General features: G+C 37.8%; 2 protein-coding genes and 4 pseudogenes across 4 annotated transcripts; 3 read left to right on the forward strand and 3 right to left on the reverse strand.

The window, feature by feature from the left end:
* Window positions 1–11,763: 11,763 nt before the first annotated feature.
* LOC143582582 (SAC3 family protein C-like) lies at window positions 11,764–13,114 on the reverse strand. The gene has a single exon (XM_077065109.1). It carries the CDS (start codon window positions 13,078–13,080, stop codon window positions 11,860–11,862), a length of 1,221 nt encoding a protein of 406 aa, XP_076921224.1. The 5' UTR covers window positions 13,081–13,114; the 3' UTR covers window positions 11,764–11,859.
* A 7,544-nt stretch (window positions 13,115–20,658) lies between these two features.
* Window positions 20,659–23,725, forward strand: LOC143582595 (cytochrome P450 Tp4149 pseudogene; annotated as a pseudogene). Its single transcript, XR_013143997.1, has 2 exons — window positions 20,659–21,503; window positions 23,078–23,725. The product of XR_013143997.1 is annotated as a cytochrome P450 Tp4149 pseudogene (transcript).
* Window positions 23,726–34,597: 10,872 nt separating this feature from the next.
* On the reverse strand, window positions 34,598–37,092 carry LOC143582596 (3-beta-hydroxylase pseudogene; annotated as a pseudogene). Its single transcript, XR_013143998.1, has 2 exons — window positions 36,169–37,092; window positions 34,598–35,209 (listed from the first exon to the last, which is right to left on the reverse strand). The product of XR_013143998.1 is annotated as a 3-beta-hydroxylase pseudogene (transcript).
* An 11,703-nt stretch (window positions 37,093–48,795) lies between these two features.
* LOC143582587 (DNA repair protein XRCC2 homolog pseudogene) lies at window positions 48,796–49,863 on the reverse strand (annotated as a pseudogene).
* Window positions 49,864–52,940: 3,077 nt separating this feature from the next.
* LOC143582597 (E3 ubiquitin-protein ligase RGLG2-like) lies at window positions 52,941–55,974 on the forward strand. The gene is made up of 9 exons (XM_077065119.1): window positions 52,941–52,944; window positions 53,221–53,318; window positions 53,716–53,795; window positions 53,889–53,994; window positions 54,785–54,912; window positions 55,111–55,129; window positions 55,236–55,409; window positions 55,740–55,796; window positions 55,894–55,974. The coding sequence occupies exons 1-9, from the start codon at window positions 52,941–52,943 to the stop codon at window positions 55,972–55,974; spliced, it is 747 nt and encodes a 248-aa protein (XP_076921234.1).
* A 215-nt stretch (window positions 55,975–56,189) lies between these two features.
* Window positions 56,190–57,897, forward strand: LOC143582598 (aldehyde oxidase GLOX pseudogene; annotated as a pseudogene).
* Window positions 57,898–62,614: the final 4,717 nt, after the last annotated feature.

The following is a 62,614-nucleotide window of genomic DNA, read 5'->3' on the forward strand; positions in this document are numbered from 1 at the left end:
TGGGAGGCTCGCACACCTCGTGGCATCTATCAAGAAGGGAGGAAGGAACGACAACAGGTACAGGGGTAACGGACGAAAGCCCGTCGACATCAGCATCAACATGGTCCATGGTAAGGTCAGAGGAAGAAAGAGACCGATGACCGAACCATGCGCATGGAAGGAAGCAGAAGTGCGCTTCCCGCGAGTGCCGGGAGGCCCAAACAAAGAAGGCCCCATTGTCATTAAAAGCCAGCTGGGGCACTACATCACCTCCCGCACCCTCGTTGACAATGGCGCATCGTCGACAGTGATGTACAGGCAGTTCTTCGACAAGCTAGACGATGAAGACAAGGAACGCCTGGAGACGGTCTACGCTTCAATGGAAGGGTTTGACGGCAGCATGAACACTCCCTTGGGCACCCTATCTTTCCCCGTCACTCTCACCGATGGGAATTATTCACGCACGGAGGATGTGGATTTTGTTGTAATGAAAAAACCACATCATACGTATGACATCCTATTCGGGAGAGACGGGATGGCAAGATTCAACGCCGTGGTATCCTCAGTCCACGGCATGATGGGATGGCCAACAACTGAAGGCGTAGCGATGATCACGGGCATTCCCCAGGTATGCATCGCATCCGTCTCCTCTAAACCCAAACCGAAGATGGCCAAACAAACCATCACTGAACCTGAAAAGTGGGCATTCAATGGGAAATATCCCGATCAGGCCGTTACCATTGGCCCGACAATTGTTGATCCAACACGCACCTTACTCAAGCGCTTACTGCAGCGAAACGCAGACATCTTTGCGTGGACACCAGCCGACATGACTGGTGTACCCCGGAGTAAGGCAGAGCATAAGCTCAAATGCGATCCGGCCGTTACGCCGATCGTACAAAAGCGCAGAGTAATGGGGCCCGAGCAAACCAACGCGTGCAGAACCCAAGTCAAGGAACTCCTTGACGCGGGCATCGTGCGCGTTAGCAAATATCAAACATGGGTTGCAAATCCCGTAATGGTACCGAAGAATAACAAACAATGGCGCATGTGCATAGATTTCAAAGATTTGAATAAAGCATGCCCCAAAGATTGTTATCCGTTGCCAGAAATTGATCTCAAGGTGGATTCGGTGGCACCATTTCGCCTTAAATGCTTCTTGGATGCGTATAAGGGGTACCATCAAATCCACATGGCTGTAGATGACCAGGACAAAACCGCCTTTCGGACGCCCGATGGCACATTTTGTTATAAAATGATGCCATTCGGACTTAAGAACGCGGGGTCCACGTACCAACGACTAATGGACAAAGAGTTTCACGCCCAAATTGGGAGAAACTTGGAAGTCTATATGGATGATTTGGTCATCAAAAGCCCCGAGCCAGAGGCGATGTTGAAAGACATTGACGAAACTTTCAACACGCTCAGAAAGATAAACATGAAGCTCAACCCGAGCAAGTGTTCATTTGGGGTGGAAGAAGGGAAGTTCTTGGGAGTCATTATTACTAAAGATGGCTTCAGAGCGAACCCTGAAAAGGTCGAAGCCATTGTCAAAATGGAATCACCTACCACCATAAAACAGGCTCAAACACTGAATGGACGACTAGTCGCGCTTAACCGCTTTTTGGCAAACCATGCGGATAGGTCGTTCCCTTTTGTGTCAACGCTAAGAAATTGTTTAAAGAAAACGCACTTCCGCTGGACACCAGAAGCGGAAGCAGCTTTTCAGGAGATTCGATCACGCCTGATCGAACTCCCAACACTCACAGCACCACAAGCGGGGGAGGAGTTAATCCTATACCTCTCCGCAACAGATAGAGCAACCGGGGCAGTCCTGCTTGTAGAACGAAAAGGCATCCAGATGCCAATCTATTATGTTAGCCGCGTGCTGGCAGACGCGGAAACCCGGTACTCTACCCTGGAAAAACTAGTCTTGGCACTTATACACGCTTCACGCAGGTTGAGACGATATTTCCAGGGTCACCCAATCACTATTCTCACCAACTTCAAACTCTCAAATGTTCTAGGCAAACCCGAGTTATCGGGACGTCTAGCCAAATGGGCAATTGAATTGGGAGAATATGCGATTCAATACAAGCCGAGACCAGCCATTAAAGGCCAGGTCCTGGCTGATTTTATTGCAGAAGTCCCCGCTTCACGGGAGAAAGAGTGCCAGGAGGAGGTTCAACCCTCCCCAGCACACGAAATCAATGAGGTCTGGCGACTCTACACTGATGGAGCAGCTAGTAACGAGGGTTCAGGCGCAGGGTTAAAATTAACAAATCCAGCAGGCCAGGAATATACTTATGCTATTCGGCTGGATTTTCCAAGTACGAATAACGAAGCTGAATATGAAGCATTCCTGGCCGGAATGAGGATTGCGCGTAAAATGGGTGTAAAAAATTTGGAAGCCCATGTAGATTCCATGCTAGTGGCAAACCAAATAAACGGGACGTACACGGCTGTGAACGACACAATGGCCCTGTACCTTGCCCAGGCCAAAGCCATCATGCGCGATTTTAATGATTGTAAAGTGATACACGTCAAGCGCAGCGAAAACAAATCTGCGGATGCGTTAAGCAAGCTTGCATCACTGGCCTTCACCCACTTGGGAAAGGACATCCGCGTTGAACTCCTCGAAACACCATCAGTCCCGCACAAGGAAATTTGTGTCATCCAAACCGGTACAGAAACATGGATGACCCCAATAATAAAATACCTTGAAGCAGGAACGTTACCAGAGTCAAAGTCACAGGCAAGAAAACTACGCTGTAAAGCACTGAATTATCAGCTGGTCAATGACACCCTTTACAGACGTAACTTTCTTGGCCCATTGTTAAGATGCGTGGACAACCAAGATGCTGACTACCTCCTAAGGGAGGTTCACGAAGGCATCTGTGGAGTACACGCAGGCCCCCGCGCTGTGGTAGCCAAGCTAAACAACGCGGGATACTTCTGGCCGGGGATGCATATGGACGCGTTGGCATACATCAGAAAATGCAGATCTTGCCAGCTTTACGCACCCAACACGCATCGCCCGAAAAATGAACTTGTTCCTGTCACTTCCTCGTGGCCATTTCAGAAGTGGGCCATTGACGTGACAGGCCCATTTCCTACAGCAGCTGGGAATGTTCAGTTCCTAGTGGTAGCCATTGACTACTTCACCAAATGGATAGAAGCGAAACCTTTAGCCCAAACAACCGCAAAGCATATCAAAAAATTCATTTGGGAATTTATTATTTGTCGTTTTGGACTTCCACAGAATTTGGTAAGCGATAATGGCACCAACTTTGCTGACAAGAAGCTACAGCAGTGGCTGAAAGAACTTCAAATCACCCACACCTTTACCTCAGTGGCACACCCGCAAGGTAACGGTGAGGTGGAAAGAGCAAATAAGAGCATCGTCGAAGGCATAAAGAGAAGACTCTTGGAACATAGATCCGGTTGGGTGGACGAGCTTCCACACGTCCTTTGGGCAAACAGAACGCTGAAGAAGACCAGTACGGGAGAAACCCCGTTCAGTCTCACTTATGGCACTGAAGCCATGATCCCAGTCGAAATCGGTTTACCCTCACCAAGGGTCTTAATCCAACCAGAAGACAATGATGCGGAAAGACGGTTAGACCTTATGCTAACCGAAGAGCGCAGAGACTTAGCCGCCGTGCGTGAAGAAAACTACAAACGACAAATGCAAAAATACTACAACACGCGGGTAAAACTCTGCAATTTCAATGAAGGAGACTACATACTGCGTAACAACGAGGCTTCGAACCAACAACGCCCAGGAAAGTTGGCCCCGATTTGGGAAGGGCCATACGTTATCAAAGAAGTTCTGGGAAAGGGCGCATACCGGCTCGAAAGGCTCGATGGCACTCCCATCCCTAGAACATGGAATGGAGCTCAATTACGCAAATGTTATATGTAGATCAATTCCAACTTGTAAAGAAAAGGCCTAGAGCCACTTCTAATGGAAATGATTCTCCTTTCATGATGTATTGATAGCTTGTAACCTATGAACTTCCCTTACGGGAAGAAGTAGTTGCGTGTGGAAGGCGGCAATACCCGCATAAACACAACGCCAAAATGTTAAAAAAGTTCTAAGGAAAACCTACACGCAGGTCAGATGTAGGTAAAGTTTAGCCATCCTTGTAAGTGCAAGTGACGGTCTTACCCGCACAATCACAAACAAGGAAGCCAAACTTAACTTACCATCTACCACGTTAAAAGGTTAACTTATGAACACTTAAAAAAGGATAAGAAAAACCTACACGCGGTCAGATGAAGGCAAAAGTTCAGCCATCCTACCAAGTGCAAGTGACGGTTATACCCGCACAATCACGAAGGAGGAAGCAAAACTCTAACCCATCATCAACCACGTTCACAGGTTAACTTATTCTAAACACTTGGAAAATTGCTAATTTAAACTAAGTATGCAAGTCATAAGTTTATAAAGCAAAGAATCCAATGAAAGGAATAACAATCGTATATTTCAATGATATATTACAACAGTGGCCGGGTAACTACCCGCCTAAAAGAAATCTATACAAAGCTGTCTATCCTAGCAGTGGGAAGGGATCTTCAGGATCAGGCTTCAGGACCACCTCCGCTTGGACCAGCACCGTCAGAGCGCGGCTGTCCAAGGAAAGTCTTAAGGATGTTTAGCCCATCATCAGCAGCAGCAGCTTCATTCACCTTCTCCACCACCGGATGCGGGAAGGCAGCGTACTGGTTCACTGCTTGGTCATAAGCAGCTGCAGTGTTAACATTGAATAAAGGGAAGTTGGAGGGCGGAAAGCCTCTCTCAGCAAACCCTAGACCAAGCAGGAAGCCAGTCTTCTCCCCATCCTCATGAGAAGCGTTGAGGGCTGCGCTCATTGCATCGTCGTAAGAGGTCTCTGAAAGGACCCGACGCACAACCTACAAAAGAAAATTACAAGTTAGAACATTTTCTAATTACAAGTAGAAAGAGAAGAAAAAAAAGAGGATACCTGAGGCAACGCTTCTCGAAGTAGCCATTGGAGGGTAGCTTGCACTTCGTCACGGGCGCGTTCGGCTTCGCTTTGGTTCAGATTGGCAAGTAATACTTCCTTTGCGGCAGCCTCTTCGACGCCCTTAAGCTTCCGCTCGGTTTGGTCAAGCACCCCCCTCTGGTCAAGAATCTCTTGCAGCTTCTTGGCATCTTCCATTGCCAAGGCGTCATGAGCATGCTGAAGAGCCTTTAATTTGCATTTAAGCTGCTCATTCTCTTCGCGAAGTGGCTCAGCAACAGCTTCAGCCTTGGCAGCCCTCTCAGTTGAGTTTCGCGCAGTCTCCTTGGCCAGCCGAAGCTGTTCATTCACAGCTTGGGCAGCCTTGGAGCGGGCCTCGAGTCGCGCCTGGACTTCAACCTCGAGGGCCTTGAATGCCTTCTCCTTCTCGGCTGCGGCAGCGGCCAACTGCCGGTTCTCCTCCCGAAGAGCCCGCGCTTCAGATACATCTTTGGCGCGCGCTGCTTTTAACTTGTCGTTTTCACGACAAAGCAGCTCGACGCGGGGCTGCGTCCGGGCCTGGAGAACCCGAAGCTCATTGGTTAGCCTACCCTCTTGGTAGCTAGCCATGGCTTCCCCCAACGCACCATGAGGAGCAGCGTGGCGAGCCCAGTCCACGCACTCCACAGGGGTGCGAAGGGTTGTTCCTCGGCGTATGTTCCATCTTGGAACATACACTTCATTGGAATCCGACACTGCGAAAGAAACAAAGGCAGTTAGGAAAAGATGATAAAAATATACAAAGGAAAAAGAACCCTACGTACCTGTAGGGTCAATAACAGGCCGATAGCCACCAAACCCATCACCTGAACCTAAAGGAAATCCATCCAACAGGTCAGGCAGACGGGAAGGTGGCATAGATCGGCGGGAAGCCCGGCGCGTACCTGATGGTCCGGCCGTCGGTGCCGGTGGCGCAGGTATAGTGGCAGCCGCTGTGGTAGCCATTGTTGGCGTTGCCTCCTCAGCAACAGTAACCGCCGGCTCCGTGAAAGATGCTGTAAAAATTGCACTCACGGCCGGCGGAGACACCTTCTCAGCTGGAACAGCCTCAGGAAGGCTGGAACCAACGGAAGCAGGCGCAGACGCCTGGGTCGACGCCTCGGGAAGGCTGACCGAGCCTTCCCTCATCGGCGGGGGAATACTTGCTCCAACTCCACCCTGGAATGCGTCAACATCCACACCTGCACAAGCAAAAGTGTTAGAAAAATTTATTTGAAACAACAAATCTAGACAAGAATTATGGGGGTACTTACGGGGTTTCTTGAGCTTGAACGTACGGACGAGCGGGGGCGAACCCGATGGAGCCGGCCTCTTGACACCGGTAACCGTCGTCGTCGCTGCCTCCCCGGAGGTAACAGCTACAGCCTCCGGAGCGGTGGTCTCCTCACCACCGGGCTTCCCCGCCACCTCTGCACTATCTGACTCCGAGTCAGATAGGACTACCGGGTCGGCCGTAGAGGCCACCTTCTCCTTGCCTTTCCCGACGGCAGCCTTTTTCTTCCGCACCAGTGGAGGACCTTCTGCGGATTCCTCAGAAGAAGAAATGTCAACTCCAGCAGCAGGCACAGCATTGAGAGGTTCAGGGTAGAAGATAGGCTTACCTGGCCGTCGGTGGCTCAGGATCTCTTGGCCTGGCGGGTAAACCTCCACGAACCGACCCGCGGTCCGCTCTAAGATGGGCAACTCGTTCTCGTCCAGAGCACGAGTACCCATCCGCGCGGGACCATCTTCCTCCCGCGGGTTCAGGAGCGACTGAAGATCGTTCCCCTCTGAAATCAACAAGAAAGTTAAAAAAAATCGAAGTCAGCAAAATGAAACAAGACGTACCATAAGGGACAGAGTTCGAACCATATTCAAGGACGATCGGAACCTTATCCGCATTCGCCGCCTTCCACACCCGGCTCATCCCCAGCATCACCATCGCCGACTCCGGAAAACGGAAAACCGGGGACTGGACCCGGGATATCTTCGAGAACCATTCCGCCTCCTCGTAGTTGAGGGCGGGAAGGTTCGGAAGCGCCTGGCCATTCTTGAACTTCATGGCGATGGGGATGGCGCGAGCGGATATGAAGAAGAACTCTCTTCTCCACGAGCGAAGACTCCGCTCGGTGGTACAAATCTTTAAACCCTTGATACGGGTTGTAAGAGTGTACCACCCCTGGATGCACCTCCAAGTGTAGAAGGTCATCAGACGGTCAACGAGGGGCTCAAGGCCCAGTATCCGGCACACCCACTCAAAGTGCCGGACCTTGGCAATGGCCATGGGGTGCACCTCTGTCAGGTGCACACCGTGCCTCTCCAGGACACGGTACACAAACTTTGTCAACGGAAACCTAAGGTTTCCGTAGACAAAGAATGCAGCATAAACCCCGATCTTGCCACTAGGGGCATCGTACACAGTATGGTGGGGCTCAGGAAACTCAGGCTCGAGAGACTCGAGCATGAACTTCCTGACGATATACTGGTACAGCTCGGCAGGAAGAGAACACTGGCATTCGCCAGCAGTCTTCTGATCATCAGCATCGTGAGAAGACATGGTGGAAGAAAGAAGAAATTTCAGAGTAATGCTTTACCGAAAAAGAGAAATTCGCCGGAAATTACTGGAGAAGAAGAGATGAAAGTGGAAAGTGTGAATTGCAAATAACCCTCTCCCCCTTTATATAGTAATCGCAATTAATGCGATGAATTTAATACGGAAGAGAGAGAAATCAAAGGTGCAATGAAACTATGACGCGTGGCAAAGGCAAGCTGGCAACAGCTGTCAAAAGGACGTGTGCCAGAGATTTCGCGGCTACGCGCCCGAAATCCCGTGCCCACGCGCCTGAAAAAGCAACTGGAATGACCACATAATGTCATGTCGCCATAACTTCTGGCACGTCCTGACACAGTCAGAAGAAACCGTCGCACGACGTTTGAGGTATTGGGTTGTTATCCATCCACCAACTCTTCAAATTTCAAAATTTAAAAATTTGAAGACTAAGGTTCAAAAAAGTAAGCGGGAAAATACCCCTTACCTTGGCAAACAAGTAACCATAAGCCGGGTGTGGGTACAGTGTAAAGGCAAAACCCTTCACATACCTAACACCCGCAGGGAATTGAAGCCAAAATATTTGGCAACCAACCATAAGACGGGTGCGGGTACAGTGTAAAGGCAAAACCCTTCACATACCTAGCACCCGCAGGGAATGGACGCCAGGAATACCTTGGAAGTAAAGTAACCGTAAGACGGATGCAGGTACAGTGTAAAGGCAAAACCCTTCACATACCTAGCACCCGCTGAGAATTGAAACCAGGAAGGATCTTCTGGGCAATGCTTGTGAAAACGGAAATAATATCCCCGCATAGCGGGAACATCGAGTACTACGTTGTTTGAGGCTCCAAGATGGAATTGGTGGTTTAAACATAATTGATCACTATGTTCAAAAACTACCAGAACCACAGGGAGAATCCGCACAACTAAGACCCAATGCTCCTGACTTGCGAGGAGGTTACAGACCTACCCGCATCATACCCAAAGACCAAGCAGGAAACTCGGGAATTTCTGCAAGTGACAAGGACTTCCGCGGGAAGAACCCCCATGGAAAACCTTACAAAAACCCCTTTTCAAAACCCTTTGCTTAAGTCCAAAAGTTCACCTCACTTTATTAGACATTCGTGAGAAGAACATTGGACTGGGGGGACTTGAAGAGGTAGGTCCCAGCAGGGCTCGGTTGGTCCCGCATGACTCACCTTGAACAGGGATGTCTGCGCAAAGACCATCTACTCCCGCAGGACCCACCATGCTCAGAGAAGCCTACGCGCAGTATGCAAGCTGCATACGCAGGGAAAAGCCTCCCAATGGTAAAGTAACCCGCCTGTTCCCGCAGTTGCGGATACAAGCCATCAGGGAAGGCTACCCGCACAGCATAGCTACACGCATAAGGCTTAACACTTACAAATATTCAGTGTCACCTGAAAGAATGAGCAAAGGCGGGAGGGGGAAAACTCCCGCCAAAATGGGCCAGTCCGTATGATGGAGGATCTTTTGCGTGATACCTGACGAGGTAAAGACAAAAGATCTGACCAAGAATGCGACAGCTCACTGACAGCAGCGTGGCAGACAGCACGCCACAGCACTGTGACCAATAGCCGCCGCCTGCCCACCAACTCCTGCCAGACCACGTGCCTAGCCTGCAGTTGGTAGAAGACGAAGAGTGCACGGCACGCCTGCTCTGTGTCAGCCGCTACCTATCCACCACTCACAGGTAGGGCACGTGCATAGGTTACAGTTGGTAGCGTGTTGGGCCGGCTAAACCCCTTGGAAACCCACCTTCGGCTATAAAAGACAGCAAATGGTATTATCATTTCATCATCTACTATCTCGTATAACTTACTTGATAATTGCTCTAATAGTATTCATATACTTTTATATTTAAAGAGCAATATAGACTGATTCTCACGCCGGAGGGTGGTCACAAGGAGGAACCCCCCCCCCCTTCTCAGTGACGAGCTCACGGTGTCTGTTTTGCAGGTTCCCTGAAGTACAACTTACTCTGCTGGACCTAACCTTCGAGGGAAACATTACTTAGCCCCCAGATTACCCATAATCTGCCCGGGGTCACTTAGTGTTTCTTCACGATTGGTTGGAATTAAAAAACTAAACACACAAACACATAATACGCCCCCACACACTTCACTCACCCTATGCTCTTTAGGCTAAAGCCACTTCCAAGTCCTTTTTTTTCTGGTGTTGGGGGCGCCAACGTTGTGGGCTAAAGCCATGCAACAAATAGCCTAAGAGTTAATTGCATGATGGTTTGACCATTGTGGGACTAATTCGAAAGGTAGAAGTGCAAGCCTTTTAGGTGGAAGATCTTAAACTCAATCCTATAAAGTTTACACTTATTGTGGTGTAATTTAGAAGCTAGTAGGGGTAGCGTAATATTCATTGTTAAACAAAGTTACACAATGGTTTGTGGTTTTCTTGGTTTAAGTTGGTCTTGAAGTGTAAAGTGTAAACTTACCTTTGTTAAAAAGTCCATAGAATTTATATAAAAAGTCTATTGTTTTAGGTCACCAGGATCTATAGCATGCTACCAAACTGAAACCACGCAACCCAAAACACACGCCAGAGAGGTAGAAGGGCAAGCACGGGGCGTAGTCGATCTATTTCTTTCCTATGCAGGAGCATGAGCAGAATGAAACGGTATCGAGTCTAAAAAGTACGAGTAGGGATGATAAGATTTAAACTCGTTGCATTTTGTATCCAAAACAAATGCGCTACATCCCTAATCCCTCCCACCTTTTGTGACTTGGGTATGATATCGAGCTAATACAAATACATCTTTTAAGCATTCTCGATAGGTATGTGTCACTAAATCACTAATATAAAATATTTATATTGAAAAACATTGGTTTAGGTTTTATTAGTTACGAACTTCACAAGTCATCTTTATCACATCTAAAGTAATTAAACATGATTATTTGGTGGATAAGCATTTGGATATTTCATATCTTATCAGAAGCCTCTTTTAGCTTGTCCATAGTTCCATGTTAAAATCAAGTGTTTTATCTGTTTTAAAAACAAGTATCTTTTAACTTATTAGTTTGATAAAAGCAAAACAATTTCTATGCTCTGGTTCAGAAACCGCACATCATTTAGGTTTTTGTCAAGTGTCCACCACAGGCACATTCTTGTGAATCTTGTGGTGTTGCTATTTTCGAGCAAAGTTACCATCTTGTGGTATTGTGACTATTATCACAAGTAAAAATTATAAAAGTTCTATGAGGGTTTTGATCAAATACAAATAACAATCTTATCTTTTAGTTTGCTATCATGTGGTATTGTGACTATTATCACAAGAACTTTAGTAGAGCTTTGCAAGCCCTCAACAGCTCAAAGTCTATTTTTGACAAAAAATATATATATATTTTTTAAAACAATAAATTTCATTAAAACACAAGGGCCAAACAACCTGATAACAAGAAGCAATAAGAGCTAGCGGATGATGCTCAACAACCAAACACAACCCAAAACAAAACAAAACAATTACAAATCAAACCTCCTCCATCTATCCCAATCTATAGTCCAACTCTTCAACCTGCTTTGAGCCAAAGAAAAGCCATGGAGTTGATCTCGCCAATAATCTTTTATGATCTTAATAGGAGTATTAGAAAAGATAAGCTCATTAAGGGCACACCATCAACTCCAGCACGCAACCATAAAATATATATAGCATCACCTTTTTCTTGAAAGAGTGGCCCGGAGTATGCCTATGAATGTTGGGCAGGTCAGCTACGGCAAAACAAAAGAGGGATTTTACACCGAAGACTTAAATCTAATCATAACACTAATGCCACATACCATACCATAAACAAGCGATCCATAGATTTCATAGCAGATCCGCATATAAAGCAAATGCTGGGGGCCCGTTTTAAGATTTTCGTTTAATCAAGGCATCAAAACTTGGTAAACAGGCTGATATAGCGCTCCACCCAAAAGTATTTAACTTCAAAGGAAGCCAAGAATTCCACTCCAATATATTATAGCCGAAACAACATAAAGAAGTCTTTTGACCGACGCCACCAAAAACCAGCCCGTATTGACAAAATACCTTTATCAACAATAAATAACACATTCCTCATTAAAAAAAAAAAGGGACAACACTGTTATCAGCTCAACAGTATCAATCACATACCTAAGTTTCAATATTTTTTCATCAATGATAACAAGTTACCTAAAATTACACTTACATACATACAGTTTAGAGTTCACAACAAGAAACACAGATTTCATCATATCATATTACAACCAATGTTAAAATAACTTACTTTTCACCACAATGTCATACAATAATTCCTAATATTCCCAACCTCAAATTGTTTCAGGTACTTCATCAATTAACACTGTTTTCAACCGTTTCGACACCATCGGGTAACATTTCTCTGACCCTTTCGGGTTACAAAAGCCCGTCTGCTTAGCAGGGACAAATTTCATACCATCCTCACCCGTAAAAACATCCAAACCGCAATCTTTACAAAAAGATTCCACATCAGATTCCTCCATAAACAACCGTTTTGACACATCCACAACCGTATACGGGCTTAACTTATACCCTCCATAATTCAAACACGCCAACGCCAATGCTCGAACCTCACAAAGGAACGGTTCAACAACATAATACTGTAAACGAGATGCTTCCGAATCTACGGTTTCAAAAAACCGTTTATAATTCCCAATGCGTGAGTACCTTAAAAGCTTCCGCGAAAACATCATTTCCTTTGATTTCATGACTGGAAACGGAACCTTCCGGAACCATAGAGATAACGACTCGCCCGCTTGTTGGTGATCGGACCCGAGACGAAGAAGCACGTAAAACGAATAGAACTCAGGATTCGGTTTACGTGTTTGATCGTATAAGTGATATAAGGATGATAATGTCTTTGTGAGTTGTTCCATGTTAAGGTGAAGCATTGGAGACACACTTGAATTGGAATTCATATCATTTCTTCGAAGTTTATAATGAGAAATAATATGAAACTTCACAACTCTTTCATATATTTGTATAGCTTGATCAGTTATTACACCTTGCATACTTAAGTCTTGCCGTATAGACCGTGTTCGGTCAAACACGAAGTCATGGATAACATCAAAGGGTTGACTTTTTGATCCAAAAATGTTTAGAAGGTGATTCAACGTGTCTTCTAGTACACAAACGGGGCGTAAGTCAACGTCTCGCACGTCTGCCGTGGATATTGTTCTGCAAAACTTTTTAACCGCGAGTGTAGACGATGATTGAGACGGGTTTCCGTTTAATCGTTCAAAAACGGCTAGATCGCGTAGTCGTTCGCGGCATGTTCGCTCGTCAACTGGGCACATGTACGGGCATGATCCAGTTAAGTTGGGGAGGTTTTCGGGGTCGTTATTGTCTTGTTTGTTGTTATTATTAGAAGTGGTGTGATTTAAGGTTGTTTTTCTAGTGTTTGGGTGGTTAAAGGTGTTTGAAGGTTTAAGGTTGTTTGGTTGAGTGTGAGATGAAGATGAATAAGCTGCTTTGCCTCTTCCTCTCCCCCTTCTTGGTTGCCATCTCTCCATAGTAATTTAAGATCTCTAAAAAAATAAAATTGTGACAAATACAGATTAATAATATTCATTTCTATTTAGGGGAGTGTTTGGGATTACTAATTAAAATTGGAATATTGAGGTTTCGATTGTGTCTGGTTAAATTGTTCAGTCCGAACAGATTAAAAATCATGTAACCCGATCAAGACTTATTATCCTGTTTATAAAAATGTGTCAAACGGGCTGGCAACTTGTTTATTAAACAAGTTAGATATGACAACTAAAAACCTGATTATTTTGGTGTCGTGTTTGTGTTGGAAATTGCCACCCCTAGTTCCTTACAGACACCGAACATAACACGGATAATCAGGCTTTGGTTGGCCCGTTTTAAAATAGTTTTGTTAAATAGGTTGTGATCAGGTTAACCTGTATAATCAAACATGTTGACCCGTTTAAAATTATAATAAGAATAAATAAATTTTAAAAGGTTAACCCTCCAGCCCGTTTACGGACTTGTTTACAACCCACTAGCCACCCATTTGACTTGTTTAGATAAATCAACGGGTGTCCGGGTTAGACGAATTTAATTCAGTCTGCATTCAACAAGAGCAATTAACATATGGTTGTGTTCAGGTTCCCCAAGTCAACCCGACAACCCGAAACCTGCCACAATTTCCAACACTAGTTTTGGTACAGCAAATAATCTGATTGGAGTGTTGGGATAACTGCAAACTGATCATGCTTATCATCCGATTATTCTATTCGAGGTGGAATCAATCAGCTTCTAATAATCTGTTTTCAGTTGCTTACTCAAGCTCATAATCTAATCTAATTAGCTGGAGAATATGAAACAAACTTACATGTATTTATTTATTTATTTATAAATGCAGATGCAGATATTGAATCATCACCAAATTAGCATCCATTCAGCTTCAAATGTCTGAATCTCGTCAACAGATAAGTGCTTACTTTATTGAATTCCATAGAATAGAAGATCAATCACTCTTGAATATTTTATTTTTATATAAAATTGTTTCTGAATTAGGGTTTGTTCTTGGGTGGATCCCAGGTTTCTTTTACCCGTTGACCGGGTGAAGTAGTTTTGTGCCTGTAAGCTTATTGGGCTCAAACTCGGTTTTATTGGTCTGGCCCAAATGGCGTGGGCTTCTCACAGTTTAAATACCCGAAAACCGAAATCGATTCCATACACGAAACTGAGTTTTTCCAATACACCAAAGCTGATTTTACAAATATCAGATCTATACCGAAAAAATACCTAAAAAATACCCGAAAAAAGATATTTTTTCAATATCCGGAAATTGGGTATTAAAATACCTAGTTTTAGAATGCCCGGTTCTATGCCCGAACCAAACTTTGGTATATAGGATATGGTTTTTAGAGATAACACCCGGACATGAACCCAACCCGGATACGGCCAATACCCGATTTTCTAATACCTGATCATATCCGAATCTTGTTTCATACCCAGAACCGGGAATTAGAAAAACCCCGTTTATTACAAGTTGCAACGATGGTAATTAACAAGTAGTTAAGGTCCGCACTTGAAGATGGGTTAAAATGCTTACGATATTGTGATGGTTCCATTTCAAATATCAAAACGTACATGTCAAGTGGATAAGTTTATAAAATCGAATAATCAAAAGACATAATCCAAATTTAGCATTTCAAACATTAATTTGTACCCCAAAAAGAATTAGGATAATTCAAGCAAATAAACAAAACATAAAAATAAAGAAAGCTGAAATTTTAAATATCATTTTTTTCTAAATACACTGACGCCTACACGGGGTGCTATTGGTGTCAACAATTGAACAAAAAACAAGGAGGGGGGAGGGGGGAATGAGACTGAGACTCATACCCGGGGCATGTGAATTTTTATGAATGTCTTATCAATACCACTATGAAAAATGGATTTTCTTTATTTTAATTTATTTCCTGCTATGTGCGTGTATACATACACTAATAAAAACGCTAATCATTGACAACATCATTTGCTAACAACTAGGTGGAGTGCTGGCGTGCTGTGGCGGTGAAATTGATTTGGTCAAAATACGTTTGATTTGTCACGATACATGCATGACAGCGGCACTCATATAACTTATTATAACTAGGTGGAGCAGCTGCGTGTTGCGATGTTGAAATTGACGTGATCTAGATCATCACGATACCGCTACGATATTGCACTCAACATATACTATTGATGGTTTGCATATCGTGTGTCTGTGTGTATGTATTATTAAGCTTTTTAATCAATTTATTTGCTTCGCTTTCATTAGAAAAAAGGATCCATCCAAATAAAGAAAATCGTTACTGAAATATCAAATTTAGATTTTGTTCATGATGCAAAATTGTGTGTGACATCCTACCAACTACACATACCCATTCATATATAGCAACATTTTCATTTGCATTCATAAACATATTAGAGTGTTCCCGACGCGTTTTGCGCGGGGAACTCGACAACGGACCCGCATATTAAAACGCGAATACGCAAACACATCGTAACGAATATCACTCAGGCACAACAAAATAAAAGTTTATCTAACTATCAAAAGAACTTGGTTGGTATTGGTTCGGCTCATTATGGCATTGATGTGGTATTGACACTCGGTATGTGGTTACAATACAAAAAAATATTCTATTGCGAAAAAAACTCCGTTTTTATCGAAACTTACATAATTTGTTGCGAATACAACTTCGTTTTAACGGCATGACATATAAAAATATGAGCATGTCGTAGCGGCATAATAAAGTTTTTAAAATATCGTATGCTAAAGATTACCAAAGAATCAATAACTTAAATGTACAAGTAATAACAAAAAACTATATGGAAAGAAAAATACATGTTAAGGTACATACTAAAACCATGAAAACTTTAGAATGCTAAAGTGAAAAGTAAACAAAGTTTAGCAAAAAGAACTGCCATAGATCAAAACTAAAACAATTTAAAACTTGAGAGAGACTAAATTGAAATAATCTAAAATTTAAGAAATAAGATGCAAAAATTATACTATATGTTAAAGGAAACACTACATCAGTATGTTTCCTTTAATATATATTATAATGGTTTATGATAGTAACTAATATAGCATAAACCAAACAAGATGCGCTGACGCACAACTATTAGTATATATTTCTTTATGTAACAACACTATCATTTGCACGTTATCATACAATTACAAGTATTTATGCACGACTATAAATATATCATGCTTGTGATTGCAATAACATAATTAAACAATTCTCAATAAAAAGAAGTTAAAAAAGTTATATCAATGCTACGCTCCATACGTTTAGCCCTCCTTATTTTCGCATTATCTATTTAATGATTCCCATATTCTTTAAATTGATGTCTTCCAAAATAACGGCCTGCCACCATCTCCGGCCAATTGATAAACCTCCACCAGCTAGGATGAAGCTCTCGTCAAGAAACATTATCCATTCATCACTCATTCACTCATGCTTGTTGATGTTGGTAACACGAGTCTCTTCCGCTGAAGTAACTCAAAAGTAAGATTTCGTATTTTGAAACTGACTCTTATAAAAGAATCTTGTCGGACCAATTTTGAAACAAGTTAAAAGCTGTACTGATATATGTATATTGAAAGCACATTATTTTTCGTAATAAAAATCTTAATTGGGCTTAATCTAAGTTAAATTAAAGAGTTGTTTGATGACTTTGAGAACTACTGATATCTTTTCCATTGAGGTTGGGTTTCGGTACTCAAATTTCTCATAACTCGACATTTGAATTTGAATTTTCAATTCAGGTTGGATCAGATCACATAAATAAGGGCAAATGCTATAAAAAACCAACTTACTTTCTAGTTATTCTTACAAAAATCCCTCCACTTATTTTTTCATATAAAAGTCCCTTTACATAGCATTTTTGAACTGAAATGACTCATAATTATTATATTAGTTAATTACATAAGTGCTCCCTAGTTATATAAAATTACAACTTTAGTCCATAAGTTTGCTCAAATATAACGTTGTTAAACTTTTAAAAATCAATAAAATATCATTAATAATTTTCATTTAGGCCTTGTATATCTTCATCGATCACACTCTACAGAACCGTCACCATAAGCTAAGCTAGATCTGGAATCGTTTCAGAGGATAAACTCCATGGTTTCTAGATCTGTGCAGAACAAGGGATTGTTCAGGTGGTATTGACCGGATTTTTACCAGAAAGTTGAAGAGAGAGACGATTATAGGTGGCTATGGCGATCCTTCGTCCCCCTACCCTCGAGTTTCAGGTGTAAAGATGGTGTTGAAACCGGCGCAATGCGATTGGCGGTTAACCGGTGAGGATACGGTGGAAGATGAGCTGTGCCTGCGATTGTTGTCGGACCGACGGGAGAGATATGCAGTTATGCGGCAATAGTGATTTTCAGTGGTGGCCGGCATGAGGTGTGGCGGTGGATTCAGGTGAGGGTGGTGGTTGCCTATTGTTATTGTAAGAAAGGGGATATAAATTTGGTGAAAAGTGGCTAGGACAATGGGGTTGGGTGTTTGAATGAGGATTATTAATTCTGGTTTTCTTGTTTAAATTTAAAGATTATTTCGGTTACTTTTTTCAGTTAACTGAAGGCAAGCCTCATCCACATCAAATTATATTTATGTAAATTATGGACTAAAACTATCATTTTTATATAGTTGGGGACTATTAATGTAAATAACTTATATAATAGTTATAAGTTATTTCACACTTACGTTTAAAAATGCAATGTGGGGTGACTTTTATATGCAAAAATAAGTGGAGGGACTTTTGTAAAAAAAAACTAGAAAGTATGTGGTTATTTTTTTGGAATTTGCCCCATTATCTATAACAATTGAGAAGTTTGGTGCCGCTAAGTTCTGATTGGATCATTTGGCGGTATCATATTGGTAATTGATTTTTTTTTGTATACTTTTGTTTTAGTTTCTGTTTCGTAAAAATATACGGAAACCGACCAAATTCGCATAGGGTCATAGCCTCAACCTTCGCCACCGACAATGGTCCGGTTTTACCAACGCCTCGACTTTACCAACAGCCGAGTTTATCAACCGAAACCACCCTATTTGTCCACCTTAGTTTTTATACATATATTCTTTCTGTTTTTTTTTTGCTTTGGCACCATAACAAAAGTAACGGAAATTCATTGGTCCACCTCGATTTTTAAAATTTGTTCACTTTTTTTTAGCTCTGTACCGTAAAAAACGTAATCGAAACTGACCGAATTAGTGTCGAGTTACCGCCTCAATGACCAGGACCAACAACGCTTGGGTTTTACCACCGCCTGAGTTTACCAACCAAATAAACGTCGAAAATTTTGGTCTTAGTACTGGTACAATAATCCATATAACCGGAACCTACCGAATTAGCGTTGACTTACCGACTTAACGGTTGGGTGTTACCAACGCTCGGGTTTAATCGACCTACTCGACGCAACGTGCCCATGGCAAAACACTAGTAAATAATATTGATAACTTGTCGTTTGACCGGTAAACTTAAGAGTTAGAATAGGCATTTTTTTATATTAATCACCACTAAAAGATAATACATGACCATTCAATAATCATTAAGGGGATCTTTGTTTTTTCTTCAAACATCTTCAAGGGAGCTAATGTCTGCACGCGCGCAGACATTACCCTTGAAGACTGTTTGTTTTTTTTCTTAAAACAGATCTTAAGTTATCTTCTTTCATCTTAAAAGAAAAGCAAAGAAATCTTGCTTAAAACATCTTCGCAAAAAAATCATACTCTTATCCCTTTGAAGCCACCCTCTCATCCACTCCTCCCACCACCGTCCGCCACCACCACCCACCATACGCCACCACCACCATCCCCCACTGCCACCGTCCACCACCATCCACCGTCACTACCCACCGTCCGCCGCCACTACCAACATCCACCACCACTACCCATCGTCCGCCACCACCACCACCACCACCATCCATCACAGCCACCACCAATCACCACCGTCCACCACCCACCACAACCGTTCATCACCACCACCACCCACTGTCGGACGTCATCACCGTCAACTACCACCGTCCACCACCCACCAAAACCGTCCATTACCACCACCCACTGTCCACCACCACCATCCATCGCCACTACCCACCGTCCGCCGCCACAATTTTATTATTTTATTTTCTATGTAACTTGAATAAATGACTTCTATCTTGTGAGATAAGTTTGACAGTTATGCAGACAGTATCAGCTTATAAAAACAAACAGTCTTATATTTTCAGCTTGCAGATCTTCAGACCACATCTTCAGTTGCAGACATGAAAACAGATGAAATCAGCTTGCAGACATTTTATGTCTGCAAAAACAAACAGCACCTAAGAGAGAATAATCGAAGTTCTTAATTGATTTCCATGCTTTTTTTTTTCACTTTGATTTAAAAATATAACATATATAGACTGATCTTTTTGTGGTGCGCACATATGATGTATATATATGTGAACCCTCGGGTGGGCAAAAGTGAAATTGCACTAATTTTGACGTTATTTTACTAATCTCGTGAAAATAACGTTAAAAGTGACGGACGGTTAATCAGGCATCATGTAGTGGCGTTGATAGCCGAAAGACAAGGGTACATGCACCGATCAGCCGGTGTCCCGATGATTGAGTGCTATGTGCCTTATGTCCAAGGCTTGATGCAAAACTACTATCGAGCCGGGGGTCTCACCGAAAGCAGCCTCTCTATCCTTATAGGGTAGAGGTAAGGCTGTCTACATCTTACCCTCCTCAGACCCTACCATAGCTTTGCTATTGGTGGGATATACTGAGTACGATGATGATGATGATGATGATGATGATGATGATGAGACTGATCTTTTTCTAAGTAAGCTAAAAAAAATCTTGGGGCCAACATTAAAATGTCTTAGAGTTTGGTCAATAAAATGTAACACATTTGGATGTAAGGCTTTTGTTTTTATAATGGATTGTCAAAATCAATACAAACGATTTGCATCATGTATAGAGATGAACAAATTCAGTACCGGTACCGATTGTTACCTGTATCGAAATCGGCATCGATTTAGTACCATCGGTGCCAAAGTTTTGAGTTTCTGGATTGGTACAGTACCAGTATTTCTCGAATTTTTACCTTCAATGCCGGTACCGTCCCGGTACTGGTACAGTACCGATGACGAATCGAATATTTCGGTACCGGTACCAATATTTTGTGTTTTTCGGGACTGATACCGGTACGGTACCGAGCTCATCCGTAATCCTGTCTCATAAAGATTCCTTGGGTAGTTTCAAACGCTGTTAAAAGAAAGGATTACCAAAGGTCGAGGATTAGACAAAAGAAGAATTAATCGTATAAAAAATTAAAATCATTACTGAAAAATCAAGTATTAGATTTTGTTCATTTAACTGACCATATCTATTATTATTTGCATGTATACTTTTTATATAGTAACGCTACCATTTAAAATTTATTAAAAAAAATATCTAGAATAGTAACAAAGATTGCATGAAATTAAGCAGCATGTTGCATTGATGCACAACAACTATAAATACATATATCTCCTATTTGTGATTGCAATAAACCAAACAATTCCCATTTCAAAAAAGAAGCACGTTATAACAATGTCACACTCATCACAAACACCCATCTTTGTTTTAACATTGTCTATATTCTTGATTTTCGTTTTCTTTAAATGGATGTCATCCATTTTAAGAATCCAGAAAAACTTACCACCATCTCCGAGGAAGCTCCCGTTCATCGGAAACCTCCACCAGCTTGGATCGAGCCCCCAACACGCTCTCTTGGACATGGCCAAAAAACACGGTCAAAAGATCTTGAAAAGATCTTGAAAACCCATGATTTAGTGTTCTGTAATAGACCTATATTAAAAATCGCCAATACAATCTTGTATGGCTCCAAGGACATAGCATTTTGTCCGTATGGTGAACACTGGAGGCAGATGAAGAGCATTGCAGTGCTCCATCTTCTAAGTAATAGACATGTTCAATCATTTCAACACGTAAGGGAAGAAGAGATTGCTCTTATGATTGATACGATTGGAGAAAGTAATGCTTCGTTAGTTAACTTAAGCGAATTTTTTGTGTCACTAACGAATAATGTAGTTTGTAGGGTGGCATTAGGAAAGACATATCGCGGTTTAAGGTTTAAGAACTTGCTGGAAAGGTTAATGGATATTTTAGACGCTCTAAGCGTTGGTAGTTATATTCCATGGCTATCATGGGTGGACCGTGTGAGTGGTTTACAACGAACAACAGATGAAGTTGCTAAAGAATTTGATGAGCTACTCGAGGGCGTTCTTGAAGAACATATTGATAAGAAAAGAGTGGCGGATGGTGGTGACCAACATGATAAAGCCCAAGATTTGGTAGACATCTTGCTTGATGTTCAAAGAGAAAAAGCAGGAGGATTTGTCATAGACAAGGATACCATTAAAGCTGTCATCTTGGTAAGATTTACAATACAGTGCATACATTACACTTTGTGTTGAAGCTACACTTTACTATAAGAAATTACGCACCCATAATGACAATTGTTATTTTCTTTAATTGATTTCTAAACTAGTCATTTGTTGTAATAGCGATATCAAACAAGTAACTAACCTAGATATCAAACATAAACAACAAAAACTACCATTTGGTCATTATGGTTTTAAAAAGGGATAATGGCACGCAATCAGGGTCGTCTCAACATTTGTAGAGGTCTGAAGCGAACTAAAATATTGAGGCATTTTCAAAGATTCAGTTGGTGTAAGCTCTCCTCCTTTTCCCGGGCTTGGGACCGTCAATAGTAAACTAATAAGTTTATAGTTTGCAGACTTAAAATTTTTCTGTTTCTTTAACCTTTTAGATTATATTTGACATTATAAAAAATCTAACTATAAATAATCTAAGATTCTAACCATCCTCCATTAGCTTATGTCCTTTTTTTTATTTTATTTTTTCTATAATGGGTACCATAATACAAGGATGAATCATTAATGACACGGGCCTCACTATTAACTGTGACTCATCAACAAGTTCTTAATAAAAAAAGCCTAGTTTTAAAAGATGTAGTACATAACCCATATAAAATTGAAGGCCTAGAAATACTAGAGACCCAAAGCCATTGACTTATTTGGCTGGCCCATGGGCCAGGCCTGCACAACCGTAATCAAATTTTCAAAGTGTTCAAATTTAGTCACTCGATTATGTATCAAATACATTTTAAAACTTGTTATTGTTCTACAGAAGCAATCTATTTTAGAAAACCAACGTACATCAATGCATCAGCTATTTATATGCTAGTAATTTTAGTGTTTTCAAGTCCTTTTAATTTACCTGGATTTACTTGAATGCAAAGTGTAGTTATAACAAACAACGATATAAGTTAGGAGATTAATTTACACTTATTCGAGACTATTATAACTTTTAGCATCAACAAAACCCCCTAGTGACGAGGGGTTTCTGAAGGGGCATCACCCTTAGAAGGGACTAATTGGGGCAACATCTGGGTGGCCAAGGAACATATTTGCATGGGTCCAGGGGGTAACGCACCTAGCAAGTTTGGTGAAAAAAATAAATAAAAGTCATTAGAAGTGGCGTCGAATTTGAATGGTACATGTAAAGTTGCATGATAATTGATCGTTATTAGGAAATGATTATGAGTGATAACAAGTCATTACCGGTCATCCAATTGGAATTGGAATTGGTCATCAGTAGTAACCATGATAAGAAATAACTTGTTCATTAGTGATAGTTACGCTATCAATAGAAACCGCTAACGATCCTAACTGATACTAGTGGTAACAGCTTGCGATCAACAGTCACTTGGTCATTGTTGGCTAGCTAATCATCAGTGGTAACTCAGTTAAATCCAATGTTGTTTCTATTGAATGTTTTAATGTTAACTAACACACTCTTTCACGAAGAATTATGACATTTCAACAAAACATTGTGATGTTTCATACCTATATAACTAAGGTCTTTGGCCATTTAAAATTAACAAACTTTGTATGAATCGGGTACACGTTTTTTCTTCTAGGACATTTTTGCTGCAGGAACGGATACAACATCCACAAGCATAGAGTGGGCAGTTAGCGAGCTGGTAAAACATCCCCATGTAATGAAAAAGCTACAACAAGAAGTTACATCAATTGCAAATGGAAGATCCATGATTAACGAGGACGACTTGGAGAAAATGATATATCTAAAGGCAATCATCAAAGAGACACTTCGACTTCATATTCCACTTCCGCTACTTGTTCAACGAGAATCGACACAAGATATCAATCTAATGGGGTATGATATTCCAGCAGGCACACGAGTGGTTATGAATGCTTGGGCGCTAGGACGAGATCCATCACTGTGGGAAAAACCTGATGAGTTTAAACCAGAGAGGTTCTTGAACAGTTCAGTTGACTACAAAGGGTTTCATTACCAGTTCATCCCCTTCGGAGCTGGCCGAAGAGGGTGTCCGGGAATCCAATTTGCTATGGTGATTAATGAGCTCGCGATTGCGAATTTAGTTTACAAATATGATTTGGCATTGCCGGATGGAAAAGGGGGTGAAGAATTAGATATGAGTGAGATCACGGGGCTTACCACCCATAGGAAGACCCCATTACTTCTTATGGCGTCTCCTCGCTTCTAGTAATTGCTTATAATAATTTGATATAACTATAGGTATCTAGAAAGTGTGTTATATAAGATGTTTGCTTGCTAAAAAGGTAATATTATTTGTAGTAATGGAACTGTGTTCTAAAATAGAGTATTAAATAAACTTCTTTTTATGTATAACCAAGACCATCTTCAATAGGAGACGAAAATTGTTACAAAAATATTACCACATCACCCCACTTTTCACTAGGGATGGTACCGGTACCGATCCCCAAAATCCCGATTCCAAAATTCGGAAATTGTTGGTACCGGTACCGGTACCGAAATGATCAGTTCGGTACCGGTACGGTACCGGTATTTCGTGAAAAATTCGGGAAATACCGGTGCTGTACCGAACCGTACCGATACCGAAAACTCAAAACTTGGTACCGATTCGGTACCGACGGTACCAAATCGGTACCGAATTCGGTACCGGTACAGGTACCAATCGGTACCCGTACCGAAAACGCTCATCCCTACTTTTCACCTTCTTTCTACTCTATCTCACATTACCTCACTTTTCACTCTCTTTCCTTTTTAAGAAGACCAGTTTTGGCATAAACTCATTTCACTCGAAACTCATTCCCATCACCCAAACCCACATGTCCCACAAACTTTTAACAGGTTTAGTTAAATCAAAATAGAAAGCACCACGAGTTTATTAAAAAATTTCACATATTAAAACTTATCGTGTTCAATACTCACCCCATTTTCATGGGCCTGTTGATGCCATTATTCAGCAAGAAAAATAAATTTTAATGAAAAATAATAATAATAATAATAATAATAATAATAATAATAATAATAATAAACCACAAATGTATATATCAATATTTGTTGTCAAAACGTCAAAGACCCGAAAACAAATGTTTAAGATAACAATAGCAGCGTTGGATCACACTTATTTCAAGCTGATACTGTTTTGACCCGAAACAAATTTAAATTAAAGCTTTCAAAACGATCCCTTTTGAGTCAGATTGATTTTACACAGAATTCGTTTTAACCTGAATCAAATTGGTATTTTTTTATAAGATCACCAACTTTGATACAAATGTTAGATGCATTTTTATGCATGGTTTATAGCACTTAAAAAGTTTTTTTTTTTTTAATCAAATATCATGCCTCTATCATGTTCATATTTTATTATTTTGTGAATCACTTGTTCGGTGAATGGAATCTACTTTGGATTGTTTTTTTATTGTTTTTGTAGGTGTGGAACAGTTGAGAGATGACAGTAGATAGAAACGAAAGGTTTCAAACAGAAAAATCAAGTGATCGATTTATGAGAAAACGAGCTTAAATGATGAAATTAAATGGAACACAAGATAATGGTCAATTTAAATGAAATCAAAAGATGGTGTTGGATTATGTTGGGCTCACGTGAAGTGAAAGGAGGTAAGTTCACATTAAGTTATTAAACAGCATGATGGGATTAATCCAAACGAGTCTTAGCTGGGGATTAATGCACGATAGGCCCAAAAGAAACTAAAAGGTGAGTAATTAAGGTGTTGTTGGTTTTCTTAAGAAAAACTCTGCATGAGCTCTTCTGTCTGTGGTGCGCACACCACCCACAGACATGAGATTCTGCAGAGTGTTTGTTTTCTCAAAAATGTTTCATTAAAAAAGCATCTGTGCGGATTCTTCTTTGTGCAGACTTGGCCCAACCTCTTTTTACTTCTTCTAACCTCTTCTAACCCCATTAAAAAAATCATCATTTTTTTCTCCTTCAGAGGACTCTCAACCCTAGCCACCACCCATCCTCCTCCGCCGCTGCCGCTGCTCTACGCCACCGCTGCTCTCTTCCACCACCGTCGCTACTAGTATTTAATTTTTCATCTGGTATTTAATCTTTCATCTACATATGAATTAGGGGTATTTGGATGTGGCTTTTCGAATTAATTGTTGCTAATTGAAAATCTTTTTCGCTTGAGGAAATTGATTCATTAACCCTAAATTTCAGTTTATTTTAGCAGTGTGCAAAAAGATAAACAACCCATTTATTTTAATAACTGACTGTAAAGGTTTAACTTATTCACCTATGATTGTCTGTTCTGAATGATGTGGTGATTTCATTTGAAAACCTTTGTGAATGAATGATGGTTGACCTATAATAAAATAGGTTTATATAAATATCTGGATCATCTCTTGATCCAGCTACAGATCTTTAGTTTAGTTTGATAACTTTAAACATTGACTGATCATTTGTTTGAATATAATATTTAGAATTGTAGTCTTTCCGTTTATTTATCATTTATATGCTAAGTTTCTTATTCATGAAGAAACATGTAGGATAGGTTTCTTCTTCAAGAAGAAATGTCAATTGACTATAACATTTGTATGTAAAAAATCTTACGTTTCTTAGTCATGAAGAAACATAAAATTTTAATTATATCCCTTGTATATACAAAACTTTATGTTTCTTAAACGTGAAGAAATTATATTTGTCTATCTCATCTTATATATAAAAGCTTATGTTTCTTAATTAATAAGAAACATAAATTTAGCTATAACCTTTGTATATATCAAGTTTATATAAACATTATTATGATCAAGGTTTGGGCTACACTCCCGATTATGGCCTAAGCCATAATATAATAATAACTTAAGCGAAACCCCTACCTTACACGGGTATTTGGAGTTTACACGCTAGAGCTTGTATGAGCATCACTTCAACTCTATATCGCGTACTGAGGCTTAAATCGTCGGAACCTTGGGGCTTGGCACGTACTACGAGAACCGGCAAGCAAAACGATGTTAAGTGTGTGAGAGAAAATATTTCGGTGTAAGATGGAATGTGCCACAAGCCTTCCAATTTATAGCAGTTTTTGTGCTCCTTCGTGTAGCGAGAAGGAACAAGGATCTAGCCGTTTAGCGAACCGACCTTAAGTTTGCTGAGTCATCAGCGGGTTTGCCACGTGGTTTGACAACCCGCCACGTGTTTACACGTGTCTTACTTGTAAAATGGTTACTTCGCTTAGCGCGAAGTAGTTAAGGGTTGGTTATTCGCGTATCGCCATCAAAGCGCCACATTGCGCCCATTACCCATGCGCGTCGGGTGCTTCGCACCCTCAGCTAGGACTACTAAGAGCGATTAGTCACATAAGAATATTACTATGGAAATTTCTTTCTTATAAAGAGCTTTCAAGTTTTATAATTTTCCAATGTGGGAGGAAATTTTTTCTTTCCTACGTAAAGCCCCGAACCCGGTAGCCCTACTTTAACGTCGGATTTACTCATAAACACAGTTCTTACAAATCAGAGTTCATTAAAACTTTCGCGGAATATAAAAACTTTCATGAAACGTTACAGCAATCCAAAACTTGCCTTAATTAAACATTCTTGTCTTTCAAAATAAACGTCATTTACATTAAAACATCTTGAGTCTTCAGATGCCAGTCTCCTATTCGCCCACCATGTGCCTGCTCAAGCTAGCTGTCTCATTCTACTCACCTGCGTGCATACTAAAAGTCAGCTACGCTGAGTGAGTTCTAGTTAATCGGACGCCATACATTACATACACATACATACATATCCGAAGATACATATCCATACTTAACCAGTTACCCTTCTGTTCTTCATACATACTTACTACCATACATACATACATATCTACAATCACTAACCTCAGTCTACCGAGAGTACGTTCATAGTCCGCCGTCTATACCTGTACTCAAGGTCGTGAACACGTAAAAGGTCCGCAGTCCTTACCTATGTTCACCATTCATGGTACATGCAAGGTCCGCGGTCCTTCCCTATACCATCCTACATCCACAACACGTACAAGGTCCACAGTCCTTCCCTATGTTGCAACCTAATTCATAGCATGTACGAGGTCTGCAGTCCTCCCCTATGCTACCACAGCACGTATAAGGTCCACAGTCCTTTCCTATGCTACCACAGCACGTATAAGGTCCACAGTCCTTTCCTATGCTGATGCCTATCTATAATACGTATAAGGTCCGCAGTCCTTAACTACGTTGTCGTCTATTATCTGTAACACGTATAAGGCCCACCGTCCCTATCTACGTTTACATCTATCATCTACATTACGTATAAGGCCCGCAGTCCTTAACTAAGCCATCACCAGCCGAGTCTATGTCCGACAGAAGCTAGAGGGATTTGTCATCCTAACTTACTATGTCGAACGTAGAACTCACATACCATTCGTGTACCTGTATACACATACTTCACATATACAATAATTACATTATAGCATAAGAACACTCTAGGCGTTCTTTACATCCTTCATTTAACAACCATACCCCTTGTCGATACGTGCAATATCCGAAGATCGTTCACGCCCCGACAAGTATTCATTAGTAATGTACATACATCTTCGATATATAATATTCGTACCTTTATTTTTAACCTGACAGTACGCGCAATATCCGAAGATCGTTCGCGTACCGACAAGCAATCATTCATATCCATCACATATATCACATATGGCATACACTTATCACTTAGGATAAATGTATTAACAAACACATCGAGTATGCACACAACCCCGAAAACATAACAAGGAATGGGGCTAGAAACTCACCTGAACTCTGCTTCTTCCTCCGATAGTTGTAAATCCCTTCTTTAACTGAGCTCGGCTGACTGTATAAGTTACACGTATCAATACTCGCCTGATCTAATCTGGCGGCCTAGTATTAGCTTACTTTTACTTATCGTTTTTAATCTATATTCTAATCGAACTTGACTTTAGGCGAAGTTGTCATCAGGCGAACTTGGCTTTAGGCGAAGTTGTCATCAGGCGAACTTGGCTTTAGGCGAAGTTGTCATCAGGCGAACTTAGCTTTAGGCGAAGTTAAACCTTAGGCGAACTTAGCTTTAGGCGAAGTTGTCATCAGGCGAACTTAGCTTCAGGCGAAGTTGTCATCAGGCGAACTTAGCTTTAGGCGAAGTTAACCTTAGGCGAACTTAGCTTTGCAGGCGAAGTTCATCAGGCGAACTTAGTTTGCAGGCGAAGTTTTCGGCTGCAGCTACTGTTCGTTCTTAAATCCTTCGTTTCTTAACCAAATAACTCGATTTAGGTATCCACGGAATCGTCTGACCAGCGCCTACAAACCCCAACCATCAAATCGACCTAACATCGATGTTTAAAGGGTGCGATTTAGGCATATAGGTTACGGGTTCTTTTATCAATCAATTAACCCCTCAAATCATAACCATTTTCAGTAAGTTTAGCTTTGTTGGATTCGTTTTAACATACAAACACAGATCTATCATTTCTATACTAATCCAAACCTAAACGAACAAGTTCTCGATATAAACGTACCGTAAATGAGTCGAACTACGAACACGAGCTGGTCTTGTTGCTTTGGTTCGTCGCGACGATCTAGCACCAACGAGCTCGGGTCCTCGCCTTTGGATCTTGGTTCGGGTTGTGTGTGTTTTGGAGTGTGTGTAGAGATTAGGATGTATAAATGGATGGAATGGAAAGGATTGGGGTTTAAGGGGGTATTTATACTCCCTCAAGCCCATGGACCGAAGGCCCATATTTCCTTTTGGTCCATATCCAATCACATCTAATTATCCTACTAAGTCTTCATATTATGCTATTATTATTATCGTTCCACTAACTCGTTTATTTCACCCGACAAAATAATATATTAAATATTACTAATTTTCGGGATGTTACATCCTATTTATACCCATGTGGAACGCTTCCATTTTCTTCCTCCTTTACATGTGGGAATTCACTTTTCTTATTTCTTCAATATGTATACTTCCTCCATATTTTATATTTTCTATTACTTATTAAATCCTTATATCTTTCAAAGTTGATATCTTTGGCCTAAAATTAATATGGAATTTTCCGGAATGTTGCACTAGTCTCCAACAAAATCTTTGATCATAACTGTAATAGTATCCAAATAAACCAAAAATAAACAACAATAATAATAGCACACAGGAGCAATGAAAACTTACACCTTGCTAAAGAGAGAAGCTTTCCCATGTCTGCAATCTGCTACTAAATGAGTGACCAAAAAAAAAAAAACTTTTACCAGTCGTATCCCATTTTTTTCTATCTTTTAAATATAAAATATTCACACAGCCAGCAGGATCAGTATGTTTTTATATTTACATGTTCGTAGATCATAAGCATCAATTTTTTTAGTTATGTATTATTGTATTAATGCTCTAGTTGGTAACGGGTCAAACTGTTGAGTAAAAAAAAGGTGAATACAAACAAATCAAAATCTAACCTCAAAATTCTCATATTTCAATGCTCCTTGTATGTCATGAAATGTTGACAATAAAAGTTATTGCCCATAACTATGACTTTGACTTTGACTTTGACTTTTTACGAAAATCCACACCTATTCCACCAACCTTGAGTCTCTCCAATTTATTTATTTATTTTGCTATAACTGTATCTTCTTTTTGCACCAAGTTGAATTGTAATATTAAATCAAATGTAAAAAAGTTTTTTCTTTTTTTTTTGTCAGGGAAGTATTCTTCTTAGTGTGAGTTATAATGCTTTTGTGCAAAGAATTAAATTTTGTTAAATATAGAGCTAGTTTAGACGTGGGTATATGTGATTGTAGGTGGACTAAATTAAGGAATTTTGGAATGAATGCAAAACATGAATGCCGCAAGTACTTGTAATAATAGAAAAACTTTATGTACAATTAGAGAATCATGATCTTCTATACTGTATTTTTAAATATCCTAAGCTATTGATATAAAATTTATTATATGAAATCGTACCGTCGGACTAATAAGAGTACTGATAATAAAAAGAAAAAACCACAACCTGAATTTAATTATTCGATTAACATAATAAATCCAAACTATACAATACACAGCATGCCCACATATAAAACAATATACAATAATGCTCTACGAAACAAATTCTTGCATTAAAAAAATCTAGTTTATATGAAAACGTTACTAATCGGGTCAAATGGGTGATGTACCCTTTTTAATCTTATACAATACCCACCTGTTACAGATCGGAGTTACTCACTCATGGGTCAAGAAATAGTAGCCGTACCACGCGGCAACCGCCGCATCTCCAACGTCGTTGGCACCTGGGTTCAGGTTCCACACAACCGATGAGGAGCTTGTGATGCACTATTTGAGACGCAAGGCGGTTTAGTGTTTGGGTAAAGGAGAAAGGGTTATAAAGCTGCATAACCCTTGTAAGGGTATCCGGGAATTTGGTGGCCCACGATCAAGTCTCAGATCGATAATCAGACACAAATAAACGACTAACTCTCGTTTATATTAATCAGAAAATATAACTCAAAAAACTGATTACAAACCCTCAAACCCTAACTCGGTTTGACTCTTGATGAACCCTAACTTGGTTGCATCAACTACTTACTCTAATGTCTAACCATAACTCGACTTATATAGACTAACCAAACTTGCTAGCCAAGACATTACCAAATATATATTTACCCTAATAACTCTTGGGTTGGGCCTTACACTTGGGCCAAACAACAATTGTGCCGACAATCACCCCCCTCAATTGTTGTATCCAACTCACCCAACTCACCCCCTAATATCCTACTCGAAATTGGCGGATCTTCAACTTCATGATTGTCATCATTCTCTTGATTCTCCCTAAGCTTTTCTTGATCTCTTGCAATGTTCTTTGAGCTCTACCTAGCTTGAAGTAACACTTGCTTCGTTTGATCATTAGACACCTTCCCTTAGGCTTGAATCACTTTCTTGACCACGCGTTTAGTTTCTTGAGCACTCTTCTTAACTTTGAATTTTGGAACTTGGATCTTTGATTGAAATCTGACTCGTAACCGGCTTGTCTTCTTTCAGTCCAAACACTTTAAAGATCCCGACCTGCAAAATTCTTCATTCCAACAATAGCTCGTTTATTGGGACTTGTTATCTTGAGGCTAATCTTGTACAATCGGTCCTTGGTTCTTGTCACCTTCATCAAAGTTTACCTGTATCATCTTTAATTGTTAGCAAATCGTGTTTCATGTGAATCTCGCATCCACCTTCTGTTGCTTGACCAAGACTTATGATATTGCACTGTAAGCTCGGGATGTAGTAGACATCGGTCAACAGGCGCTGCTCCCCCGTATCGGTCAACAGGCGCTGCTCTCCCGTTTTCCCTTCAATTAAGACTGACCCTTTTCCCCGAATATCAATACAAGATTCATCTTCGAACTTCACCGTTCCCGTTTCTTATTCATTCAATTCATAAAAGTACGCTTTATTACCCGTCATGTGATTCGATGCTCCGTTGTCGAGATACCAAACATCTTTCTCCATCGGTTCGGTTTCGAAACGCTTTGGAATCACACCGTCTTCATTCAATAAAACTGCCTTTTGATCACCTTTTATTATAAATAAAGATGGATCAAAATAATCAACTTTGTTTAAACTAGATTCTTCCTTTTTCTTCATACGTTTCGGGCACATAGGCGCAAAGTGACCAAACTCATCACAACGGTAACACTGAACCTGTGATCTATCCTTTCTTCCCCTTTGACGATCATTGGTTCTTCTTTGACCCTTATGACTTGGTCCACGATCTTAACCACCTCGGTTTTCGCAACCATCTTGGTCCTCATCGTCTCGGTCTTGACCTCCAGTTTCACGGCCTCTTCCACGCCCCTGTGAACTAGGCCAACCCTTACCTTGGCTACCGGACTCATCATACGACTTGCCTTTGTATCTACCTTCCGATCGATTAAAAAGTAACTGGCCTTGTGAATTTGAAGCTCGTTTTCTCCCTCGCAGACATTCCTAAAATGCTTTAAGTCTTCCAATAGCATCTTCAAACATCAAACTATCGAGATCAACACTTTCCTCAATTGAGGCTACGAGTTGAAAGTACTTATCTGGAACCGCATCCAGTAACCTCTTCACCAAGACATCTTGCTCGAACACGTGACCTAGACTCGTTGCCTTTGAAACCATACTTGTTATTTTTCCTGCAAACTCGTCAACAGTCTCGTTTTCCGACATCTTGAGTTTCTCAAATTCACTTTTCAGAGTTAGCAGCCTTTTGAACTCGCTCGGCCCCGACATACCGTGCCTTCAAAGCCGTCCATATACCCCGGGCATTCTTGTATTGAGAAATCTGAAGAAGAATATCACCATCCACTACTTGAAACAAAAACGATCTTACCGTTTTATTCTTCTTCGCATCAATAACTGCACCCTCTTCCGGTTGAACAACATCCCATAGGTCTTGATCATCCAATATCGCTTCCACTACAATCGCCCATGTGATGTAATTAGTTCTATTCAACTTTGGAACTTGCAGTGAAATCCCCCCACTCGCTTTGGGTTGTATTACCGGTCTTTCTTCGTCACCTGACATTGACGTCGAACCTACTTGCTCCACTTCTTTGGAACAAATACAAACCAAACAGTCTGAACAACTTTTCAGAACCGAACCAACTTGCTCACTAAAATAAATCAAACCCTGGTTAAAAGCTAACTCGTTTAATCCAACTAAAAATACGAACTCTAAATTAAACCAACTTGTTCAACCCCGAGTAAAATCTTCTCAATGGTAAACCCAAACTTGTTAACCAATGAAATAAAACAAAATAAATAATAAACCAACTTTTTTTTTTACCTGAATTCCTCTTCAGCACCCAAATTAATGTTTACTTTTGTGTATCTTCAGTTTTTCCTTTAATTACAACTTACAAAAGGAATCCTAATATCCATCGCCTCCTTTCCTTCTTGAGTTTCAACCCAACGACAAAAGTCAACAAACCAAAGAAAGCAAAACCGTGCAAGAACCAAAGCAATTTTCTTCACTTCAACCTCTCGACTTTTCGTGACAAAGTGAATGTCCTTTTCTCTCGCAACGCGGGAAACAATTTTCCGCACAGCAAACTGATTGAAGCTTTGAATGAACCTGCTTGTTCTCCAAGTTCACCGCCCCGATTCGGAAACCCAACTTGGTTCCGCCGATGATAACTCCTCACGTAACCACCGCTCGCCGCCGCCAATTATCGATTTCTTAAACTTGGCTCTGATACCAATTCAAGTCCCAGATCGATAATCAGACACGAATAAACGACAAACTCTCATTTATATTAATCAGAAAATATAACTCAAAAAACTGATTACAAACCCTCAAACCCTAACTCAGTTTGACTCTTGATGAACCTTAACTTGGTTGCATCAACTTCTTACTCTAATATCTAACCATAACTCGGCTTATATAGACTAACCAAACTTGCTAGCCAAGACATTACCAAATATATAAAACCCTAATAACTCTTGGGTTGGGCCTTACACTTGGGCCAAACAATAGTTGTGCCAACACACGAGACCCGCGAAAATAAATCATAAACGGGTCAAAACCGGGTTAAATCAATGATTGCCACCATTTTAAAATGAAGCAATCTAATGACACAAGAGAGGTGGTCATTTTGAGAGGCCACCATTTTGAAGTGAGGCCGTACCCTAAACAATCGCCGAGCCAAGGATTGGGTCTAGGCCGGCCCTGAGTTTGATGTTGTTTTTATTTTGGAAGTAGATGTTAATAGGGAGATCTTAGTACAATAAAAAGCTAAGTATGATTCTCAATAATGACAATGTAATTATATTAAATATAAATCATGAAACTTAATATTTTTTATATTTGTGATCTTAAAGTGTTATACTAGATGCTTATTTTGGTGTCTAACTAAAACAAAGAATACAATACTACTAAAAAAACATAAGTTAAAATCCAAGGAGCGCCATATATTTGGAGTTTGCTTTTGGCCTACAAAAGCGTTAGACCACCTTGGTAAGATTGAGTAATTATATTTTGAACGAGAATGTGGATTAAAGCTAACATAAAAGTTATGATAATAGTATGATTACAAAGAAAGCATGAGACTTAATATTTTATGAAAATTATTATTTATTTTTATTACAAAGCTAGTATACATAGGGGTGGGATTTGGGCGGTTCAATTAACATATGGAGTTGCCACTACTAATAAAGGCAATTTCTTGTGAATGGTGATCCCAGTAGTCTCACTCATGTCTAAATCCTCAACCTTTTGGCCATCAGGCAACTTGAAATCAAACTTATGCACCAAACTAGCCAACACAAGCTCATTAACACTCATAGCAAACTGTATTCCAGGGCATTTCCTTCGTCCAGCACCAAACGGTGTCAACTCAAAATGAAGCCCTCTATAATCAACTGAACTATCCAAGAACCTTTCCGGCCGAAACTCATCAGGGTCCTCCCATAAAGAGGAGTCTCGCCCAACAGCCCACGCGTTGATCAGGACTTGTGTCCCAGCTGCGATATCGTAGCCCATTAGTTTAACATCTTGGGTGCATTCACGAGGAACTAGTAGCGGAAGTGGCATGTGCATTCGGAAAGTTTCTTTAACAACCGCTTTTAGATATCGCATTTGATCTAAGTCGTCCTCGGTGATCTTTGGTTTGCCCTTGGTCACTTCACATACCTCTTGTTTTAGTTTCTTCATTGCGTCCGGATTCCTTATTAACTCGCTCAGTTCCCACTCAAGAGTTGCGTAAGTTGAATCAGTCCCACCCGTGAACACATCCTACATACAAAACTTGAACATTAGTTACTAAAGTATAATAAATTTATATATCAGTCTCTTCGTATACATGGCATTTGCCTATTTGGGACTGGTTTATCAACAACAACAACAACCATACCCAATATAAATCCCACCAATAGCAAAGTTGTTAGCAGGGTCTGGGGAGGGTGGGATGTAGGCAAACCGTACCTCTGTCCCAAAGGATAGAGAGGTTGCTTCCAGAGAGACCCTGGCTCGAAAACCATATGCATGGGATCAATAATAATAGTGATATTAGTAATGAATACTAAATATGTGTTATAGTAATAATAGTGATATTAATAATGAACAGATCAATAATAGTGATATTATAATGAGTAGATCAGTATTAAATATGTGTTATAGTAATAATAATGATATTAGTAATGAACACGAGTAATAATAGTTGTACTAAACATGTAAACATATCAATAATAATAGTGATATTAATAATGAATACTAAATATGTGTTATAAATACTAATTTGAGGATAGTGTATTATAGTAATATGTCATTTTACACTCGAGATAAGGTAAGGAAACGGCGCCCCCCTACGATAGAATTATAATAAAAAAACTCTATGTTTCTCCTAAAAGTCCTTAGCTTTAATCCTACGTCTTTAAGAATTTCTATCCTCAACCACGTCCTCGGAGAGATGCAAATCTAGCAAATCATGCTTAATCCTCTCAGCCCAAGTTAATTTGGGACGTCCTCTATCCCTCCTCCCCTCTATACTAATAGTTTCTACAGATCGGACAGGAGCCGTCGTCTCTCTTCTCTTCACATGTCCAAACCATCTCAATCTCCCTTCTCTTATCTTATCTATGTGTTTACTGATAATTTTATAGTCTCGTAAACCATACTGTCATGACACCAAATTTTGATAAATATAAAATTCAATAGTTTGATGATTTTTAAAGCATGGTTGTTGAAATGATTACCAAGATAAGTGCTTTCAGAGTATCTCTTTGAAGAACAAAATTGGCATCCTGATCACTCTCGATTTCCAGCAGAATATCCACAAAATCTCTCTCTTTATCAACTTCTGATACTTGTTTTCTCCTTTCAACATGCTCCTGGATGACACCTTCAAGAAATGCATCAAATTCAGCCGCGATCTTGACCGCTCTAACATCATAACCATTGATACGATCCACCCATGACAACCATGGAATATAATCACCAACACTAAACACACCAAGTAACTCCACAAACTCCACAAACAACTCTTTAAACTTTTCTCCACCGTGCTTCCGCCCCAACGCCGCCCTACATATCACACCATTCGTTAAAGAAATCAACAACTCGCTTAGATTAACAACCGAAGAAGAAGAAGAAGAAGAAGAAGAAGAAGAAGAAGAAGAAGAACTAATCTTTCTGATCCTATCAATAATAATATCCGTCTCTTCTTCCCTCATTCTACGAAACGATTCGACTCTTTTCAAACTTAAAAGTTGGAGAACAACAATGCTTTTAATGTTTCTCCAATACTCTCCATAATCCGCAAATGCAACATCCCGAGCATTATACGAAAGTATGCTCGGGACGGTTGATTTTGCACGATTAACAAAGGTTAAATCATTTGTTTTCATGATTTCCCGGGATGCATGTGCCGAGGAGGCTACAACTACCGGTACACTACCGAAATGAAGCAGCATGAGAGGGCCGTGTTTATTGGCTAAGGCTTGGAGAGAGCGGTGCGGGCTTGGACCGAGTTGGTGGAGGTTTCCGATTATAGGAAGCTTCCATGGAGAAGGTGGTGATTTTTTTAGGGTTTTTGAAGGGGAGAAATACCATTTTGAGAGAATGGTGATGAGTGATAAAATGAAAAAGAAGACAGGGAGTTGATTAAAGAGGATTAACATGATTATTGTTGATTAAGTGAGAATTAATGGACAATGTGATGGTTAAGGCAGAAGGTGTATATATAAGCAGATGTTGGAAGGTGACGATTAAATTTGATTAAAAAGAGAAATTACTTTAGGGGTACTATTAATGTAGTTAAATATTGCATACATTAATTGTTTTATTTGTAACGAAGGTTTCTAATGGAACCGGTATAGGTCTTACCAAACCCAAATAGTTCTTAAACGAGTTATAACATCTTATTATATTAAAAATTAATATCACCAAATATTTGATATGAAAATACTATAAAATAGAGATATGATAAAATTAATATTCGATTTTTTCAACAAGAATAATTAAAAAACAATTATATAGTAAAAAAAATAAACGGGTCACGGGTCTCATAAACCCAGATAGCTTTTAAACGGGTTATAGCATCTTACTTATTTGTGAATCTCTTTCATCATCAAACCCTAAGATATATTATTAACTATCATACAATAACTAAATTAAAATGCAAAAAAGTATATAAATATTATAAATAAAAAATGTAAAGCAACCCCTGAATACGAGGATAAAAGCTAGTTATTAATAATATAAAGAGTTAAGTGCTATTTTAGTACTTGTGGTTTGTCTAATTACGCAACTTTAGTACCTTTTTTGAATCTATTGCAAATGGCTACTTCACTTTTCTAAAACTTGCATTTTAGTACTTTTTTCTAACTCCGTCTATTTTTATCCGTTAAGTCAGGGGTAATTTAGTATTTTCTTAATTCTTTTCTTTTCTTTATATTTTCTCTTCTTGAAGTAAAAGGGGAAGGTGTGTTTAGAAAAAAGGAAATTTGTCCATCACAATTTTTTTAATTAAACCCACATCCAAGCATCAATTATGCAAACACTCTTTTCCAACAAGGTAACCGCCACCACACAGCTACGGAACCACCACCACTATGTAATTCCGGCAACAAAATTTCCGGTGACCATTGTACAGGCCCGGCAAGGGGCGGCAATGGTACTAATACTAATGACAGGAGGAAACAACCGTAGACCACCGCGACTTCCACCGCATCTCACACCACCCGAAGTAAACGACCATCATTAAACAACCACACAAATCTAATCTGAATTTCTAGAAACCCAATCGATTTGCCGGCAACTCGTCAACCCCCGTCAAAATTGATATATATATACACCCCACACCACTATAATCGACCATAAACCCGCAAATTCCATATCTGAAGGGGGCGATGGTGGCTAGCAGATATGAGGAACTACGGATAGGGTAGCGTCCGATGGCTTTAGATGCAAAATCGGGGCGGCGGTGGTTTTTGGTGTTGGCGGTGGTGGTTTTCGATAGTGTTTGGGTGGTCTTCAAAGGTAGCGGCGGTCTTTGGTGGAGGGGTGGTTTTTGATAGGCTTCAATTGTTGGAATGTTGGTTCTCAAACTTCAAGTTAGACGTAGGATTTAAAAAAATATATATTTATTCCTTTTATTTTTGTTTTCTAAGGGGAAGGCCAATAAAAGAAAAGAAAATAAAAGAATTAAGAAAATAACAAATTTATCGAATTACCCTTGCCTTAACAAACAAAAATAGACGGAATTAGAAAAAAGTACTAAAATTGCAAGTTTTAAAAAAGTAAAGTAGTCATTTGCAATAAATTCAAAAAAGATACTAAGGTTGCGTAATTGGACAAACCACAGTTACTAAAATGACACTTAACTCTAATATAAAAGACGCATTTACATCTTTATTTACACACACTTAATGGATTATTATGTTAACCTGGTTTTGATTTAACAACAATGTGTTTGATCAATAAGAGCAATATAACGTCACAAATGATATAAAGATTATACGTGTGTAACAATATGAAAATGCTTTTAAGTTTTAGGTACGGTTTTATATCTCAAATTACCATTTGACTTGAGGCATACAGGTTGCATCTAGAACAAATGTTTTTGTTTTTTGTTTGGATGCAGGTTTTTATATGGGTAGGGCATAACATCATACTTGGTCTCCTTGCTCATTTTAATAACTAAAACAAGTAATGACTCACATAGCTTATGTAAATAATATTATATATACTAGGATAATGTGATACACGAGTGGTTAAAAAGTAAAATAAAAAAGTTAAATTTACTTTTTAACATATCTTAAGGATCTATAAATAATTTTCCTAAAATACATAGATTAGTAAGAATAATTTGTATTTGCATTTTAAAAGTAATAAAATGGAAGGTTGTGAATATATATACCAATTAAAAGAAAGAGAAGACTAACATCAATTCATCCTGGTTGAGCTGGTAAGCCATGAACATTTCAAAGCAAGGTGTTGAGTTCAATTCCAACAACAACATATTTTTCATTTATCATTAAGGGAAAATTATAAAAATGAAAACTAGTACACTTGGATTTGTATGGACCAACCCGAAAAGGAAGACCCCATTATTGGAGAGAGATTTCATTTTGTCCTCGTAAATAAAAATTTCCAAAAATTTTCCTTATAAACACGTCTTTGACGACATGTTTGGTCTCAACGTGTCTTTTGCGAAAAGTTTGGTCTTAACGCATCTTTCCCGACCCGTTAGTCTTCAACGTGTCTTTCATAGCATGTTTGGCCTCTTAATTGTTTTTTTAATATTACATTATTATAATTAATTTTACGCATATTTGTTTTTTTAATAATTTTTAACGTAAAATTTTATAAAGTTCCAAATATATCGTTGAGACGTGTTTATTTTTATCTACGTGTTGGCATAAACTTTACTTAAAACCGAGTTTCGTCAAACTTTTTTAAACATTTATTGAACATTTCAACATAAATTTGACACGACTTAGCTTTGAATAAAATTATGAAAACATGTAAATAAATATAAAGACGTCTCAATAACATATTTGAAATTATATATAACTTTATATATTAAAAGTTATACAAGAAAAAAACAAATACGGGTAAAATTAGTTATTATAATGTAGTATTAAAAAATAAAAACAAACGAGGCCAAACACGTCGTGAAAGACCATTAGAGGCTAAAAGGTCGTGAAAGACGCTCTTGGTGGCAAAACATATCGTGAAAGACGTCTTAAGCCCAAACATGTCATTAAAGACGCGTTGAGACTAAACATATCGTCAAAGAGGCCAAACACGTCGTAAAAGACGCATTAGAGGTTAGCAGGTCGTGAAAGACACGTTTGATGGTAAAGAAGGTCGTGAAAGACGAGTTAAGCCGAAACATGTCGTGAAAGACACATTGAGACCAAACATATTGTCAAAGACGTGTTTATAGAGGACATTTCTGAAAACTTTTATCTATGGGGACAAACTGGAATCTCTCTCTATTAATGGGACATTTTGGGAATTTCTCCATTCATAAATGTGCTTTTATCGGAGTAAGGTTCTGCTTTTACTCTAAGAAATCAAAATTTTCAGAAGTGTCACGTCGAAACACGTCTTGATGACATATTTGGCCTCAAAAAACGTCTTCACGACCTGTTTGGCCTCCAAATGCTTCTTTCATGACTGGTTTTATAATGTGAGAAATAATAAGTCGGTAATGAATTCAACACTAATTTTATTACCGTAAACAACCCCCCCCCCAAAAAAAAACCCCAAACGATAGATTCTTGGCATTCCCAATATAACCATTTACTTAGCGAGTATTCTAATTTTATATAATTAGAAAAAAACGACTGGTCTATGGTTATTTTTGTTATAACAAAATAAATAGTTGATTAATAATACATAATAATAGTCATAGCTTTTACTAATCTTACTTAGTTTATAAATTTTCTTTTTAATTTGCTTCTGATGGCTTAACTATTCAAATATGTTTTCTGAAACTAGTTTTCTTTAACAATTTGTAGTGTCTATCATCCAGGGGCGGATCTACATATACAGGTGTGGGTTTAAGAGAAATAACTAAGTTTCGGATTTTATATCAAACACCTGTATAAAATATGAGAGTGAATCCATATATAAACGGTGAGTGAATCCATACACAAACTGAAACCAAGTATATTGGTAAACACCTTGTGTTTCCTATTATGGGAACCCAGGTTTGATTTCCGCTTTGACCATGCTTTTTTTAGCTAGTATCTCCAGTGTTTTTTTTAAACATATCTTATTCTTGAATTCTCAAAAATTATTTACGAGAGAAAAAAAATTATGGTACCAATTAATATTCTTGAAAATAATGGATATAAAATGGTGGCTTGTGGTTAACTATTACATAAAAAATTGCATATTATAGGTTTCATCCTACTTGTACGGGAATGGGAATGATAGTTGATGATGCAAAGAAATTGGAGTAGTTTTTGTGTTCTGATTGCACCTCTGATAATGATGCCAAAGGACCACTGAGTTCTTTCCTGGTATTATCGTCTACCGAGGGCAAGATGAGATTCCGTCTCATTTATTTCTAATCTTTTGTCTTTAAAGACGGAAATTTGTTTATTTGGCCTAAATGTGAAACTGTTGTTGATATCTTTTATGGTCTGATGATTATTTTGACTTGATCAATGACACAACCACCATCGTCATTCCAACTCCATCGAACCTAACGGCTAACACAACCGCCATTGCCTGGCAACCACCTCTGCCGTGCTGCCCTCCGCCTCCCCTTGACTAGGGTTGAGCACGGTTCGGTTCGGTTATTAGGCGAAACCGAAGTAATCGGTTATTTGAATATGCAAACCGTTCGGCTTCTGATTTTTCGATTTTCAGTTTTTCGGTTTCAGTTCGGTTATTTTCGGGTTTTTTTCAATTATGTGTTGACATTGCAAAAAAAAAAAATTAAAAAATGAAAATACATATTTTAAGCTTGTATAAGAACGTGTTAAAGTACCACAGTCCACATATATATCGAATTCAAAAAACAAAAATAGGAATGTCTTAGGTGGAACTATACGAATACAAAGTTGCTAAATTGAATTTAAAAATTAAAGGAAATTGGATTTTAATAATCCCAACTTTTTGTTATTGGCCAGTAATAATCTCAACTTTGTTTATTCCCACCAGTGGTCCTAAATTTAAAAAAGTTGGCTCTCAATGATCTTCCGTTAAAAAAACCTAATGGCGTTAAGTTTTTTTCCGAATTTCAAACTGATTTTTTAGTGTTTTTGATCAGAAGAAGGATACGGGTCGATTGATGTAAAACTTAGCACGAAACGATACTCCAAACAGCTTAATTTTTGTTAATTCGAAGTTCAAACACCCGATTTGAAGGACTAATCAAGCCATTTGAAGCATATTTCGAGCTAAGTTTTACGTTAATCGACTCGTTTCCTCCTTCCGATCAAAAGCCCTAAAAAATCAGTTTGAAATTTAGAAAAAACTTAACGCCGTTAGGTTTTTTTTAACGGAGGACCATTGAGAGCCAACTTTTTTAAATTTGGGACCACTGGTGGGAATAAACAAAGTTGCGATTATTATTGGCCAACAACAGAAAGTTGGAATTATTAAAATCCAATTTTCTAAAATTAAAAATCATTAAAAGTTTAGTCCCGATCTTTATTCATCATCTTATTTATTTATCTTAAAAGTTTAGTTCATTCCTCATCATCTTGATAATCTTTATCATCATCAATCGGTTCGGTTTTTTCGGCTTTTTAAAAATGGATAATCGAATCGAAACCGAAATTTCGGTTTTTCAAAAAAAAAACAAAAACTTAACGTCGGTTAATGCTTCGGTTCGGTTTTTTTTGGTGTGGTTGTTTCGGTTAATTCGGTTTTCTGCTCACTCTTACCCTTGACCATTCAGTCCTTCATGATAAGCTTATATTTCATGTATATTAGATGTTTTGATTCGAATTTTTTTTGTTTATTTGTTAAAATTAGAATTAGAAAGCATGAATGCAATTATGTTGAAATTTGTTAATTGATATAGATAATTAGTTATGTGATAAAGCTTAACCGACCCAAACCTTTGAACCGACCTAAACAGTAAACTCATTTGAAAAAAATTTCTGAACACGCCGTTGCTATCACCTGCGTCCATATTTTCTCTCATCCACAATGAAAACCGAAACAAATCCAAGCCAAATAATTATTAGTGTATATGTACTAATAACGACAATGTACCATGTATATACTATATGAGAGAGTTGCGCATGCTACCTAATATTCTCTATTATCAGTCTATCACGTATTAATAATATTTCTTGGTAATATTATAAGAGAGTTACAGCTGGTTTATGGCTTTATTAGTCTATCAAGAATACTTAAGTAAGATTAATTAAGCATCATTTTAGAATATCCTAAGCATCAAAATGCATTTAACTATCTAATTATGGTAATACGATTATAATAATATGAGTTTCGTCCATTATGTGTTTTCTTTGTAGTCCATTTATTCAAAAGCACGAGTAAGCTGATAATACGTGTGTGTGTATACTCAAATAAAAACTTATAATGTTTTGTCAGTTGTCACTCTTACATTAATCCATAATAATCCTTACAACTTTGAAACTAATTAAATCCTTATAATCATTCATTACCATTTATTTGTTAATGGATAAGTATTGGTCCATGGGGGTATACATTCAAGCTCTTAAACTCTACGGACGCACTACATTATCTACTTTACTCCATTTCACTCCACATCACCTAAGAAAATTGTTTAACCCCTATTTACCTTTCTTTATTTAATTTAAAATTGATTCTTAAAAAATTATTATTATGTGTGTGTGTGTAGAAAATTTTAAAACGTGTTAACATTTTAACCCACTTTGCATTTAGCGCCCCTTAACCCATGAAGAGAGTTGTATATCAGTATACCACTCGTTAACTCTTGTCAACTCAGCTTTAACGTTCTGAACGTTAAGGTATATTCATGGGCCTAATAAACTAATTTCAAGAACGAAAGCAACTTAATAAATACTTAATTGTATTATAGATGACTATTTTTGAAATTTTTAATTTTATAAAACTTATATATGATAAAAGATTTCAAAATTTATACTAATCAATATCACAAGGATTTGATTTAAATCCGGTATTTTCTGGTGTATAATAATTAATAAACAATGCGTTTAATGCAACATTAACACTCTGTTCCTGAGAGAAAAGAAAGGAAAGGAAACTAAGAGAGAAAAGAAAGGAAAAGAGTGATATTATTTCATGTTCCTTAGTTTAATGGAAAGGAAAAGAAAGTATACATTTTATGTGTTCCCTAGTAGAAAGGAAAAGAAAGGAACGTTATAACTTTACCATTATACCCTTAAAATTAAAATAAGAAACACATTGCTTTCAATTATCTATTACTCGTTTGTGGTTATGCTCTCCAGCCTTTGAGTCCCAAACTAGCTAGTCTCCAGAGTGTGTGTGTACTGACCTGATTACCATCTGAAATGTACATGCATTAAGTTTATCCAAAAAAGCCTTTTTGTTGGTGGTTCTAACCTGTTATTTGGGACACCTGCAAATGATAAGCAAATGAGTTAGTTTGTCATTCATTTACAGATAATGCGTTTCTAAAACTGCAATAGTTAGATATTAGTTCGGAACATATTTATTTCATATGCATATATATGGAGAGCACTGAAGACAACATATCACATGAATGGTGAACTTTTAGATACTAGTGTTTGACCCTATTACTTGAATCCATATTTATCTTTCGAATTCAGATGCAACTTTTTACATCTGAGCATAAAGCAATCAATTAATAGAGCATATATATATATATTATAGCCAATTTATTACTAACAAACCAAAGAAAACAGAGCTCACAGCCCAGCCAAAAACCGACTGGACTAACCCTAACCACAGTCAACCCTAATTCTAATCCTAATTACACAAAATCATCTACACATGTGTCCTAGAAACGTAATCACATTCCAAATCAAACCAAATCTTTTCAAAATTGGGTCAACTAAACTCCGATTCCAAATCCGAACCACGACACAAGTTCAATCTACATATCTAACCACAAACAATCAAAACACAAAGTTTCAGATCTAAAACAAATTGCTCACAAGAAAACAAAGTGAAATTAACTTCAGTAGTATACCTGATAAGAACGGGCATTGAGAAGCTGATGTGGCATGTGGGTATGCTTGGGGCATCGAGTACTTTGATGATGAACAATGGCTTCACTTTGGATAACATTAGAAAAAGAATGAAACATTTAACAAGATGAGGGTAGTATAGTAATTGTAACTTCTTTATTTCTTTTCCCCTCTGTTTCCGTCCAATTTGGAAAGAAAGAAAACACCATCAGTTTCCTCTCAATTTCATTTCCATTCAATTCCTTTCCATCCAAAAAAATCTCTATAACACCCATTTCCTCGTGATTCTTTCCACTTTCCTTTCTCTCTATAACTTGACTCAGGAGTAGACCGTAAATGTAGTATACAAAGACACCATTACTAATTTATGATTATTATTGTATTGTTTGTTGTTTTACTTTTATAATCGTAATGTTACTTATTAATAACTAATAATCATCTATTGTATTTATCTTTATGATTATCAATATAATGAACTTTTATTGTTTGTATACTATCTTTTCCTGGAACACCATATGGTACATTAACCAAAACAATAGCAAATATATGAAATATAGTAGCGTATTAGTGTATTTTTTTAATTGCTTTAAATACTAATTTACAGCTGTTATCATTTAATATTGTATGATAAATTTTATTATTTTTTTATTTTGCTTAATTATTAAATATTTTTCATATCAATTTCCCATATAGTATACTAGGTTAGATCTCGTGTTCCACACGGGTGGAAATTAATAAAAATAAATATCATTACATGTAATACATAAATTCAGTTATTTCATATAATACTTTTTATTTATAACTTTTATTTTATATTCATTTAAATCAAATTATAACTTTAAGGTTTAAAATTGAATTACATGTATAAAAAAAATAAAAGATTTATATAGTCAAACTTTTGTTATTGATTTAAATGAATATAAAATAAAATTAATGAAGAATTTTATATTGAATTGTAAAATGTTAAATATTAGTCTTTCTAAAGTCATATGAATAGATTAATATAATTTTATAATGGTAGTTAAATGAAAAATAATGGATATAGGATTATATGCATTTAATGAATTGTTATACATTTTAATAAATGTTAATTAGGTGGAAAATGTATTTAAAAGAATTGCTTATGTGGAATCCAATGTAGACACTCTATAATGATGCCATATGAAAAAACCATCTTTTTAGATTAGATTAGATTGGATTATATTAGATTTGATTAGATGTGACTCAAGCTAGTATCCATATGATGTTTAATACATAAATAGTTATCATGTGTGAAACCTATAATTTATAAGTCTTTGTCGAGTCCTTTCCATCATTTACTAAATTTGGTCGAATCATTTTCATAACATAACTATGGTAGGATTGGTAGCCTAAGACTTTTTCAAATTTATTTTAAAAACATTTTTATGTTTTTATAAGACACTAAATTGATGCGTTCATGCATGTTTAAAATAAAAACTATTTTAACAGGTAAAATTGTCTTTGGTCCATTCATATTTTTAATTAATATTTACATTTTGATACCCTTCTTACTACACAATTTTTAATATTTTAAATAGTACTTACAATATTATCCAATTCATAACCGGATCAGACAACGAACTGGTCGGGCAGGTCGAACGGATTTTTTGCTTAAAAAATGCTGGAAAACAGATTTTTCAAAAACAAAAATTTTTAAATAAAACCGGTTCAACCGGTCCAGTTTTCTGGTCGAACCGACCGGGTTTCTGAGAGCCGAATGAACTGTATAGAACCGGACCAGTCGGTGAACTGAATCCCAGTCGAACCGGTTCAACCGGCCTGTCTGGTCCTGTCTCAACAACATTGATATTATCTTTTCATCTTCACTCATATAAATCTTTTAATTTCCTTTCAAAAACAACTTTCCCTATGATTTTTAAAATATCATAGCATTCTCTTTCATGATTTTTTTTAAACATCTACATCATAAAAGCAGACGTTTTATCCACTTTAATTTGAATATGGTATTATTATAATTTTCTTATTAATGAACTACAAATTGCATGATTACCGGTATGTATTATCCGTCACATCACGCGAGCACCCATCACACATGCAATTAGTACAAAAGACAATTTTACTTATATTACATAACCGTAGACCATAAAGTCTTAATCTTAAAGTAGTAATAGATAGAATATATCATCAGAAAAACTAAATCTATCTCTATCTTCTCTATATATACTAAGAGCACCTCCAACGCGTACCAGCAAACCGAGATCCGGATGACCCGGTGGAGCGCGGCCGAGGAGGTCACAGACAAGGAAGTGTTATGCAGATCAAGTCCGACAACCTGGTCTGGAGAAGCAGAGGGGAGGGTGGATGGGTCACAAGTCCACCACTCTCACATACATATACTTATATATGATAAGTTTGAAACAAGTATGATTCAAACTCACCCATAAGAGAATTAGACACATCCAAACAAACTTATGGAAGTAAGTTAGGGTCGCCATTGAATCATGCACTTTGGACTTAAGATTAGTTTGCAAGAAAGATTAGCATAACTTCACATGTGAATTAACACATAAGGTCCTTGATTAGTATGCTCATGCTGTATGCTACACCATATGCTCAATATATAAGTTTTTTAATCATATAAGCCACTCAAGGGTGGTTTTCCTGTTGCCCATTTCTAGTTCATCAGCATGTTGGGCTGTTTAAAACTTTGGTTTGTTCGGGCTTGTTTATTCTTGGTTTGAGCCTGGCACATGTCGTTATGAGTTGATTAGATGCACATGTCGTTATGGGTTGATTAGTTATAAACATGGTGTCCATGAACAAAGTTAAGGCGTGTTCGTTTTATGGAATTCGTAGAAATTGGAATTTAAATCACATGACATGGTGTGCTCGGTTGGGTAGGGAAATAGTTTGAATTTTAAACTAATTCCAATTAGATCTCATGTTCGTTAGAACCTCAAGAATCCGTTCACTTTCAAAAATAAAGTTCAAAAAAGCACTAGAGTGTTCAATTTGGTGAGTCGTAACAGGCTTCGGGTCTAAATGGGTTTCAGATCGGCATGGGTTCGGGTCAGATCAGGTTCGGGACAGGTTTCAGGTGAAGGCGTGTTTCGGATCGAATCGAGTTTCAGCCTGGAATGGGTCTCGGGTCGGAACAGGTCTTGGGTCATAACGGGTTTTGAGTCTGCATGGATTCAATTTGGAAAGGGTTCGGGTCGGAAAGCATTTCAGGTTGGAAGAGGTTTCGGGTCGGAACTCGTCCCATCCTGAAACCTGTCTAGACTCAAAACCCATAAACCTGCACCGGCCCGAAACCCGTCCCGACTCAAAACTCGTTCATACCTGAAACCCGTTCCGACTCGAAACCATTCAAAGCCGACCCCTTTCCGATGTAAATTACGAACCTGGCCCGACCCGAACCAAAGTAACTTTTTTGACCCATTCTGATCTGAACCCGCCCGACTCAACTCATTTGTTAGTCTTTATTGGGGGGTAGGAGGGGAATTTCAATTCCATCAACAAGTTTATCAATCAACACATTATGGATTTTCCAAAAAAGCCATTCCATTTCCAATTCAAATTTCTTTTAAAAAATTATGCGAACCGAACCTTAGTATCGGTTCCTTGAATCATAGAGTTAAAAGATCGTACATGGGCCACGCTCATCGAGTTTAACCAAAAGTTCTGATGATAATCTAAACTTCTTTGATATCAATCGCTATCGGCCACGCTAACACTATATGATTACAACTAATATACACTTCAATAACAATATAAAACTTTTAGTAACTTTATAAACACTTAGCATGCATCAAAAAACCGCAATCGAGTCAATTCATAATTCATAATATTTACTATCCTCCCAACAAAGCTTTAATCCCATTGTCGCAAACAACAAACTCATCTGAGACACCTAAAGCCGGCAATAACCACTCTGCCAAATAAGAAACTCTATCCCCAAACTTCCGTTCCTCATCTAAACGTCTCACAACAATCCGTCGTGTAACAAACGACTGCCATGTTAACGGCATATACTCCTGGTACCCGCCCTTTAAACCCCCTGAAACCCGGGCCGAATACAAACTTTTAACTTGTGAAACCGTTTTTGTAGCTAAAACGATCATCGAATGCAGTCCCACGAGTTTCTTCAACTCTTGAACAACAGTTTCAAACACGGTTTGAACACCAATCTTTTTCCTACTAGGGTTCTGTTGGGGTAAAGACGAGAAGCCACGGTCAATTGACTGAAACGCCCTATGTTATCGATCATAAGAATATAAACACCATTGCCCGTGAGTTTATAGTTTAACCCCTTCAAAGCGGAAAGAAACTCAAAACTATCATAACATCGCGTGTATAAAAACCGTCTCATACACTCGTTAAACACGTCACTCTCATCACACTCAGTTTGAGAATCTTTAGCTTTATGCATTGTACCGGCTTCGGTTATTCTCAGTTTCAGAATCTGAGAAAGACGGTGGATGTCAAACCGACAATCCAAGTCAAAGAATAATATAGTATGTTCCAAACCACCATATTGCACGCCATTTCGGTTTTTGGAAGAATGCAGTTAACTGCCACGTGGAGCAAGATCTCGGTTTTGGCTGAAGGAGACGGGCCTGTGATCTCAAGGATGGTGTTGACACCCAGGGGCACCCTGTGAAGGGGAGGTGGTAGGTGTAACAATGGTCTGTCTTTAAGAACTCTGGTAAGCATTTGTTTTGCGGTTTCATCACTGCTTATCCATGTTTTAGCCATTTTTACTGCCAATTGGTCAAATTAAAGTGAATCAATGCACTGAAGTGAAATGAGCTTAAACACCAGGTTCCACCGTTACTGAACCCGGTTTACAAAAAAAAGGAATCAAACTGAAACCAAATTAACCAAACTGAATTACAAAATAGATTTTTGGTTCGGTTTTGAACCAGAACCGAACTGATAGTTCGGTTTTATGTTTCACATAATATGAATTCGGTTCAAAACGAATAGCAAATAATTGATTATGTAAGTTTTGTTATTTAGCCTGATCCAATTACAATTTTAGTCTAATCTAAGTTAGTTAAAATGATTTTTTTTTTTAATTAAATTAAAAGTTGTTCAGTTTATTCAGTGGAAAGCGAATACCTGAACTCGGTTCGGTTATGTTTTTGGTTGAGACAGAAAAGATCTTCAAACCGAATAAACTGAAAACCTAACCAATGCATTTGCTTTAAAATGATCATCAGGAACGCCATGCAAAGAAATTATACAACTAAAACGGAACCCTAATTGTTCAACAGTATATATGAAGTTTAATCGATCCAAGCCCCAATATAAAAAATTTCATATTGTTGTATGAAATTGAAAGTGAGTGATAGCAATGAACCTGTTAAAGGATAGATTAGTCCGTATTCTTGTATTTCTTCGCCACAGTGACGACGGCTCATCCCAGCAAAACACGTGAGTAAATTTTTTGAATGACGGACTAATAAAGACCGGCAAATGACCACCTCATACACTCAAATAGCAGAAGATCGTTTTTTGTTTCATGGAAATCCGGGAGCTCGAAAGCCCACTACTATAAAACCCGGTTAGCGTCAGATAAAAACAGTAAGCCTTATAGTCTTTAGCCCAAATCCTTACTTCACTTTTAATGTTAATTGAGCTAAAGCTCGTTGGCTATGAGTAAAATTTAGATGCGAATTTAAATATATTATTGATGTGCCTATGAATCTCTGATGTTCAAATTGTTTGTTGTCGAGAAGGTCCCCGTCGTTATGGGGACGTGGCAGCGATTTTCTAGCTATCTGGCGTTATTCGGTCCGCCGCCGTGGGGATAGCGACAGAGGGGGAAAATGGGGCGGCGTTATGGTGAGTTGGTTGTTGCTTTCCAACGTGGAAGGTTATAGCGCTGGCCGACGTTATCGGCAACGCACAACCTCATAATCTATTCTAAAAGGTCAATGATATTCGATACTCGCTATCAAGGTGAGACATTTAAAGATATCAGTTAAAAAAAAGGGAATTCCAGGTTAGGCTAAGAGGTTTCATCACCTATGATGGTGGTCTTAAAGTCAAGACTGATTGAGGGACTCATGTACAAGCTTCCCTTTGAACGTGTGACAACCTAGCACCCATGATTCCATACTCGGAGAAGGGAGATGATCGGGTAGGCCATCAAATGGTTTTTTTTATAAATATAATATATTTTAAAATACACTTTAATCATTTACTTCAATCATAAATAACAATTCCACTTGTATAATCAATTAATCACTGTAAATTATACACTTAATATTCACTTGAACTTGCTTTATTCGTTTAGATAGTGATTAAGAGCAAAATGGGTAAACATACAATAGTTGTAAGCAAAATCTAGTAAAGTCAAGCATTTAAATATATGATGATGACCTGAGTAAGATTGTTTTACGCAACGAAAGTGAATTAAAAAGTGTTATCATCAATTATATCATACAAAAAATTTATTATCGGTCTACAAGTTATATTTTGAATGTTATTAAAAGGGAAATTTTATTGGATAGTTAAAAATTTCTTTTTTTTATTTTACTAAAGTCATTTATTTTTTTTTTTGTCATTCACTTTTTTCCTTTATGTTTCAACCTTGAGCAATTCTTAACTACCATTTCATGATATGCAATTTTATTTTAATTTTTAATGTTTTCTTGGTTTTTATATATAAACAAGGCCTTTTTTTTTAAATTAAGTAAAGCAGATTCTTTTCACACGACAAAATGCAAAACTAGCGAAGAGTAAAAAGTAATAGACAGACAAAACAGTGATATTAGAGCATTCACATCCCATTCCCTATAATTATATGTGGGGAGTTTGTAAATTATGGGATGGGGTTGTGAGTAATTGTGAGTGTAAATTATAGGGTGGAGAGAGAAATGTAGTGATTTTTTGTAAATTTGGGGAAACATTTGGGGAACATTGTTTGCCCCTATTTATTTTTAATATTTGTTGGATTGGTTGTGAGTAGAGGAGAGAAAAAACTGTAATGATAATGGTATAAAAAATATTATTTAATTGAACAAGAGAGAAAAATGTAGTGTTTTTTAGTGTAATTATAGATACGAGGATGAGGAATGAGATGAGAATGCTCTTAGATGATTATATATGTTGCATCATCCGTAATCAGGTTGAGCAAATGGTATATGACACCGGTATCGGTACCGACCTTTTAATTTTCAAAACTGGTACGATACTCCTATTTTACCAAATATTTACCTTTGGCACGGGTACGGTAGCAATTATTATTGGTACCAGAACTAGTACCCGTTTCGGAGAATTTTCGGACTTTGAAACGGATCATCCATCTTTATCATACACGGAACATAAAGCTACCATCTCTGGTTTTCTCCGGCTTCAAATATAAACGTCAGTCCATTTAGGTCTACTATCATTATCATTATTCCTCAACTTACTCTTTTTTCTCCACCGGTTAGTATAAATTCGTTGCTCAATTCATCCAGGTAACATTTATTAATTTAATTCGATTTTGTTATATTATTTGCATGCCTTCTGTTACTTTCAATTTTGATGCAAATTAGTTACAATTAGTAATTAGTTGAAGTAGAATTTATTGGGGGTGGCAATTTCAACCCATTTACTTAATAATGGGTTGATTCAGGTTATGCTTATTCTCAAATGGGTCAAACGGGCCCAAAGTAAACCCATAGGGTATGCTTAAATCATATCTTAAAAAAACTACAAAAAGAAATAATATAGTTATTCCATAGCATAGGAAATGTCTTAAAATTAACTTAACATAATTTATAAGTGCCCGTCAAGTTTATTTTTTCAAAGACATATTTTGATGACTATATGTGTTGACATATTACATAACCAGAAACACAACCTGAACCTAACGCGAAATGGGTAGATCCACCCATATTCCCACTTCTATTTAGAACCATAGGATTTGGCTTTTTGTTGCAAACAGACCGTTGTTCTTGCGAAAATGTTTCACAATGTATTTACACAACTCAAAGTATTTTCCTGTTTCTGCAATTGCATGCTCTCACTTTGTTTAAATCATATATTTCCAAACTATGTTGTGTTGTCACAATGCCATCTTTATGATGGTTTGTCTGCAACAGGATACAACTTTGTTCGTAAAACTTATGTTTATTATCCTTTCTGTACTGTGAACAGGACCTACATCATTTGCCCCTATTAATGAAATGGCCATTGCAATTGTTGAACAAAGTGGTGGTCAATATCATGTCTTGTTGATCATTGCCGACGGGCAGGTAAGTTGAAAAACATGATTGGTTTCAGACTAGCAATTATCATGAGTCTCAACCTGCTTTACCTATTTTATGATGACATTTTTGATGGAAGGGGAACAGGTCAAACGAGTCAAAGTCACCCAAATGCTAATGCATACAACCTCTTGTATCATTTCATTTGAATGCTTAGATTGCTATTCTAATAAAACATTGTTTTAGTATAAAATATTAATAGTCGCTGTGCCACGTATTTATAAAGAACGGACAAAAAGTGTTTTTGGATCAACCCAATACAACCCGCACAGTTTCTGTTCATACTAGAAATGAACCGTTTGACCTGTTACCCAACCGACCATGGTCAACTATTATTCACATGTCCATATGTTACTTGTCTGCTAAAATGCACCTTTGCACACAGGTCATAAGAAGTGTTGATACTGACCGTGGTCAACTTAGTCCTCAAGAAAGGAGAACAGTCGAGGCGATTGTGAAAGCTAGGTAAACTCTCAACTAGCTTTCAATTTTTTTGGTTTTTATATGTTTAAATTCTTAAACAAGTAATAAAAAAAAGTTTTATTTTATATTTTATAGCGAATACCCATTATCAATAGTATTAGTTGGAGTAGGTGATGGACCCTGGGACATGATGAAGGAATTTGACGATAATATCCCTGCTCCATCTTTTGACAATTTCCAGGCAAGTTGCATAACAGGTCAAACCGGTGGGTCCGGCTGGGTTCACCAACAAATCTTTTTCACCCGTATTTTATATCTAATAAATAAGTGATATGTTAGTTATGACCCAAATTTTTTTTATTAAAATAATAATCTTAATCTTTCATAAGGCTGCAAATGAACCGAACTTTCGGTGAACTGTTCGTGAACCATTTGGTGGAAAGTTTGTTTATTTAATATGCGAACGATGTTCATTTATTTTTGTGAACGATAATTTACATTCGTTCATTTAAGATTGTTACATTCGTTTAAGTTTGCTCGTTTCTGTTCATTATTGTTCGTAGGCCCATTATAATGTCTAGTTTTATGAAATTAAAATATCAGCAGCTACAGTTATTCTAGTTTATTTATTTTTTAGGTCCAACATATTGATATCTATGTTTACTTTAAGTTTTAATTATTGCTCGATGAGTTATGTTTGTTCGTTTACATTTGTGTATCGTCTGTTTACACTACTAACGAACGAACATAAATGAATATGAACACACTCAATTTTTAACAATTGAACTTAAACAAGAAGCTACATTCATTTGATTGTTCGTGTTCGATCATTTGTTTGTTTAAAGTTAAATGAACGAGCACACGCATGCCCCGTTCATGTTCGTTCAGTTCGTTTACAAGCCTAAATTCTTTCAACTTTACTGTCTAGGAGGTTGTTTGCATTAGGAAACGAGTCGAAATTGATGGAGCATTTTGTCATTTCGATTGACGTTTACTAGCCTGTATTAACCATTTTGGTTTTGTTGGTTTAGTTTGTAAATTTCACAGAAATTATGTCGAAGAACACAAATACGTCTAGAAAGGAAGCAGAGTTTGTTCTTTCGGCATTAATGGAGATACCTTCACAATACAAGGCAACTATAGAGCTCAATATATTAGGGTAAATTTTCACTAAAAAACTGAAACCGAACATTTTTTAAAAACTCAAAACCCGAATTTTTGGTACTGGGTTCGCTTTGAGCCTAGAGTTAAAAATCATCGCCACATAAGAAAAAAGTCAACTTGGTCAAGGTTAAACACCATCATCATTTTGACCGGGTAACATGTACGGGTTACCTTAAAGCAACTTTTTTTGAAGGTGTTTATCTAAAAAAAAGGTTATCTAAATTACAAAATAGGCCAAAGTTCGTTACTTCAGTTAGCTGTTCACTTGAATGAAATTAACCTTTAATAATATTAACTTCAGTACTCATTGTGGGAAAGGCGAAAGCTATAGATGGGGTCTCTCTACCCCCGCCAAGCTATGGTTCTGTGTCTTTCGGTGGGCCTAAGCAGCCTTCATGGCCAACTAGTTTCCAACAAACTGAACACGCTTCAATGAAAAGGAAAACCACAGCTAAGACAAGTTTTCATGGTACTTCTACCTCGGATAACAGCGTTAGTACTAATCTATCAACTTTATCATGTTTATCATTATTATTGTTATATGTATATTATATATTATTATTATTATTATTATTATCAGTGAACTTTTTTCCAAACAGTTAAATCATTAACATTTCCCCTCGAGGTGCTTGAGTTTTCGTCTAAACACTAATTATAAGTAATTATACGAGTAATGAGTCGATAAACACCCCTTAGTCGCACCAACTCCACCCCAAACTCCAATTAATTCTGCATTTGCACATATATATTATCCATCAACAATCACACTTTAAACTCTCTGTTAAAACACATTATTAATCTTTAGTTATACATTCTTTACAGCTTTGCCCCATCTGCATAACCAACACAAAAGATATGGCCTTTGGCTGTGGCCATCAGGTACATTTTCAATTTTCATCATACAACTCAACCTCATTACATATAAACCTTCAAATTTTATTATTATTATTATTATTATTATTATTATTATTTTCACACGTGTTGCGAATGTGGTATAGACCTTCAACTATGCCCTATTTGTAGAAGTAACATTCAAACCCGGCTCAAGCTTTATTAAAAATGGTACCATTGAATGAATCTCCGGCACTCGGTGGTTCACATTTGGTTCATTCAGGCCTGAAAACGAGCAGAAGATTCGGGAAAGTTTTTCATGTGATCTTGTAAAGTAGCTGTACCAAAGCTCTTAACTTTAGGATGTGCAATATGCATTTCTTTTAACAAAATAATCGAACAGAATCTATATATTTGCAAAATTTATATCCAGTTTCTCACCTACAAATACCTTATTACAATCCCATTCTTTCTATATCATTCTCTCATGGACCGTAAACGGCCCCTGTGTGGGTCACTCGAGTGGGTGCTACTCGTTCTACTATTGTTTGGACGAGTCGTTTGTAGAAATATAACTGCAAGTAATCAATGGAATTGGAAACTTCTTTTGAACAATACTGGCGTTGTAGCTATGCACATGGCGGTCACGCACCATAACAAAGTGGTCATATTTGACCAAACGAGTGCGGGGCCGTCACAATATCGGCTCAGGAGGTGTAGGACCCGTGAGTCCCGCGGGTCAGGGGAGTCATCATGCTATGCACACTCGGTGGAGTATAACATTTTGAGGAATAAGGTTCGGGCTCTACATCTTGCAACGGACACGTGGTGCTCATCAGGCTCGTTTTTGAGCAATGGAAGCTTGCTCCAAACGGGCGGTAATGGAGCGGGCTCGAGACGCATTCGATATTATAGACCATGTGCTAATAGCCGGTGCGATTGGATGGAGCTTAAGACGGAGTTATCGGTTAGACGGTGGTATTCATCGAGTCTATATCTTCCACAGGAAAATGGGGTTATTGTTGTCGGGGGACAATCCGCATTTAGTTACGAGTTCGTCCCTAAATCGGGCTCGGGTAAACCATACGACCTTCCGTTTTTGCACCGAACATACGAACGAAACTCAAAAGGGAACAACTTGTACCCGTTTTTACACTTATCCACTGATGGACATTTGTTCATTTTCGCAAACCGGGACTCCATTCTTTTCGATTATAAACGACATAAAGTCGTGAAAAAGTTTCCGAGAATTCCCGGGCGTGGGGGCCGTAGCTACCCGAGCTCGGGCTCCTCGGTTATCCTTCCGTTAGACCACAAAGACAATTTCACTAAAGTTGAAGTCATGGTTTGTGGTGGAGCCGCCCGAGGATCTTATCGGGCGGCTCGGCGGGGCAGATACCTGCGTGGTTTAAGATCGTGCGGGAGAATGGTCATCACTGGGGCCCACCACCGATGGCGAATGGAAAGCATGCCCGGGCCCCGGGTTATGGGTGACATGTTATTATTACCAACCGGTAATGTCTTAATCGTAAACGGTGCAAAACGAGGTTGTGCGGGGTGGGATAGTGCATCGTCTCCCGCTTATGAACCGTATCTTTACAGACCGAGCCACAAACGGGGCCAACGGTTTCGGGTTCTAAGGCCCACTAAAATAGCCCGTTTGTACCATTCATCAGCTGTGTTACTACCTGACGGTCGTGTCTTGGTAGCTGGTGGAAACCCGAATAACGAGTACATTTCACACGGTGTGTCTCACCCGACCGAGCTTCGGCTACAAGCTTTAGTCCCGGACTACATGACCAGCCGGTTCGACCACCTTCGGCCCAAAAACTTAACCATTACGAACCCTCGTGATGCAACCGGTGTAGCAAACGGGAACACGTTCGGTGTTAGTTTTCGGCTTGGGGCCGGGCAGATGGGTAACTTAAGTGTGGTGGCGTATGCACCGCCTGTTGCAACCCACTCGTCATCAATGAATCAACGGTTGGTGAAACTCGAATGTTTGAGTACCGAGACGGGTGGTGAGGATACAGTGGTGGCAACAGTGGCGGCTCCCATGTCAGCAAATGTAGCGCCACCAGGTTATTATATGTTGACGGTGGTTAATGGTGGTGTTCCTAGTAGATCAGCGTGGCTTAGGATCGAGTAGATTGTAGGTAAAATGTTGCTACTGGTTAAAAAGAACGAGTTTTTATGGTCATGTTATATATTAGCAATTTAGCATCATTGTTTCCATTTATTTCATTTTTACGCAAATTATTACTAGAATGCAGAATCAAAGTATCAAACGAATGGATTATATTCTTGTAAAGAAGTTGCTACCGGAATTTTAGTAAATTACTTAAACTATTAAATTTAATAAAAGGGGCGGTTTAAAATTTTTCAGCAAACTCTAAAATTTAAAACAAGTGAATAAGCTCGTAAATGAACCGAACAAACACAAATAAGATATCTTTAATTGGGGTTTTCTTCTTCATTTCTGTATCATAAGAAAATAAATGTATTTGTTTTCGTTTATGTTATGTTAATAATAAATATTACTTTCATAAATTGATTATAGAATTAAACGACTTATTTATCTTAGACTATACGGTGTGAATACCATTTTACTTTCCATTTCATTGTGACACGTCAGCGTCACATCATACCCTATTTCACTTCACTCTCTTCCATAATAATAAGGAAATGGTTACTAATTCACCACTTTTCTCTCTTTTAAATAAAATAATAATATCTATATAATTAAAATTAAATTAATGCAACTAAAATTAAAAATTAAATATAAATAAAATTACATTCATTTAAATTATTAATATAACTAAATAAAAACAAAATCGCATTCATTTAAATTAATATGAGTAAAGCTCAATAAAAAATAAAATAAAATTACACGTTTAATTTAAGCTAAAACTAAAAATTAAATAAACATAAATTTAAATACTAATATACCCAACTACCCACCTACCTTCCCCAAACTTCTCCATCATCTCTCTTCTTCACGGATCTTCACAGTTCACATTTCCATCTTCACCACAACATTAGATAAGTTTGAGTCTTAATTGTTTAAAAAGAAAGAATTAACAGTTATGAAAGTGTGAAACTGTTATAACCCGTTTTTGGTTTGGAAAATTCTCAAGCATATCGGCATGTTCAACGGTGAAATCTCCAACAAAATCTCACCGCCAGCGGCACCGATATGAGTGGGCTGGTGTTCACCGCCGGCACCACCTGCCACGTACACTTCTTCATCGGTAAATCAAGGACCATACCTGACAGTCTTATATTTTTTGTAAAAGTAAAAGAAGTGACTACCTATTTCTGGTAATTAATTACTAACTATAAAATTCACGGGCGGTTGAACTTTTACTTTCCAACAAAATCTAAAATTTAATAGAAGTAGCTCGTAAACAAACCAAATAGACATGAACGAGATATGCTTGTTTTTGTTCATTTAATTTAACCAAACAAAACAGAAAATAAAAGTATTTATTTGTTTATGTATGTTTGTTAATAATATAAATGACCGATTCACGACCGCAAACGAATTAAACATGAATGAGTTAACATAACTGAATGAACCACATGAATGATTGGTAAAAATGGGCTAGGTTGAACAAAGTTCTAAAATAGAAAATCAGACATTTTAAAATAATACTTTGGTTACAAATATAAAATCAAACTAGTATTCGTACCCGCGCATTGCTGCGGGGCATGTTAAATGCATTAGATGTATTTCCAACAAAAACAAAGTTGTAATCCAACCCGTTACCAATCGAATATAAATTGCAAGCTGTAATCCGAGCTGTTACCAATAAAGTATGAATACAAATCCAGATTCTTTACATCGTTAATAAAATGGGGAAGGTTAACGACTTAACGCACAAAAAGTTAACATCCACAACATTTGAAACTTTATACAGCAAACAAAATTGTATCAAAAACACCTCCAAATCTAAATTTACCTGAGACAAAATTATGGCACGAAAGCGCATGAAATTTTTAACCCGCTTACAATTGCACTCTGTGACCTTAAAACGCTTTCAACCCGTATGCTTGCTGTTATGCATATAAAACTGAATCCGAAATTAAATCAGTCCCTTATAATTCACCAAACCTGCAACAAAAAGTTTGCTACACTCATATCAGCAAATCAAACTTAAAGTGCAGGTTTGACTAATTGTAAGTGAAACTGTGAATGTGCACTTCTAAATCAAACCAAGTCATGGGATTTGAAGTTAATTTTACATGATTAAAAACGCATATTAGTATGATTATATTTTCTAAACAAAAGCCCATTCTAGCATGTTTGACAGAAAGTAACTTTCATCATTATTTATTCCACACAAAAGTTTGCCTTGTAACTCTACAAAGTTGCAAACGTATTATGTTTAATGATCAGTTCTTTCACCATATCCATCATCCTATCTTGTTGTACAATGAGTTGCAGTTCTATAGTCATAAAGGTTACTCATTATTGTTCACTCGTCAAATACCATCCATTAAACCCATTCTAAAAGAAAATCATAACTTTATTTTGACCAAATTCAGCCACATAATCAAGCAAGTCTCACACAAGCATTTCATTGAGCAGCTGGTATGCAAGTTTTTAAAAACAATGTCTACATGTAAAATTGGATTCAATTCAGCCCCATAATAACAATTTAAATCGAAAATATCATCATTTAATTGAAGCATTCATAGTTAAAAATTATCATTTGCAATGGAAAATTGAAAAGAGTTTACTACATGCAAGCAGACATGGTGAGCAGTGAGTGATGCAATGGGTAAGAAGTTGTGGATTCGTTGGGTTGCATCGGTTTCAATCTTACTCAATGAATAGCCAATCCTGATCCAAATTAAGTTCTGGCCGAAGGTCGAAGAAGCAACATCGGAAATCCATTCCTGAGACTGCTTGTAAGATGCTAAAATATAAAAATAAAAGATAAGAAATTTGTAGACTAAATTGCTTTCTGCCTGTTACCTGGTCAGGGTTTTCTTGGCAATAATACACCAATGATCTTGTATTTGGCTTTCTAGGCAACAGCGGCCACGGCAAATGGTGGAAAATTATGACCCGTCAAAGTTAATGTATAAACTACACTGAATAATTTAATACAAAAAAAATAAAAGATAATTAATGCAAAAAATGTATTACAAATATAGTCGTTTTATATCATCAAATGTATTTGAATTTTAAATTGAGAATAGGTTGTTCTACCATCGGTATACAATAATGAAGCAATACCACTCAAAACAATATTTAAAACAATGAGACCTTTAGATTTGAAGGATGTAGTTAAAGACTTTCACAAAAATGTTTTTCACCCAATATCCTAAACCTTAAATCATAAACCAAAAAATACATCAAATTTTCCTTTTTGAACAGCTTTCATGATGTCCTTATAAACACACTGTTGTTCAACTGTCACAACAGTCTTATTTTAAATATAAAAAATGGAAAATTTGTCTATGATTTTTAAGACTTATTAAACATTGGATATTTGTAAAAAGTAAACAAAATTATTATAGTTTCTTCAATATGAAGATGTCTCAAAAATTAAATATTTGTGTACTATTTAAACTCAAATTTAAAGAAAATATCTTTATGATATTTAATTATTATATATATTAACTATGTTTACAATATAATTTATGGCATTATTATTTCAATAAATGGAGATTGACCAATTAATACGGTATGTTGAATTTATAATCAATACTATATTTAGAACCAAGATATTTTTTCTTTTCCTTCAATAGAAGAGAAGTGATTTAGACGGAAATTTGATACTGAGAATTAACCTCAGAATACCATGTGTCCAGATTATTTTCTTTTATTAGTATAGGCAGATATAGTTGTTATATATCAAAGCAAAAGGAAAGTACTATGATTTACAGAACCAGTTCGGACAAAAACTATTTTGCTCTTTTTGAACAAACAAAATTAATTCCAGTATACACAACATCAAACTAGCAAGTAGCTAGTATCACCATTTTACACCAACAAACCACCCAAATACACACCTATCAACCAAGTACTACTCATCTCTTATCCCCCACTTTACATTACAAATTAAACCGACATCATTTTTCCCATCTTAAATATAATATTTCTTAAATTATATTTTCAAATCAATTCACAATCGCTTTTCAACAACTTAACCTATTCTACACGTCGTTAGATACTCCTGGACTTCAATAATTTTGTGTATATTTTCCATCATATTTATGTGGAAACATTCAAACAATCTAAAATGTCTTCTTCTACCTTTATTTTATGTGAAAATAATACAGACTAAATAAAAAGGGTTACAGTTAACTGTCATTTTAATACTTGGTTTGTCAAATTACGCGACTTTAGTACCGTTTTTGAATTTATTGCAAATGGTTATTTCACTTTTCTAAAACTTGTCATTTTAGTACTTTTTTCTAACCCCGTCTATTTTGTTCGTTAAGCCAGGGGTAAATTGGTAATTTTGTGTATTTTATTTATTTTTTCTTTTGAGCTAATTGCCATTTTCATGTATGTGGTTTGTTCAATTACGCAGCTTTAGTATCTTTTTTGAATTTATTGTAACTGGATATTTCGATTAGTTTTGGATACATATGCAAACCAAGAGAAACATTACATATTACAATTAAAAGGTCATCTCTAACCCTAAATGAACATATCAACACCCCCCGGCTCCTCGTGCACACTCATCGATCCTTGAAACCCTAGCCATTGTTCATCTACAAGTTAAAATGAGTTACGAAATGGTGTTTGCGCATGGTTCATCAACCGTCATTTATCTACAAGTTCAACTGATGTTATACTGAAAGGTGCAGAGCTGTGCGATTGTTATTTGGATTGATCCTTTGGTGTG

The sequence above is a fragment of the Bidens hawaiensis genome, unplaced genomic scaffold (genome assembly GCF_021521415.1).
Source record: "Bidens hawaiensis isolate Kalapana, Puna unplaced genomic scaffold, B.hawaiensis_p1.1 tig00031794_1, whole genome shotgun sequence".
Lineage (NCBI taxonomy): Eukaryota > Viridiplantae > Streptophyta > Magnoliopsida > Asterales > Asteraceae > Bidens > Bidens hawaiensis.

Bases quoted from the DNA above. Each gene is read 5' to 3' on its own strand.
- LOC143582582 (XM_077065109.1), bottom strand. From the start codon at position 13,080: ATGGAGAGATGGCAACCAAGAAGGGGGAGAGGAAGAGGCAAAGCAGCT.
- LOC143582597 (XM_077065119.1), top strand. The intron at 53,995-54,784 runs GCAAGTTGCATA...TTGTTGGTTTAG, and splicing joins CATCTTTTGACAATTTCCAG to TTTGTAAATTTCACAGAAAT. The intron at 55,797-55,893 runs GTACATTTTCAA...TATTATTTTCAC, and splicing joins CCTTTGGCTGTGGCCATCAG to ACGTGTTGCGAATGTGGTAT.